The 72,089-nt window shown below is 37.2% G+C and overlaps 5 protein-coding genes across 6 annotated transcripts in view; 3 read left to right on the top strand and 2 right to left on the bottom strand.

Annotated features, from left to right (window-relative positions):
* LOC130428141 (calcium-activated chloride channel regulator 4A-like) overlaps positions 1-119 on the bottom strand; it is a 5,476-nt gene extending 5,357 nt beyond the window's left edge. The window contains exon 1 of the mRNA XM_056756007.1: positions 1-119. This exon is cut by the window's left edge and continues 18 nt beyond it. Within this exon, the coding sequence (XP_056611985.1) occupies positions 1-119 (119 nt within the window).
* A 2,670-nt stretch (positions 120-2,789) lies between these two features.
* Positions 2,790-7,369, top strand: si:ch211-116o3.5 (uncharacterized protein LOC325902 homolog). The gene is made up of 4 exons (XM_056756095.1): positions 2,790-3,498; positions 4,090-4,546; positions 5,729-5,995; positions 6,144-7,369. The coding sequence occupies exons 2-4, from the start codon at positions 4,141-4,143 to the stop codon at positions 6,647-6,649; spliced, it is 1,179 nt and encodes a 392-aa protein (XP_056612073.1). The 5' UTR covers positions 2,790-3,498; positions 4,090-4,140; the 3' UTR covers positions 6,650-7,369.
* A 2,873-nt stretch (positions 7,370-10,242) lies between these two features.
* On the top strand, positions 10,243-14,171 carry trappc6bl (trafficking protein particle complex subunit 6B, like). Of its 2 annotated transcripts, XM_056756933.1 has the most exons (7): positions 10,253-10,340; positions 10,476-10,553; positions 10,666-10,757; positions 12,495-12,680; positions 12,770-12,853; positions 12,989-13,082; positions 13,236-14,171. In XM_056756933.1, the coding sequence occupies exons 2-7, from the start codon at positions 10,544-10,546 to the stop codon at positions 13,265-13,267; spliced, it is 498 nt and encodes a 165-aa protein (XP_056612911.1). In that variant the 5' UTR covers positions 10,253-10,340; positions 10,476-10,543; the 3' UTR covers positions 13,268-14,171. The 2 variants fall into 2 exon arrangements, with proteins under 2 accessions (XP_056612912.1, XP_056612911.1); XM_056756934.1 differs by lacking the exon at positions 10,476-10,553 and having other exon boundaries at positions 10,243-10,340.
* Positions 14,172-27,007: 12,836 nt separating this feature from the next.
* On the top strand, positions 27,008-29,838 carry zgc:114130 (uncharacterized protein LOC570332 homolog). Its single transcript, XM_056756925.1, has 2 exons — positions 27,008-27,158; positions 27,827-29,838. The coding sequence occupies exons 1-2, from the start codon at positions 27,105-27,107 to the stop codon at positions 28,952-28,954; spliced, it is 1,182 nt and encodes a 393-aa protein (XP_056612903.1). The 5' UTR covers positions 27,008-27,104; the 3' UTR covers positions 28,955-29,838.
* A 13,256-nt stretch (positions 29,839-43,094) lies between these two features.
* Positions 43,095-45,147, bottom strand: zgc:162730 (uncharacterized protein LOC564559 homolog). The gene is made up of 2 exons (XM_056756832.1): positions 45,010-45,147; positions 43,095-44,874 (listed from the first exon to the last, which is right to left on the bottom strand). Exons 1-2 carry the CDS (start codon positions 45,040-45,042, stop codon positions 43,927-43,929), a joined length of 981 nt encoding a protein of 326 aa, XP_056612810.1. The 5' UTR covers positions 45,043-45,147; the 3' UTR covers positions 43,095-43,926.
* Positions 45,148-72,089: the final 26,942 nt, after the last annotated feature.

Raw genomic sequence — 72,089 nt, 5'->3', positions numbered from 1 at the left:
TGCGGTACTGCTGAACTGATCGCCACCAAAATATCAGTGTATCCATTTCCCTCCAGTTTAATTCCAGAGCAGGTGGATGACAGCAGCATCCACAACCAGACAACAATTCTTGGGTCCATAACTGCAGAGTTACGAACTGAAACTCCAGAACCCACTTTTAAACCATATTAAGACAATTATTAACTTGAAGACACAGATGAGAATAATCTGCTCTTTACCGTAAAAAGCTTCTGAGTCAGCTATTGATTACTGTTTACCCTTATTGAGAAATAAACATGATCACTGTGCAGAATTGCAGAAAGGGATGCAACACCCAATTTGTTATCTGAACATATTTTCTTGCATATTTCCTTATAACTGCAAGATAAGAATGCCCTAACAATCACAAAATTGTTAAATTGCATAACAAAATGAAAGCTCACAATTGATAGTAAAGGAGTAACAATGTAACACAATACTTTATTTCCAATTAACAAAATTTTAGACTTTTTAAGTGTTCAAATTTGGGTTGGGTCACTGTGAATAATACTGCAAACCTGTTTAATGTGTGCATGTACTTACTGTAGTAAAAAGATTAAATGTGTGATAACAAGGTATCAGAACTGTCATGGTTCCACTATCATGTCATGTTTTATTCCTGTCTCGAGTGGAGCCATGGCATTGCCTGATGGTTTTATGTGGGAAAGACATGGTTCTTTCTCGTGTCTTGTCATTGTTCCCTACAACTCGTTCCTTGTCAGCCTCTCCTTAGTGCTAATCCCCAGCACCTGTTCCTCGTTATGATCCTGTGTTTGTTCCCTTAAAAACACCCTTGTGTTCATTGTCCTGTGCTCCTTCATTGTACCTTCATGTAGCTGTTGTGCTTTGTCCTTGCTATTACCTGTAGATCATACCTTGTTCCTTGTATGAGATGTTCCTTGTATGAGATGTTCCTTGTATGAGATGTTCCTTGTATGAGATGTTCCTTGTATGAGATGTTCCTTGTATGAGATGTTCCTTGTATGAGATGTTCCTTGTATGAGATGTTCCTTGTATGAGATGTTCCTTGTATGAGATGTTCCTTGTATGAGATGTTCCTTGTATGAGATGTTCCTTGTATGAGATGTTCCTTGTATGCATGTTCCTTGTATGAGATGTTCCTTGTATGAGATGTTCCTTGTATGAGATGTTCCTTGTTTCAGTCGTGCTGTTCCTGTACGTTGTACCTCGTTCCTTGTGCTTTGTCAAGTAAGTCTAGTTCAGTCTGTGTAAGTGTGTTTATATTCATGTTTGTTTTCGTAGTTTAGTCATTCAGTGTCCTTGTTTGCTGTTTAAAGTATCCTGTCTGGTTTTCCCCATTGTGGGTTTTGTTTTGCCTTTTTGTTTAGTCTTTGTAAATAAATACCTTTTGTTAACCCCTTCATCCACCTTGTCTTCTGCCTGCACTTGGGTTCTCCTGCCATGTCTTGCCGTAAGAACCATGACAAGAACAGATGTAATCATCATAAACCAGCACTTAGTTTGTTACACTTTAAGTAGTGGTAGTAAAAGCAGGACAAAATATTTTTGTCAAGTGTTATTTAACAAATAAAGGACAACGTATGTGCACCGCCTGCTACAGGCTACTTTAAAGGTCCAGTGGATGATATTTAGCGGCATCTAGCTAGCTCACTCCATATCCCCCTTTTAAAGCTGACACAGAGCTTAGATTTCGTCAAGTTTTCACTTCTTTGCCCAAGGAGATAACATTTACGAAACACGCTCTATAGAGCAGTTTGTCCATTTAGGGCTGTTGTAGAAACCGCATGGTCAATTACATGTAAGGGGACAATGAAGATAGAAATAGCTCATTCTAAGGTATAGAACGTGACTGGATTACAAAACCAGTCTTAAGTAGCACGGAAACATTTTCAGTAAAAGACAAAAATACATTGTATTGGTCAAAATGGTTGCTTTTTCTTTTATGCCATAAATCATTAGGATGTTAAGTAAAGATCACGTTCCATGAAGATATTTTGTAATTTTCCTACATTAAATATATAAAAACTTCATTTTTGTAAGTGGATGGACTGCAGCAGTGCCTCGATTAACAACTTCAAAGGCAATTTTCTCAATATTTTGATATTTCTGCACTCTTAGATTCCTGAGTTTTAAACGGTTGTATTTTAGCCATATATTGTCCTATTCTAACAACTCAAAAATAAATAGAAAGCTTATTGATTCAGCTTTCAGATTATGCAAAGATCTCAATTTTGAAAAATTGACCCATAAGACAAAGGTTTTGTTGTCCAAGGTCACATATAAAGCTTCATTATGTAAGGTCTTTATACACATCTAATGACATAGTCGTTTACATTATATTGCGTTTCTGTCAAAGATCCTCCAAAAAATTAAACACAGCACCTGTAACAGTGTAAAAAATGCAATACATATAAGTTTGAATTTAATTAAGTTACATAAAATTTCAAAGAGGACGGACTGCAGTTGATCTTTTCCACTGTAGATGAAACAGACTCTTTGTATTTTCCTTGTACTTTGAACTGTTTACAATTTATTTCTTACTACTGTACACAACACGTTTTCTTTTTAGTCTAATCTTATTTGTCTTTTAAAACATACACACAAACCAAAATACATTACGTGTTTGTCACCAATGAAAACTTCTGATTTGGAATAGATTCTGTTATACTCCGACACAGTAGGTGGCAATAACGAGTATCCAAAGGTGACGTTATTCGACCAAAAGCCGGAGCAGAATTACAATTGGGAGGCAAAGCTAAAGGATGTTTGCTCGAGACGCTTCCTATATTCCAACAGGGAGCGCATGACGGCTCACACGGCCAAATATTCCGCAGGTTTTTGCCTTTCTAAAGCTATAATACACTAGATACACTATAAAAACTCGAATTATGTATGATAAACACAGAAATTTGTAATCTGTATAAATTCTTTGGCAGTAACCACGAGGGGTCCATTGATTTCCATGAGCGCGGAGAAAAGTAAACACGTGTCATGCTTCAGTAGGTGTCTGCTTAGTATTTTACAAATAAAAAAATGCCCTGAATATGAAAGATGATCCAAATGACATCGAAATAAAAGTACCATACTGTCCAAACAATACGCGACAGCTCCCGGACCACGAAGCCACGCCCATGTTAGATCTCCCATTGGCACCGGTTGTCATTCTTCTCGCTTACTTTTTTTCTAGAGGAAAAGGCTCACCATGAAGTAAACAGATGTTTTTAGTGTCTAGAATAACATTTAACATATTCCACATCAAAGTACCATGTGATGTGTGAGTGGGGCCGTAAACTGAAAATCAAAACGGTCAACAGCACGTTAACCAGCGTGTATAGAGACATCCTGGCGCACATTGGTCGTGTTGACAATATTTTGCGCGATATTTTACGCGATCTGTCATTTGGCGAAATGAGCGCAGTTCTGTCGATGCAGAGGAGTTTGAGATGAACCTTTTCTTCACTACAGCGCGTAACGTACAGGAGGCCGAAAACTGAACAGGTCTGTGTTGATTCATTCTTACCATAGGCGTCGATGCAGCGATTTATATCAAACATATCGCAATAGTAACTAATGATGTTCATTCAGAAATGTATTGTGTTGATGCATGTTACGTGGTTTCCTTTAGGGAAAGTAGGGTGTGAATCTTTAGGTTGACAGCGAATCGATTCGCTTCACGATTCATTGGTTTTCAAAGTTGTTCATTCACAGCGATTTTATTCAGAGTGTCGTGCATTTATAAGGTTTTTGAAGGACTAACCATAATGTATACAAATTGTTTACTTGTTTATTATTAAAACTATGCTTAATATAATGAGAAATATATTTTTTTTTTAGGATAGGATACGATGGCTTTACGGTTGTTCATTTTCATAAAGGATGTGATCAGAAATCTAATCCAAATCAGTAAAATGATGTCTCAAGTTAATTATACATTAATTATAAACAGTTTAAACAAATAAAGCTTTTCTAATTTATTTCAATGTAAGTATTAAAGTAAATATGTTCATCATTTATAAGAAATATTTGCACTGTCAACAGGAGAAGAATCATTTGAGATTGTTCTTTAACTCTTCTAACCTCTTTCCAAAGTCCTGCACCCAATGGGTTGCTTGTTTAGGAGGCTCATACAGGGAGGACATCATGAACCTGAACGAGAAGAAACCCAACAAGTGGTGGACTGAACCAGACACATTTGCCATGTTGGCACTCATAGAGCGTATGGGTCTGGTCCATGAACTGGATAAAAAACGGCAGCGCAACGAGTCTCTCTTCCGCCGCCTCCGGATGAATCTCACCAAACGTGGCATCCACTTCACCGTCACCCAAATCCGCAACCGCTGGAAAAGCCTTAAACACAAGTACCGCAAGATCAAACTGGCGAGCTACCGAAGTCCGGCTGCACGCCTCTCCGCCATTGAGTCTTTCAGATATTTCCACATGCTGGATCGCATGTTGGTGCGCAGACCCAAGGCTGGAAATGAGGAGGATGAGCTAGCAGATGATCCTGTAGGACGGTCACTTGCGGACCTGGATGACCACACAGATAGTACTGTTACCGTTTTTCAATTGTCATTCACTCTTTGCATGAATGGATGGATTTAAGACTTTGTTTGCTTACCATCATGTCATTCCCAAGCTGAATGACTTAATTTTTTCATGTGGAACACAAAATAAGATGTTGAATCGATTGCTTTTTTCCCAAAATAGTGAGGAACACTTTTGAGGTCTAAAATCATACAGATTACAAAAGATTTCAACAGAAATGTTAGACTATATTCCAAGGCTTTAAAGATATACAAAATATAAGTCACACAATTCAGTGTTTCTAAAGATTTGAAATGCAATGCATAAGTGCTTTGGAATTCTGTAGTTTTATGCAGTTATGTAATTTTTGAGAGTGTGACGTCTGTTCCCCATAGGCTCTCATTGAATGGAGAAGAGCAGTATTATCATTTTTTTGTGTTTCACTGAGGAATAAAATGCATAAACACAAAATGTTTAGAAATAAATATAGCAGCGGATGAAATTAAGAGACCATTCCAAATTTGAATTTAATCTGCATTTCTAGATGTTTTGTGGTCTCCAGTCCGGTGTCTGTTGAATTTCAACAAAATCAGGTCATCCAACAGCAATGTGAAATACTGACCACAACACAGACACATGAAAACTGTGATGAAAATGTAGATTATCACATAAAAAATATTTTTGAACTTTTCTTAAACACTTGTAGAAATATACTGTTGTATTGCTTAAAGGCGAAATTGAACTTGTTTTCTTTGCAGTATTTGAGCTCTGAAAAAATACGGAGCATTTTATCTGTTATTTGGACCTTTTTATCCAGTTTCCATTTGCCGCAAATAAATGCAATTGAAATTTTCTTTTTAAATTTGGTAGATATTTTTACTGTAGTTCACAGAATGAAACAAAAATATAATTTAACTTAAACACTTACCTAGAAATAGTAAATTCGGAAAAACTTTTGAAATGGTCTCTTACTTTTTTTCGTGGCTGTATGTGTGTTTGGAATGTCATGAAGGTAAATTAAGAAAATGAAGATGAATTTTCATTTTGCATGAGTTTAAGGTTTCCTTTTTCTAGGGATCCACATGCTAATAACATTATACTATAGTCTACTCCTATATTAGCCTAAATGATCTAAAAGATTTCTTGTCAAAATGTTTGAGATGTCAACTGTAATAGATGTATTTGCTTCTTCCTGCTCTTCCAGATTCATGGCTTGAAAGCATAATCCCTAAATCTGAGCCTGACAACATGACTCCTAAATTAGACACTGACGCGGATGACGATGAGAATCCAGAAGATGTGGCTAGCTCCGAACCTCCGAGCTGGGCTTTGGGACCAGATGAGGTTATGACTCTTGGTTTGTCTGGAGAATATCTCTATGCAGTGAAGAATCTACCACCATCCCTATGCAATCCCAACAGCATGGAAAGTACAAGAGAGGCGGCTGACTTTAGCCAGGATGATTTTCCAGGTGAACTGCTGGTTAAATTATGCCATGTGTAATTACAGATGCTTTGGTAGCAATTATGGAGATTCAGGCAAAAAGATAAAAGTTCTTAACACTTGTTTTCAGCATAATGTAAAACTGTGGTAACAATTTTCGTATTTACATTTTTCAGCGGGAACACCAGAGGACACCAGCAGCCTCATCCTACAGCAGCTCACCATTTTGAACCACCGCCTTGGAGAACAGCTGGCAGAACAAAAAGCCTTCCATTGCACCATGCTGGGCATGATGGATCGTCAGATACAGGTCCTGGAGCAGCTCTCCAATTTCACCAGGAACCACCAACCTAAGCCTGAATCTACTGAGACGGACTCCTCCATCAGCCAGAAGGTTCAAGATGCCCTGCTGAGGATCCTGGGGCAAATGCAGCAGACTCAAACACAGACGCTTCAGCCATGTGCCCTGTTACCCATGCCCAAGACAGAACCTACACCTTCTTCTTGGAAGGTCTCTGTCTTGGAGGTTCATAAGTCGCCCACCGCTGATGTGGAGTCAGGCGGTGAGACTGAGAACTTTCAAACCCCGGAGGTGTACAATAACAGCAGTCCACCTTCTTTAGAGATTTCATCGTCAACCAAGAACTCTGTTTTACAGAATGGATTGTGTCATCACCATTGAATGCTTCTCTTTTGGGACTCTTTATCAGCTAGAAACAGTTAACACAGGCCTTTTGTCCATTAGATGTTGTAAGTTCTGATGTTTTAATCAGCAATACGTTTTTGTAGAAGAAGGAACAATAGACTTATTTATTTACTTATCTTGATTTCTAAGTAACAGTTGATCTGAATTATAGATGAAAAATAACTTCAATGTTTAGAATTTGCAGTTCAGAAAAAGGAAGCCTTTTTGCCTGTAAGGAAATATATTGGTCAGTGGTAAGACTGAAGATATGTTAAAGTTACACTTCTTCCAGTTAGGATTGGGGTATTTTCCCTTTAGACATATTAATGTGCAAGTTTTAACTATTAAGGATAATTTTAACATTTACCTCATGTAGTTTAGTATAAACATGATAAGTCTGTTGATTTGATAACACAATAATTGCTTGCCTCTAATGATAAACCATTTATTTTAATATTTGCCATGATATTGTGCATATGGTCTTTATCTCTAAATGCAGAATAGACCAGGGATGTTTCGAACAGGTAAAAAACCTGTTTTTTGAAAATGATGTCATTTGTGCATTTTCCTCATTATGTATGACTCGAAAGTTTTACAAACAAAACACCCACAAAATCTGGGATGAAAAGTGAATTTATGCAGGATATTGTTTGATAACGCTGGTATGTTTTATGTTTGAATGATAAAAATCATAATGATAAAAAAAGTAGATTTTTATGCTTTTTATTTGCATTAATTATGTTGGATTGACAAAGACAACATACTGTTATAGTATTTAAACGTATTATTATTCTTCCGAGCACAATCTGATGACAGTAACTCCTAGAGCTTTGAAGCTACATCCATCAAAATTTCCAAAAACCTTCAGACTGGTCTTCCGGAGTGTGTTTTATATTTTCTTAGTGATCCGGGTTCTAGTATTTGAAAACCGGAGATTTCAAAATCACCAAAATTCCCGGAGACTTAACATTGCGACAAACTTTGACGGCTCATAAAGAGTGAGGGGGTTGTAGAAACTTGCTGGTTTCCACGTTTGAAGAAGCTGGCAGGTTCTGTAAAAACACATCTCACCGTAGTGTTTAAATTGTACCCCTGGGTGTTAGAAACTCACCCAAAAAGACTTATAATGGCACAGGAAATATGCCATATAAGGCATTTTAAAAGCCCCAGATGGAATATCTTTGCAGTACAGTCTCACAAAAACAAGGGGGCGGGCACAATTTACTCAGGCAACCAATCAGTCTATCAGGATCATCATGAAGCCACGCCCATAGCAATCATTGACAGCAGTCTAGCATCCGATCCCATAGATTACCATTATAAAAGGCCCAGATGGATATCTTTGCATCACAGTGTCGTAAACACAAGTGGGAGGGCTCAATTTACTCAGGCAACCATTCAGTCTCTCAGGATCTTCATGAAGCTATGCAGCAACACCCATAGCAACAAAGTAGATCAACTAGGCAACCGTTTAGAGACCTATATCTCTTCATCAGAACATCGTAGAGACACTGGGGTTGGTTCGTTTCACTTGTGGCTTGGAGTATTATCAATTATCAGCTGCCAAGCCACACCCATATCAACCAAACAGATTAGCTTTGCAACCGTTTAGCTAGACCGATTGCTGCGTCCCAATTCGCATACTATCCATCCTAAATAGTATACGAAAATAGAATTAGTATGTCCCAAATCGTAGTATGTTGAAAAGAGTATTCTACCCAGATGGTCTACTACTTCCGGTAGAAATTTGATGTGCAGAATGATGCACAGTTTAACGGCTAATATGAACCATAACTCACCGCGAATAGGCATAAATTAATAAATATAAGCACATGTGAAACAATAAATGAATAAAGAATTAAATGGAAAGAAGAGCTGTATTTTGATGTTTGTGACAGTTAATGGCCACAATGTTGTCTAGGCAACATGTCTATTTCCGTTTCTTGTAAGTATGTACCAGTGTCTGCATAATGTTTTGCTACACACTAAAATGTATACACTTTTCCATAACAGAAACAGTACATACTTTTAGTGCATAGTATAAGTAGGCAAATTGGGACGCATGAATTATCTCTGCATCAGAACACAGTAGAGACATATGGGGCCCTGTCCCAAATGGTGGTCCCTGGTCTTGTGGACATCCTCCGAGTCCACACTTGGTGACGTCAGGAAGTGCAGACCTATAGGGCACTAGGCACGAGTACACAAGGGTATGTGGGGGTGCATTTTGGGACAGACTTGAGGTCATCAGACCGGAAAGAGCAAGTGGTGTTTTCTAACTCTTGCGGCACTTTGTTGTCATTCGCTGCATGATCAGTCTGCGAAGCGGTGCATGAAGTCGACCACACTTGTCCCATTGTTGTTATTTGGGAGAATTAGGACAGGAGCTGCCTGTTTTTATAGTTCTGTATTTCATATGTTGATATGCCACCCAAGCATTATGCAATGGAAAGTTATGTTTGTAATGCAATGGTTTGGCATGACGTACATGTAACTGCGTATGTATATTTATTTACGTGTATATACTATACGTAATGTGCATAATGTCTTCTTAATATGCATATGTGTTGTTATTTAATATTTCTCTATAATATAGAAGCTGTGTTGTTCAGCTTTACAGAGCCCGGAAACAATTACATATAAATCTATAACAAAACATGGCTTATTACCTTAAATAAGAAAATGCACTGCGTTAAACGTTTGTATTCTGGAATATCTGCCTTAATAGAAAATAAATAAGCAATAATGTCAATAAGAAATTAATTTGGAATTTGATAACAAATTTTTTTTTTGAAATGTTTCCGTCATGTTTATATGTATATGTCTGACATCCGGCACACTCCTCCCCGTTCGCAAGGACTTCTGGGTTGCAAGTTGTGTTGAGCCCCTGCTGCAGTGCAGGCTACGGCGAAGACCGAGTCACAAAGTGGTTGCTGAAGAGCACACTCCAGAGTGTAAATATGACAAATGGGACGCCATAGTAACCAAACAGATTTGCTTGGCAACCGTTTAGCTAGCCCTACATCTTATCCCAGTTTTCACAGACTGGGGTCGTATTTTATTTGTTTCAATCATATTAGAAAATGTTTAACCGAAAAGCTTTCAAATTATCATAAACTGTTCAAGCCAACATAAAGTTTGTTCTCAAACTTTACTATCTAGTATGAAATTACGATTCGACACAGGTGGTCTTCAGTATGGCATATGTGGTCTTGGTCCCCTGTAGTGTTAGACTTACTAAATTTACCTAATTATATATGCAGCAATACACCCTATAGACATATCAGAATTCATTCCCAGAGCAATGCACACAACTTTCTTGTGTAGTCTATATAGCACAACCTTCCTTTTTTCAAAGTCTTTTTTGTTTACCAACGACATAACATGACATTACCAAACCGCAAATGGTTTCAATGATGATAACCCTACACCACTCCCCAGTTTTGAAAATAATTTTATTTTATAATATGTAAATTATTGTTGTGTAATCTTTAAAGAAAATGGTAAAATAGTATACAGTACACAGTTTGCAGTACGCGAGTTGTTGCAGTTATATTCCTTAGCACAAGGTGGCAGTATCGGCTATTTCTGTCAACGCTACGACCGAGTGAAACGTGACGGATTTGATCTGTGTTGCTGCTTCTTTATAAATGTATTTTTATTTCATGACGAAAGCTACGTACAAGCAGTAAGTATTTTAAAATGTGTGTTTATATTTACAAGATATGATTTTGATGTTCTTTGGGGTTGTATTACGAATAAATATGTTAAATAACATAAAATCCTGTGTCAGTAACAACATGCTAAACATCCTTGCTAACAGCTGGGAGCAGCATTCTAGCAGGCATCAGTTTTGACAGTACAGTGTAAACATTACAGTAACATCATTAGATGGATGCAGGTAAATGAAATCCAATAGAAACAGTAGTTATGCTGTATATAATTTAAGCGTTTTGTATAAATGCACGTATATATTGCGATCACGTCAACAGGACTTTTATTTATTCTTTCAGCTATGGCAGATGATGTTTTGTTTGAATTCCTCCACATGGAGATCGTGGCTCACGTTTACAAAGAGCAAGCGACCCGGGAGGACATTGATAAGGTAACATGACAGGTTCTTATATGACAAGTGTGCATAGGATTCCAACTTCTTGGTACAAATTCTGTGGGTTGGCTTCATTTGGCTTTTAAAAAGGCTTTGAAAAACCAATACAATACGTGTAACCAAATATTTATATAAAAAAAAACGAAAAAATGTAAATAAAACAAAAATGTAAATAAAAATAGCCAATTTTGCTAGGGGAAAAACCAAAGATATATACAGTCATGGCCAAAATTGTTGGCACCCCTGAAATTTTTCCAGAAAATCAAGTATTTCTCACAGAAAAGTATTCCATTAACACATGTTTTGCTATACACATTTTTATTCCCTTTGTGACTATTGGAAAAAAAACAAAAAAACGGAGGGAAAAAAGCAACTTTGACATAATGTCACACAAAACTCCAAAAATTGGCTGGACAAAATTATTGGCACCCTTTCAAAATTGTGGATAAATAAGATTGTTTCAAGCATGGGATGCTCCTTTAAACTCACCTGGGGCAAGTAATAGGTGTGGGCTATATAAAAAATCACAACTGAAAGCAGACAAAATGGGGAGAAGTTGACTTGGTCATGGCATTGTGCGTCTGTGTGTGCCATACTAAGCATGGACAGCAGAAAGAGGAGAAGAGAACAGTCTGAGGACTTGAGAACCAAAATTGTGGAAACATATCAACAATCTCAAGGTTACAAGTCCATCTCCAGAGATCTAGATGTTCCTTTGTCCACAGTGCGCAACATAATCAAGAAGTTTGCAACCCATGGCACTGTAGCTAATCTCCCTGGACGTGGACGAAAGACAAAAATTGATAAAAGGTTGCAACGCAGGATAGTCCGGATGGTGGATAAGCAGCCCCAAACAAGTTCCAAAGAAATTCAATCTGTCCTGCAGGCTCAAGGTGCATCAGTGTCAGCGCGAACTATCCGTCGACATTTAAATGAAATGAAACGCTATGGCAGGACCCCACTGCTGACACAGCAACATAAAAAGCAAGACTAAAGTTTGCCAAGGGTCCCTTGACTGTGTGCATGGCATCATGAAATCTGAGGATTACCAAAGGATTTTGGGTCGCAATGTAGGGCCAAGTGTCAGAAAGCTGGGTCTGCATCTGAGATCGTGGGTCTTCCAGGACAATGAACCCAAACATACTTCAAAAAGCACCCAGAAATGGATGGCAACAAAGCGCTGGAGAGTTCTGAAGTGGCCAGCAATGAGTCCAGATCTAAATCCCATTGAACACCTGTGGAGAGATCTTAAAATTGCTGTGGGGAAAAGGCGCCCTTCCAATATGAGAGACCTGGAGCAGTTTGCAAAGGAAGAGTGGTCCAAAATTCCTGATGAGAGGTGTAAGAAGTTAATTGATGGTTATAGGAAGCGATTGATTTCAGTTATTTGTTCCAAAGGGTGTGCAACCAAATAATAAGTTAAGGGTGCCAATAATTTTGTCCAGCCCATTTTGGGAGTTTTGTGTGACATTATGTCAAATTTGCTTTTTCCCCCTCCTTTTTTTTGTTTTGTTCCAATACACACAATGGAAATAAACATGTGTATAGCAAAACATGTGTTAATGGAATGCTTTTCTGAGAGAAATACTAGATTTTCTGGAAAAATTTCAGGGGTGCCAACAATTTTGGCCATGACTGTACATGCATGAAAATAGTAACATGACTGTAGAATATGATAAGCGTTCTGGTTTTCGTATTTTTCTTTTTTTTATTGCTTATGTTTTCTTTCCTAAGGAAAGAGTTACGTGTGTATCTACTCTAGAAGGAATGGGCTTCAGAGTTGGACAAGGTCTGATCGAAAGGTTTACAAAAGACTGCCCCAGTTTCAAAGATGACTTGGATATTATGAAGTTTGTTTGTAAGGACTTCTGGAGCACCATCTTTAAAAAACAAATCGACAACTTGAGGACTAACCATCAGGTCTGACTTTTAAAAACAATGCAATAATACAGAAGTGGCATTTTAGCTATGATTATTATCTGTTTTTTTCTCTCTCTTTTTTGTTGCAGGGCACATTTGTCTTACAGGACAATACATTTGCATTGCTGACACAGTTTTCCATTGGAAAGCAATACCTTGAAGATGCCCCTAAGGTAAGAATCTCTATTATGTTTAGGTTTATACATATTTATAAGGCACATTCTGCCATATATATTTATTAATTTAATATATTTTTATCCTTTGTTAGATCATAATAATGAATCTCTTTATGTTTTTTTTCTTTGTAGTATTTAGCTTTTTCTTGCGGTATGATTCGGGGAGCTCTGTCCAATCTGGGCTTGGAGGGTGTAGTGACTGCAGAGGTATCTGTAATGCCATCATGTAAGTTTGCGCTGTCTTTACAAACATGTTTTTTTTTTTTACCTACTTAACATTTAAAATATTCTGAGCTGTTTAAAGTGTTATACAAATGAAAGCTTATTCAAGGTTATGTGACATGTGTTCACTATCTTTTTACATGTTTGTTGTTTGTAGGTAAATTTCAGGTTGTCATTCAGAAAACCTAGAATGCACTTGGGAAACTACAGCCATGTTTCATCAACTTTATTTGAATTACAAGAAACAGGATTCTTAATGTTTACATCAGATAGTCTCTTTACAATGTTATATTTGAGTCCGTGCTGTTACATTTTAGTGACACAGTTTACACAATTGCTGTTTTCTTATATTTCCTGTATTTCAATTTTCCAAGCCCCTTAACTTAAACGTTTTATTGATAATGATAAAAAACATTCTAAACGGCATGCCTCTTCATTACAGTAAATTAATAATTATGGTAATGGATGGATATTTTCAAAAATATGACAGTCTGGGTGTTTTATATTTTATACACTTTTTGTTTATTTAAGACAATAAGAAATATTTGATGTTAAATGTTGAATGCATTTTGTCACAATTATTTCAGAAGTTTTCAACCAATAACTACAGCTATCTTAACCCTAACACAGACAATTTGCAATTCAACATTTATCTGATTGATTATTTAATCGAAGATGTTACAGAAGAAATTATTGGACTTTTCTAAAACGGCAAGCAGCGGTTTGTTTTTTTAAGGTGAATAAGTTTTCAAGTGTTTGGATACAAATATGGGTTATTTTTTTATACCAGAAGAGGGCAGCGTTTGTCAACCAGTTCAAATGCCTCCAGACAGAGTGAAAACCTCAAAAGTTTTTTGTTTAATGAACTTGTATACAAGCTTCTTGCACTTCAGTTATTCTAAGATCTCTTTACAGCTGGTACCTCGCTTAATCAAAGCTTTGGTTCTTTTTGTTGTTTGTAAAATTTATAAATGTCTGAAATTAGGTCATTGGACCGTTTACTTGCTGTATACTGTGTTTGTTTTTTGTTAACGTTCATATCTGGAAAAAAAGATATAAAAATTTAAATAAATAAAGGATTTCAAACTACAAATGTTTGTCTGACTTACAGAATTAAATTAGGAAAATTTACTGACTTCCTTAAAATAGATACTGCTGAATAGTGAAAAAATACTTATTATATAATATGTAGTATTCCTGACTTATTTTAGTATAAATGTAGATTCCCTTTATCTAATGGGCAATAATATCTTAGCATTGTTAAACAAACTGAAATTACAAATTAAAAGATTATGAGTTCATTTTGGCTTTGATGCATATATCACTGAAATATGTCATGAAATCTTTAACTACAGAAAATGTATATAGTCTTTGCATTCATTTTTCTTGAATCTGTATAACAAAGTTTTATAACAATAATTTGTAAGCATCTAAAACAACAGACATGTTTAAAGGGAGATTTGGTCAAGAAACGCCACAGTTTTTATTCAGAATGACAAATTCTCATGTAAGACTTTTGTGTTAATCTGTAAAAAAAACCCAGTGAGATAAAACACCACATGCTCTTTTCCCGTTCATAGAAGCCAGGCTGTTATTTTGTAACTCATTTGTAGTTTTCCCCACGTTTTCAGACATCTAGTGTGTAAGGTCGTGCTCTCTTCTCCCCTCGATTATTTGTCCCAGAAACCTTCTTCTGCTGCTGTAAGAAACAAACAAAAAAAGTGCCGGGCTTAAATGGAAGGCCCGCATAAAGAACTTTAGGAAGGCTTCCCCAGTGAGAGGCCATTCATGTGCTCTCTTTTGTGGAGCGTCTTTTCCTTTGCTGCCGGCGGAGGTAAATAAACGCCCTCATCCAGAGCGCCAGCTGTCTCTCTTCTCCTGAGATGTCATGAAAGGGTTAGTGGAATATCCTAGACAAGAGGGTCTGCAGCTGAGCCCGAAAACAGCCAACTTCAAACACGTCATGTCCAAGCAAACCGCAAGAGTTTCCTCGAACTGTTCCGGTTACTTTTGAACCGATAGGTAGCAACTCTTTTTTTGAAGGCTGTTTGTTTGCCTTTCTTTTACACAATTGCAATTGGTGCAGAATTGATCTATTATGTGTCATATTTGTGTTACTCAGAACTCTTGTCTAGGAAAAGTTACTGACATTCCGTAAATAATTGAACTAACGCTCTACTGTGTCTTATCATACATTGTTCTGGACCAAATATGATTTTTGTCATTGTTTTTACAACATTTCCCTTACCCCAACTGTTTGTAGATTGCTTTAGTGCAAGAAGTTAAATTGTTACTTTACATTGTATACTTTCCAGTTCTCTCAATCTCCAAATTTTCTAGTGAATTGTTACATCGGAATTTCTCAGTTTTGTAAATTTTCATGTCTTGACTGTTGCCACAATTTTTAAATGACTTGAGCCAATTGAAAAAATTATATTCAACAAGTCCCTAGAAAGTTTTGAAGTTGAGTTGATTTATTTTATGAAATTTTGGAATATACTCTGTATAACGCAATAGTGGAACATGGTACAAACAACTGTTAGATCATGTAATCTTCATATTAATGAAGGCTTTGTTTTACAGCTTACTAAGTTTAACAGTCTGTGCCATAACAATGTTTTCTGGAAGAAAGATTCCCTGTTAGTAAAGAGCCCATCTGCCAGTCGCCTGTGAGACTGCTTTTAAATGTGTTTATTACGCATTCCTTTGGCTAACTTGCATTCACTAAAAATCAATACACAGCGGAGCACAAAAATGATAAACTACAGCAGGACAATGCAATCCACCCACTCGTGTGTCTTTATCCGCACCAACCGGGCCTGTATCCTGCCCTCCCGTACACTGCTCGAGCGCTGCTGGTGCTAGGGGTGGGGGTTCGAGGGGTGTATGGGACTATGGGAACTCGAGTCAGTGAGACGAGCTGCAGCTGGTTTGTGCAACAAGAGGAGCACAAAATCCCACCAAAACACTCTACTGGGTTAAGTGCTCGGCTTACTGCAATGTCTTCACGGGCCGTCTCATTAAACCCTATTTAGTGTACTGGACAGGAATTGTGGGACATTGTAAGGTCAACAATAGTGTCAATCACAAAACTATTTGGTCTTTAAAGTTATTTATCATGCTTTGGAGAGCTGTGGGTTCATCTCAGTCTTCATTCGCATACTGTATAAAATATTACGTAATATAAAAACTGAGACAACAACAAAACAATATTTTTTGTGTATAGGTTTAAGTCTAACTTTCCAAACTTTTGGTGTTGTGCATGTTACATTGTTTATTGTCCCACAGAAAGGCATCTTTGTTTCTTGTAGCCATATTACACCAGACCTTTGTTCTTAAAGAGTCACAAAGCTACAGTCTGGCAATGAGAGACAGGAAAAAATGGGTTTTGTCATCTATGTGGATCGTAGAGATGTTCAACAGGACAAATCCGTGGACGCTGGGTTGAGGGGTGGGAAAAAATGCATTTTAAAGTGGCAAACAATAACATTTAATTTGCCACTCTTATTATAAAAGGGAGCCAGGCAGTAGTGTCTTTGTAAAAAAAAAAGAGAAAGTGGTGCACAATGCCTGGATATCTGCAGTCTTTCTTTTAACGGCGCTGAAAGGATTACACTTTTAAAAAGAAAAAAACTAAAGACCTGTACCTAATCACTTCCCCTGGTAATTCCTTTACTTGCTTGAAAGAGGGGGACAAACCGTAGAGGGATATCAAGAGGATTTGAGAAATGGGGGAAGGAGAGGTGGTGCAGTCTGTGCTTCGGGAGTTTATTAAAATTATTTGGTGGTGGAAAAAGGAACAGTTATGTTATTTGTTTTGTTTGACATTTTAAGGTATGAAATGAACATGTTTCCTATTTAACTTGTTAAAGTTTATGTAATCGATCCCAATCAGGCTGGACACAATTGTTGTGTAGTTGTGAGAATGAGATACAGATACGTAAGCTTTAGAGTCAGTCAGCCATCAAAATTTCCAAATGTAAAACTTTCCATTAGAAACACTTGGGGAACAGGCACCCATACTGTTAACTAACTAGTAAACTAGTGTGAGACAGCTTTACCTCAATAAAAAATACAATGAAATAAGTAATATTTTTTTAAATACATAAACACAATAACAAAAAATTATAAAAAAATATATAAAATAGATAGATTGTCTCTACTAATTTTCGTTTTTCATTTGCTAAAGCTAGAAAGCTACATTTGTTCATCCTACACTGTTTACCTAAAGAAAACCTGCCAGAGATAATCCTTCATTGGAATTCGCTCAGCCTCTGACTCTCTCCCAGCTGAGTCATTTTATGTAACCACTGTTGGAATCCGACAGGATCTCCTTCTTCTTCAAAAAAGAACCTCCTTTTTGTCCATCTCCCCTCACCCCATCTGCCTCGCCACTCTCCGTCATCCCATTTGGCTTCTCCATGGTGATGGAACATTTGTGCAGTGATGGACGGTCGGATATACGGACCCTTTGCTTCTTGCTGACTCTTCTATGAACAGTCTGCATTGCTCCGAGCCTTTTGTCTGGGAGTCTCGCTACGTTCTCTGGTTCTAATTGAATCAACAGGATTGCTGTTACGAAGAGTGCGGAGGCAAGGGTGTCTCCTGGAGGGCAATGGAAAGGTCGGGACCTCTGAACCCAGCGCAGTACCTGCTGGGCATGGCCCACTAGTGTCAAACCTTGGGCGCTGGGATGAATTAGTAGCGTGTTTGTAATGAGTCCCAGCTGGAGCGCAGAGCTGGAGTCATTATTTTGGTTTTTACAGGAAGTTGGTTGGTTTATAGAATGATAACTTAGGAAATAAATCTGCTGCTTGAAAGGCAATTGCGAAACTGGAATTTATGATTATTTAAAGTGTCAAATTTCCCAAAACAAGACTAGTATTTGTTGACCCTTTAAGAGTACAGCCTATTCTTTCAAACCAAACCATTTCAATGTATTGAATAATGTTTTTTTTGTGAAAACTACAGTATAGAGATTAATTCAACAAATTGCAGCAAAAATCTATTTGGCTGTAGTTAGAGATCAGCAGAACCGAATGCCTGTGGGAAACATAATTATCTTTACAAGTATCAACCCCAAAGCTCATGTTGGCAACATAGGAGGGGCAACGGTGTTGACGTTCACCTCCCCCAGCAAACCCCTCAGGCGTTGCAAATCAGATAGATATCCTGATTATTTGTCAAGAGTCTTCAAGAAGGAATAAACAACAGGTCTGGATAATGTAGGCCTGCTTTGGATTCTGGGGTCTTTACGCTGTCACATGGGGGGTGGGTGGTTTTTAAAAGTCCTTCGAGAGCGAGTTACAGAACAAAATCATCTTGTGACAGAAATGATTTAAGAGAAAAGTAAACTCGATAAATGACAAGTATCACAATATTACCCCTTAACAGTGCTAACAATACTTTTATTATTGATTATTTTCCTCGCTTAATTCTAAATAGTTCTGATTTGCTGTCAGTAATGGTGGTTAAGATTGTGTTCAGTTTACTTGTGTTTTGATCAAATAGAGTACCGCAGAGATTACATTTTTTTGTAAACTATAAGTAAGCCTATGGATTTTTCCAGTAGACTTGGAAGATAAGATCCGTGGTTAACAAAGTTTTATGATTCTTACACATTTTGTCTATCAAGATAATCGTTACAGATTAAAACAATATTTACTATTTTTAAAGCCTAAGTAAAAATCTATGAACAGTCTACAATACGGTCACTTGATATTAACGTCACCACTACCAAGTCTCCGACAAACTTTAATAAAAACGTGTGGTAAGTAATTACGTGAATTAATCCCCCTGGTGTGCAGTGTGTTGGTAAATTACTCTGAAAAAGTAAGTAATTACTAGTTACATATCCAATAGTGTAATACGATTACTTTACAAATTACTCTCTCCAAAAAGTATTTAATAACTTATTACTAACAATTGATTAAAATTGATTCAAGGATAGACATGAAACGACTTTTTGATCCATTCAAAATAATATTAAATAACTTCATTAATTATTCTTATTAATTGACCAAAGAATACAAATGTGAGAAAGATACTTTAAAGCATACATTTTAAAATTAGTCTTATACATTTGATGTCATTTCCGCTATTGAATATGTTACACAGTATATAGTTCAATGACATCAGAAGAAACTGTAATTAAATTGTAATTAAGATTACAGTAATCCCTTATTTTACTTTAAAGGGAAAATTAATTAAATTACAGTAACTAATTATTTAGTAACTAGTAACACCCAACACTATTTCATACAAAAATACGTCATCTCTAAGGTTCTCTATTAAATCACAGTGCTATGAAATACCGTTTAGTTAATCTAACGCATAAAGACGATGATTAAATGGTACTGCATAGCAATGTGACTGACCCATGCAGAACGCCTTAACAACCACATAGCAACATCCTGACCACCACCCAAAACACGATAACAGCAAGGTTTTCGTTTCCATACACAACAAACACAGTTTGTTCAGAAAATCTTAAAAAAATGTTTCCCAGTGTTTTCTTATTCTATTAAACTATATTTTTGTCCACTGTACCCTCTATTTTCAAAACCTTACACTTTACTTGAAGAAGAACCGTATACGTTTTTAGATTGTTACACATTCTACCCTAACTCATGTCTGACTATAATTTCCATTACATTGGTGTGAAAAATAGACCCACAACTCACATGACTGTCTTTTCAAGGACAGTATTAATACACAGCATATGCACAGAGAACAAATCGGCTGTTATTTTTTACTAGTATTGTCTAGATATGGTGAACTTTGTCTTCTCATAGTCTTGACCCACAGGTTGTTCAGTAGTTAGGGCTCATCCTATCTAACAGAGAGAGATCTCTTCTGGAAGAGTGCAGTGTTCCCTTTGTTCACTGCGTGGAAAATTTCAATGTAGGTGCTCAGGCATGCTCTGGAAGGCAAATCCCCAAGGCTTGCCCGAATCTCATTAGAGGACTTTCCAAAGTTTATTATGATTGGACGGCCCTGTGAAAGGAAAGCAAGGGCCTTATGAGTGTGGGGTAAGCCTGAGTTTGTGTGTGTGGGGATAGAGTAAGACTCATTCCCATCCAGGAAGCAGATGTTATGCGATGGCCAAACCACTCTGAGACAGATATTAAATGTCAGTTTTTCTTTACTTGATGCACTGCGTATGGGGCCAGTGTTTCTATTCCTCGATCCTTATGAATTCCCATAAGTGCAAGGATAAGTGTTTTTGAGTAGTGTTTAAACTAAAGGCATAGCCACGAAGGTGACCAGCAGGGGGAGGCTTTGAAAACAAATCTCCTCGTTGCGTAGCGAGACTGGGCCCTCGGCAGGGAGCGAGCCAGAGTGCCATGCACAACACAAAGCCTAAAGAGACTTCCTGTGGGGTGAAGGATGGAAAAAACATCTTGAGAAATTAAGATGAAAAGCTTTATAGCTTTTGCACGTATATTGCTTCTAGTTTTCTGTTCATTGCTTTGTTAGGTCATATACAACACATGGATGTTGGCATTGTTGAAGGTGAAGACCAGGTTTTGTTATTTATAGTGACACTTCAGCCAAGAAACCAAATTTTCCCATGTTTTACTCACCCTCAAGGCATCCTAACCGAATATTACTTTCTTCTTCTCAATAATGTGGTCGGAATTATAAAACCACGTATCCTTTTTCTTCCAAATGTTAGAATGGGAGTGAATGGAAAACAAGCCTCTGGTTCACGCGCAGTCCAGGTATAGCAGAAGTTAGACATTATCGTTAATCTTAAACAAATGCATCGATTCGCTTCAGAAGACCTTTTTTAAAACCAAGTAGCCGTGTCGAGCAGTTCTTTGACCGATGGATTGACTTTTTGGAACTCCAAAAATTGCCCCAAATCACTCCCATTTTAACCCTTGAAAGCAAAAGGATACGTGGTATTATAACTCCGACTGCTTTATTCTTCGGTTAGGTTGCCTTGAGGGAAAGTAAAACACAGGGATATTTTGTTTCTTGACTGAATTATCCCTTTAAAGGATTTAACTATGTAGGTTGGGGTAAGTTATGCACAATTTCTGTTACAGCATTTGTGTGGTTTTCTACATGCATGTCAGGTAAAAATTGTGTTTATGGAATTTATCACTGTAAAAATTGACCAATTTCAGCTGCCTTAAAAAAAAATTCTCACATAAAATTAGCTTGAAATAAAATGAGTAAACCGATAATGACTAAATAAAATTATTTATGAGTCAATTGAACTTAATTAGATTGAACTGACGTAAAAAAAACTTTTAAAATACAATTATGATTTTTATAATTCAGTTCAATATAATTTAAGTTTACTTGACTCATAAAGCTATGGAGTCAATAAATAAGTATTTATTTACTTATTATCAATTTACTGTTTGTGTTATAACCAGACAGAGGAAGTTTCAGAACACCGTATTTAGATTTTAAAAATACATTTCATTTAGCTATGTTCTCAACAGAAACAAGGACATTCTGTGTAGTTTTACCGCTCTACATGTGCTTTCGTTTATGGCTCTGAGAAGATACTCTTACCCAGAGTGACTTACTGATATACATATTGTCCTTTCTTCAATAAACATTGCAGTTTTCCATTTCATTCAGAACTTTGCTTTGCCAACAGTGATTATTCACTGGCTGTACAGTGTAAACAACTTTAAAAAGACAAATAGCCTACAGCCAAAATGCAGCAGCTCATCCATAAAGTCTGTCAGTAAAGAGCGGCTGTGTCCTCACTGCATGTGTATGATCGTGTGTTTTGTGAAGACTTGCCTTTCTCTCGACTTCACTTGTTTTCTTTAGAGTAACTGGACACCTTCTCCCTCCAGGAGTGCTTTTCAGTAAACTAGCCCCTATCTTTGCCTTAGATGTTCTCACTGTAGCGATCACACACTATTGTTAGACAAACACACAAAACTCTTGAAGTCTGGGGATATACTGTATATCATGCTTATATATAAGGTTTCAGAAAGAAAATGTATTTGATGTGTCCACCTCTATAGGCACACGCATACTCTAAGTTTACCTCGCAGCCTGTCTGAAGTGCTTGTTGTGGTTTGTCTAAGTTGTGCTGAATCACAAGGGCCCGGTTTACTGTCAGATTCTATGTACATGATGGAATGGGTCTACACTAAAAGAATAAACATATAAGATTAAACATTTAAGGCTACAGCATATAACAGAACTCACTGCTTAGATGGAAATTAATGACGAAAATGTTGGGATGGAAAAGTGTAGTGTTGATCATAATGTGCACAAATAGCAAACTTGTTAAAATCGCGATTAAAATAAACTTACTAAATAAAGTCCGGACATGTTTCATACACGCCCAAAGTATGTGAAGGCCTGCTCTCACTCTTCTTTGACTAATATATGCACGTATAAGTGTCAGCTATAAACACTAAGGATGCCAAAATTACTATATAAACAGTACACATGTGTGACCCAGTCTCATAATTGATTTAAAGCATCAAAGTTTGATTTCAAGCATTAATTTTGCATTGGTCTGGTCTTACTCCATCAATATTAAAGCTATCGAGGTTTCACAGAATATTCTTATGAAAGTCTGTACATTAATTAGATTTTATGTAGAAAACAGTGAATCACAAACAAACACTTAAGCTGTGTTTTCACAGGCACATATTGTAATATCTCATCAACAACTATTAAAAAGCATTTTTATATTAAAGAGAAAAGAAAAGAGTTTGAAAAGAGTTTTGAAAGTGTCCAAGCTTTATTTAATTTGAGAGTGAATATAGGTTCATACAGCAAACCTATTAAAAAGTGCAAAAAAGTAATCCACATGTCTTGCTCATAATATTCCAATATCAGAAACCATTTCAAAATATCACGTAAATATTTGATTATGTCTTTTCACATGTATGTCTTATGTCACATTTCATTCTGTGGATGCACTGGAGTGTGCAGTTTCAACCTTTGACACTTTCAAGTGACAGCGACATTTCAGATGGTGGTCTGCCCGCTTTCACCCCAAAACCCCCACTGTGACCTCACACTGTGGGCCAGTGCAAAGGGGTGTGTACTTCAGCACCTGCAAATGAAATTAAAACAGATTAATAGTGTTGAGAACAAACAAACACATGACATCCTGCAGGCAACATGCAAATGTGTAGCCTGCATGGAGGATAATGAGACATTTAGGACTGAAATGACATAGTCTTTTTGATTTCATAGCCTATAGGGCGTATTCTTGAAACTCTGAATTTGTCTTGATGGTTAGAAAGACTAATGATATTGCACAGGAATTCAATTTTGAGCAGCAGAATTTATGCGGGGATCTTACAAATCTAATAAAAATCATCAGGAGTCATATAGGACATGGATCATATGCTCAAGTCTTTCATTTTAATCTGCACATGAAGCGTATGAGACCATTGAACACTCTTTTGTCACTTACGCCCGTGTGCGATTCCCATGCGTTTCTACGGCTTCTGATGCATTTGCATGAGAAAAGCACTGAGAGGCGGGTGTGAAATATTCTTTTCATGCACCGCTAAGGATGGAGATCCCTGTCAAGGCAAAGCTATCTTGTTGTGGCTATGGTTTGTTTTGAGATTGCATTCATTGAGCCAAGGTTTTATGTCATGTAATGGTTTCCCATTTGCAACGTTGGGCCATTGCAGCTGCAGAGCCCATTAAAAGTTGATTGACATCAATCTTGAGAGGTTTACAGATCATTTGCGATGTCATATGGTGTGCGGTAGTAGATTTAGTTCTTATGAGAGCGCAGTCGTTGAGTTTCTGTCTTTTGCTTAGAAGAGAATACTTCAAAATGAAAGAACATTTTTTAGGTTTATTACCTTCTGTTTAATGCTATTTTTGAGTTGTGGTTCTTCGGCTGATGTAATAGTGAAAAGTTCACCCCCAAAATAAAATTCTGTCATAATTGAAGATTGCCCTAATGCACGTTTTCTGTGGAACACAAAAGCTGTTTTTTCACTCATTTCCATTCAATGAAAGTGGATGGGGACTGGAGCAGTCAAGCTCCCAAATGACAAAAGAAGTTCCATTAAAGTGCTTCAAATGACTTGCATTTAACATATTTTCAAGTCATGTTGTAACTTTATTAGTTTCGAAGTGGGAAATACATTATTTTCATTTTTGGGTGTACTATCCCTTTAAGATGCATTCCTGCACACAGACACACACATGGCTCTGTGGTCTGCTGAATAATTTTCTCCTTGGTCATTTGGGATGAGCAATGGAGAGAAGGTGGGGGTGTCTTTTCTAGAGATGTTCCTTTTTGCCCCCTGACACTGTTGTGATTAAGGATTAGAGCATAGAGGGTCTTCAGCCATCTCCCCCCCCCCCTTTCTCTAAACAATCACCCCCTCCCTGGCTCCCACCCACTTTTACAGCTCCTCGATACCCCTGGGGGTGGGGGGAAGGTCGACTGATGGCTTTTTAGCCCAATAACTTTTTACTCATATTATGTTCTAAAGTCTTTTGGTCAATCAGTGGAGCAGGAGGGTAACACCCCACCCGCCCAAAGCGCAACGCCACCCCTCTTTCCTAACCACACACCCTGCAAGCTAACAACATTGCATCAAACACCGAAGTCCTAAATGCTTCTTCCAAGCACCCAAAACAAACTGACCAGATGTCTGTTTATCACACACTAATGACCCTAAGACAACAGGTTTAGTGTTTTGGGTCGCAAGGTATTTAGTATGCAATCATCTGCATCCAGGGACTTTCTAATGAGTACTAAGGAGTTCCAAAGTTTAACTATTTTTTGTGAGCAATGTTCTTGTGATTCCGAGCTATCTATCCGAGTTATTTATATACCTAATGTTGCGACAGTTTGACACATTGAACAATGATTCAGCAGAATTTGTGAATTTGCCAAAGATCCAACACATGATCTCACTGACTCCGACTCAACCATGACATCACTCTTTCTAAAGCATCGGTTGTTTTTTTTCATATTAGGACTTTAATGAGTTGCCCAGTTCCTCTTGACCTCCTTATGTAACCTTATAATTATATCCTGTAGTCTTGCAGGAACTTTGACAATAGGTATTAGACAGAGTAGCTTTTTTGTTTGGTTGTGTTCTCTGCTGAGGTTAAGTTACAGCAGCATGATGGAAATTAGACTTAAGTTAGTTGCATCACAAGAGCCCTTGTGTTTCAACAAGACCTTCATAAGGTTTTTCGGAACCTGCTTCTTGCCCAGTTCGGTCTTTTCTGTTTCTTGTTAACAAAGGAGGAAATCTTATTAGTGCTGAGCTCTATGTGGTGAGGGGGTAAAATTACAGTCTTAAATGAGCTCTAACAAGCTAGTTCAAAAGCCAAAGAGGGAACGCTATTAAAGTTGGAGGGTGGAATGGTTAAAATGTTGCTTTCTATGTGCACGCTTAGAATAATGTACACTTCCATATGCATGCTTAAGAATAGATTTCAAGTCAAAGGAGATATAATTTCACAGATTTTTTTAATTTGTAGTTAAAGAAAACCAATTCATTTTCATATACTTCAGATATGCTTGTGTAAGTGTAATATATATGCCTTTCTTTACTTTTTTAAGTTTATTCAAACATGCAAAGAAAGTAACGGAGCAGCCAGTAAGTGCACAATATGTTATCAAAAAACAGCTCAGCTGAAAGTGAAAATTCACCCTATAAATGAAAATTCTATAATCGTTTACTCACCCTCTTGTCATTTCAATAATTTTTGGTTTCCGTATAGAAGTAAATGGGTGCCAACGCTGTTTGGTTACCAACATTCTTCAAAATACCTTCTTATGGGTGTCAGCAGAAGAAAGAAAGTTAAGAGAAAGAGATTACAGAATTTTCATTTTTGGGTGAACTATCCCTGTTATATGCTATGATACATTTTGAGCAAATGCCAAGAGATATCAAACCAAATGGTGACAAAAACTTGTATTTGTAATTTGTAAAGTAAATGTGTGCACAGTTTACAAACAAAGATGGTTCACATAAATATACAAGTTCTACAAAAACACCTTTTGAATTCACAGACTAATTGCTTTATAAATAAAACTAAAGCATCTACCCTAGTTGTTAAAAAAACCATCGGCACCAACTGATCTTGTTAAGGCTGTTCCCGTGGAACGCATCAGAACCCTCACGTCTCCTCTCACAGTGGGATCGCCTGATCAATGTCTGTGGTCACCAGGAAAAGGCATATAAAATGACTTCAATGTCAACCTCTTCACCAGAGGGTGACACTTTCAACACCTTCACCAGGTTATATCAAAGGACCTCAGAGGGCCGTCGTCTCCAGTTCTGATAGCAACAGGGTGGCGCGAGCAAGCCTTGAGAGCAGATTATCTTAAATTTTCCTCAAAACCTTGTACTCTTAACGTCACTTTTGTGTAGACACCTAATGTAAAGTATTGACTACATAAAAGCTTGATTTTGCCAGAAGCAATAAAGTTCCTAAACCCAACCTCAGCTCGAGTGACAACATGCCCCAATAGCTGAGGCATGCAATGAGGGGTAATCTGTCATCGTAGGGAGCTGCAATTGAATAGATATATGTTTTTATTTTCTTTTCAAAAAGATAATGAATCATAAAAGGTTTCACGAAACAGCACAACTGTGAAAATGTATTATAAAAACATGTTAATGTTAATTACCTCTAGGAAAATTATGAGGGACCATAGTTTCCTACAAATGCAGTGACGTAACATTGATGAAAAGCCCGTGTCATTAACACATTATTCACATTCTCTATTTTACGAGAGTTTTTGGCTTTTTTTTTAAACTATAGAAAACACACACGTTGACTTTTTTTTACGACATTTATATTCTAAAATATAGCATACATTTATATCAAAGGTATATATTTTATATTAGGTAAAGATAATAGACATATGCGACGTCACAAGCGCGCTTTGTAGACGGAGTGGGCGGAGCTACGCGAGAAAGCGGAGGTGTGGCCGCCGTACAGTGTGCGTTAAAAACACGTGTTGCAGCGGAAAGTCTAGAGTTCACCAAAGCTGCGAGGGTGTCTTGTGGGATCGCCAAAAACGAATTACAAGACTATGCCATCCTACGCGCTAAATCAGTTTATTGACCTGGATGACGTCTTGTGCAAGGTACATTTAACGTTGAATGAACGAATTGTGTCATTGTAATAAGTTTAGTGTTGTGGTAGCGAAAACTGTTTTGTGGTCTGCAATCAGGCTGGAAACTCGATCGAGTTGAATTCTACAAAGTTTGGGATAAAGATGCGTAGTACAATGTATGCTATTTGATTTAAAAAAAAATGCAAAGTTTAATAGGTTTACGTAAGCTAAATGATACACAATCGAGTCGATCAGACGACAACTTGCTAACAACTTTACAACAACGTGGGCCTCGTGTGGGCGCCTTTTTTAAACGAAATCGCACATTGGTTATGACTTGAAGAGTTGAATTTATGTAGAAGGATAAAACAATACGGAAATAAAGAATTGCTTCAAGCAGTGTTTGTATTCAAAGCCCAAATATTTTGCCTTCGTTCGCATTTTTGAACGTAAACAACTTTGTTGCACAGGACGCGACGCGACGTCATCGCACTTCCATTTATTTGTATACGTGTTTGAATATGTTTATTTGTTTGTCTAATAATAATGTTTCATAAACGTGCGTTTAATCTTTGATTCCGATTACGTAGTTTTTCGTCTGATGCACCAAACCAAAACTGTGGAATTTGCATTTACTTCTATTAAATTTAAGCACGAGACTTTGTGACGTTTAACACTTTCTTTTTTCTCCCTCACAGCACCTTTTGAATCTCGATCTCCGAGGGCCAGCAAAGATCACGCCACATGCTGCCGTTGGACACAGAAAGCCTGACAGTCCCTGCACACCATCCTCCAGCGGTTCAGGACTTTCTCTCGACAGCATGGAGAGTGGATCCGTAAACCCAAGCTACTGGGGCTCCCAGAAAGTCTCATCTCAGTCGAAGTGGATCAAGACTCCATTCTGGTCTGAGCGCTCCGTAAGCATGGTTGAGGGGAACACCGGAAGTCTGGGTTGGTCGTCTGCCGAACCTGATCATGTAAGTCAGCCTTTGGGTACATCAGGCGCGGGGTCTCTCTCCAGCTCCACGTCATCGATCTCAGCCACCTCGTCCCGCTACAAGACAGAACTATGCCGCACGTTTGCCGAAAGGGGGGTGTGCAAATACGGTGCCAAATGTCAGTTCGCCCATGGGCCCGAAGAACAGCGTGACCTCAACCGCCACCCCAAGTATAAGACTGAGCCCTGTCGCACTTTCCATTCCATTGGCTTCTGTCCCTACGGCATCCGTTGCCATTTTGTGCACAACGCTGAAGATGATCAAATGCACAACTGCCCCCACGCAACCAATAGGGCGGTCCAGCGTCCTCCCCTCCTCAAACAAAGCTTTAGCTTCTCTGGGTTCCCCACAACTCACCAGCCCCTTGACGCCCCGCTCTCCACCAACTCCTTCCTCCGGGCTCCTTCCGTCTCCACTCCGACCTCCACCACCATCACCGACCTCCTGTCTCTGGCCTTCCCGGACATAGATCCCAGCACTCTTCTGGAGCAAGCCAGGGACATCAACCCTCACTTCTTGCCATCTCCAGATTCCGGGTGCTCAAACTCTGGACTGTCTCCCACCCAGCTACTTCCCTCCCAGACTGATGCCTGCTTGAGACAAAGCCCCACCGGCGGCGCATCTCTAGGCCTCAGGAGCTTGTCTCATACTTCGCTCTCAGACCACGAGGGTGGCAGCTGCAGCTCGTCCAGTAGCATGAGCGGCTCAGAGTCCTCCTTCGGACAAGATGTTAGTGGGCGCAGGCTTCCCATCTTTAGCCAGCTGTCGGTACCTGATGATGTCATATACAGTGAGAGTAGCAACTCCAGCACGAGCTTCTTCCTCTAGATGCCTTCAAGCCTCAAAGGGACTGAACTGTATACTGTGTTATACCTACTGTAATATATGACCAATACTTGACATTTTAGTTAAGCTCAGAGTGTGATGTATGGATTTTTGCAGTCATACTTTAAGTGGGGTTTTGTATGACGCAGTGGAGGGAAATGCGAGAAGAGGTGAAATTTTGACATCAAGATGTTTGGAGGAAATGTACAGTTGTTAACTTTTAAAGGTGCATTTAGCAATCAGCTATTTAGGAAAAGATTTATTGTACCAGAATAGCCAAAGAGAGGAGATTGAGCAGTCTCTGAGTTTTTGTTTTATTTAATTTTTTTCATAATATTTGAGACTACTGTACTCTTACCCAGAGACCAAATGTTTTCAAGCTGTATATACTGCCATTTGTTAATGGACTGTTTCTAGACATTGCCGACGTTAGATTTGAGTTTTTATTAGTCAAGTTTGCAATGTCATTGTTCTTGCTCCTGTTGTATATCGTTTGGTTTGTTTCTAGACTGCCTTATGTTTTGGAAGATGTGTTAAACAGATCCATAAGTGCACCGTTGGAGCTTTATTCCAGATGACTTGCCTTCTGATAATGTTGCGTAGCTGTTGAGTGAGTTTAGACCAATTACTACTAAATGTGACATTTGTGGCCTTGTTAGTTCTTTTTATAGCTGGTTCTGATGGTCCCTTTTTCACCCGATTGTCTGAGAAGCCCCAATTGGCTTTGTTACATGAGGAGTTTCAAGTAACTTAATTTCTTTTTATTTATTTTATTGTATTTATAGAAAGCGTGTTTTTTGATAAGGTTTGTATCAAGTTTAATATATTGATTTTTCTCCCTGCTGCCCTCATTTTGTACTGAAAATAAACCCTGTTGGTAAACATCATTTTCCTGTTGTTTTTTCAAATGATCTCATTTCAAAACTCATTATAACAAGCCTGCAATCTTCTTTTTATTGAAAGATTAGATTTATGAGTAGGAACTTTTTTTGGTCTTTCTAACACATTTCTTAAGAAAATATTTACTAGTTTATACTTTGCTTTCAAAAACGGTTTGAAATTTAGCCGTGAGCATTAAGATACTTTGGAGCTTACATAGTGATGTGAATTTGTCCTTTTTGTTATTCTGGTCCTGTGTTGGGGGAGGTGTGGGTGGATCACATCTAGTATGGAAATGAATAGCTCTTTTGTGTTAATTGGGTTTAAATCCCATTTGTCCATTAATCCTTGTGTTAACTGGCTGCTGATATTGCATATAATGTTGACGCCTTTTGCTCTAAATCTGCATTTATCTTCAGAATAAATGTACGTTTATGTTATGTAATTGATGGACCTGTGGCTCTCTATGCTCTCAAGTTGCATATTCTTGTATTTTCTCCCCATGTTTGTTCTTTCAGATGCATTGCATGAGGGCCCTGGTGGTGTTATTAAGAGTTGAAACTGAATCCCGCTAAAGCTCTTGACAGGTAAGTAACAAAAACTGATTCTGTTCACTATTCTCTTGTCACAAAAGACAATGCCACGGGGAGGTGTCTTTTGAGAGAGGCGAACCGGGGAAGGGTTAAAACTGTCTTACTGTTCTCTATTGTGCCCGGGGAAGATTCTCCCACATCGCCTAGTGAGTTTTTACAAAGCCGGGCGCATTCTCACACTGGGCCCGGATCATATGGAATCCTGAGCAGATGGCCACATTCACTTGGACTGTGGGTCAAACATATGCTCTCCAGGCCCTTGTATAGAAAGGAATCTGAGCGGAAAGGAGCGAGCAGGCAGCTGGGGGTGGGGAGCTGAAGCTGCCTACTGTAAGACAATGAGACGGGGAACACTTTAAAGTTTGACTTTTGTTATCTGATTGATGAAAAGATTTCAAAAGATAGTGCTCTAATAAGAGAGAGTGTTTTTTATTTAGTTATTGAATTAGGTTATTCAATTCTGTTAAATGTTTGTTTTGTCAAGCTGTGGTTTAGTATGATAGTTGCCAAGACGTTTTAAAGCTTCAGTTTTAATTAAACCATGGTTGTAAAGTCTATTCTTCAAAAAAAAAAAGATTATAATATCGGGAACACAATGAAGCCAAACTGGATTAAAGTTAAACTCAAGTTCAGGTTAGCCAAACGGTTTGTATAGCCAAGATCAGGTTAGGTCAGGGCATGTTGTCACATTTGAGACACTATAATTTTACACTTACACAATATACTTATCAGCCAGAACCAGCCTATCAGCCATTGTTTTATGATATTTTGTGTGGTTTTATGTTGTTTTAATTGTTTTCCATTCTTTTGCATGGTTGGTAAATGTGTTGCTATAAAGCCTATAAATTAACATAAAATATGGTAGAAAATGAATGTTTATAACAGAATGTCAAAAGAGGCATTGGCCTATTGTTCATAAACTGGTGTTAATACACTGTGACAACATGCCCCACTGAGTGTCTATACTCTATACTTTAAATTTATCACATTGTTAAGACTTAAAGATGATTATTTAGAAAAAAAACATTTACGTTCCAAAATGAAGCCGTTGTTTTTCAACCTTTTCCTCCGATAAATAATGTGAAATGCAAATCTACCCTCTTGTGGCATAATGGACCAATAAACTTCACATGTAAAATGGACCCATACTTTGTATATAAACAAGGAGTATTAACACTTTCACTCAGTTTTTTTAACACTGTTAAAATGTTTCTCGTATTCTTCAAAAGGGATTTTATGTGAAGGAGTATGCTACGCTTGGTATGTCTGAAATTGGTTTATATTTAGGCAAATATAAACTTTTTTCACAATATACTAACATAACATTTTAATAAGATAAAAATTAAAATTTATTTGAAATGGATAACTGAATAAACAATGAAAAAAGAGCAGCCAATAAGAGCTCAGAATAGATTGGAACTTTAAAATTGTTTAAAAACATTTTTGGTTGAAAGTGGTATTATAAAGAAGTTTCTCTTGGCATTTTAAAATTCAATTAATCTTATGCAAATGATGCCTACACCGAAGATGCTAATAAATAATAGTCGCAAACAAAATTCTAGTTACCATTGTGAATTCCACAGTTTTGACGAGCTTACCATTTTTCAGAAAAAAAATTAATACTAAATTATTCAAGTGAGTGAGTAATTGTTTTAAAAACTTTTGACCTGTAGCATATATACTTTTTGTTAACTGACCTTACAGAAAACCTAAAAACAATGTTATAAATAAATGGTTGAAGTATCTCCTAACAACAAGTAACCACTAGATGTCAGTAGAAGTCTAGAGTTCAATTACTTGGCGAGAACATTATCATTTACATTTTGTCACTGTTACTGTATATAGTGTTAGGTAATATAAGTGTTGTGATGTTACAGTGTGTAAATATTATATTAATCAAATTGTTATAATTAAATTATATTTTAATAACATATCAAATCTGTTTTTAAATATTATATTGGGATAGATTAAATTGGAAGATTTACCATCAAGAAAAATTGAAATTGGCCTCTTTTGTTTATATGTAAGTAAAGTATTTTCTGATTTGGGATTAGAGTCAGTTTTCTCCATAACTCTCTAATGTATTCTGTAGTTTATTTCATTGTAACACTCCCTCACCCCAATGCCACACATGACACTGATAATAAAAGTAAAAGGAATGTAGCGTATTTACATGTAAAAGTTGGGCAACAATTCCCCCTGTCTTGTCAAAATTAAAAAGAACATCTTAGGCCTGCAGGGATGTCACAATGGGTCAGTTTTACTTCCTGTTCCTCCTTGCTTCATTTCCTCTCATGTAGCCGCAGTTCTTCAAAAAGAGGAAGTGTGGCCTCTTTTCTGCACTCCAACCGTGAACAGACATTTCACAACATTTTAATTACGTTGTCAGATTTTTGTTCTTAAATGCTAAAAGATTTTAAGTTTAAGCACAGTTATTTATTGTATCCCCTTTTACTGTTCTCATTTGCTCAGTTACTGTATATAATGTATGGTTTGTTCTGGGCACCAATTCTATATTTGGCACATATTGGTGGTGAACATTTTTACAACATTCTTTTCATCAAGTTTGTTTAATCAAATAAATAACTGTACATTTTAGATTTCAGAACATGCTGTCTGTGTTAAACACATGTTTGGATGTCCTGCCTTTTTAGGTTGTTGTTTTAAACAGTAAGGGTGGACATTCATTTTTTACTTAGTGTAGCTTTTGGAAACCGACCAATTCTTTCAGCTGTTGATGTTACAGAGCAAAGACATTTTTCATCATGCTACTTTGAAGAAAAACTATTAAAGAATATGTTCAAGGACTTACGAAACAAAAAAATAACACTCCCTTTCAACGAGAACTATGCCGATTGAGTAACTTTGCCTAAAGAACTGAATGTTTCCAAATGACGGAGGTTCTTTGGAGGTCAGTTAAAACCTATCATCCTTAAAAATGAATGGAATGCGAAACAGTTACTTTCTCCACAGACTCTTGTTTTTCCTATGTCTTGTCAAAAAAGGATTGCAAACAAAGTCTGCTTCTGTAATCTGTGAGGTTGTGTGTGTGTTGTGTGAGGTGCAGTGAGAGAGAACTGGTTGAGTCGGAGGGAAAACGGCAATGGATGGTGGCAGCAAATGGGTGGAGAAAAGAACCATTTTCAGAGTCTCGCTGGGCTGAATGAGAGGCTTTGTGATGGTGTCACTACTTCACATCCCACATGTGTTTCAGAACCAGAAGCCCCCCCCCCCCCATCCCCGCCCAGCTGCCACAAGGGGACAGGTCCTCTAACCTCTACGTGTTTACAAAGCAACCAAGGCTTGCACTGCGTGTGTGGATTCGTCTCAGTGCCCCAGCATTTCAAAAATGACTTGAAAATTGCCCAATTTTGTTCTGTGTCCGCTGTGAGAAAACTTTGTACTGAAATTTGTACCTGTCACTTGCAAGTCAAAACACAGACTCTCTGAATGATGACGTTCAAGAACCATGTGTTTGTGTCTGTACAGATTGATAGGATAGCCAGATGTATACGGTGTGTACTCAAGAGCGACGGCAGAAGAATTTTTTTTTGCACGTTTGTCCAGAATGTTTTAGTTAACGTTTAATGGATCTGAACCTAGCCTTCTCAGCAGGTGGGTTGTGATCCGAAGGTGGGTCACAGGCGGTCGTAATAGGGTCACAGACCAGAGAATAACAATTCTAAAAGCAAATTATTTAAAACAGTCACATTGTGGGCTTTTCTGCTCTTCACATCTTAAATGTTTTCTTAAAGGTACAGTGTTTGAAATTTAGCGTCATCTAGCGGTGAATTGCAACCAACGGCTCACTCCACCAGAACTTTTGGCTGACACAGGACTAAGATGTCTGCATGTTTATGCTTCTTTCCCAAAGGAGATAACGTATTTACGAAACGTGCTTTGTAGCAGTTTGTCTATCATGGTGAATTCCATGTAAGGCCCCTAGGGTGTATGTAGATAAAAACCCTCCAAACATACACATACACAATATTTTTGTGAGAGATTTATTTTTTGACAATAACATTTTACAGAAATCTATATAAGTGTTTGCTTATGTCTCCTACACTGCAGTTAGGGCTTCACTGTTAGTGGAAACCATGTCATAGCAATATATTTGTTCTATATGTTTAGCTCTTGAAAATGCATCCGACCCGTGTCACTGATGTTCAGGAGACAAAGTCAAAAAATGACATCGGAGGGGATTGATATGGTTCTTCTGAGAAATTGTGTAAGATTGGGAGCATCAGCAGGCTGCTGCCTAGCAATAGATTTTCTGTTATGACTAGGGGACTGTCTGTGTAACAAAGTAAAAGTAAATAAAGTGAAGGAAGTATAGTGTGACCTCACACCTGATGTGAAAGTAGACGTATTTGTGACATCAATCCAAGTCACATTGTGGCTAGGGAATGCACTCTTGAATACAAATCCAGAACAGAAATACCACAACGTTGGTTGACGATGTTGTTATGAAACTTTTCTCATGAGAATGTTTGAATCCTAAGGTGTGTTTAACGGATTATGGAAGTCATGTCTGGACCAGTTTTGTCTAAGTTCGACAAGCCTTGCCAAATATGAATGCAGTTTTGGAGTCAACTGTTTCTCAGGATCTTCATTTTTTTCTGAGGGTGTGTGCTTGAACGTTTGAAAGTAGACAGACAGCATCTACAAAATACAATTTTTAATAAAAAATGTTTTCTGCTTTCCAGTGGCTCAGTGGTTAGAGCATGGCACTAGCAATGCCAAGGTCATGGGTTCAATCCGAGGGAATTGCATAAGTCAGAATCAAAAATTATAATACAATGCCATGTAAGTCGCTTTGGATAAAAGAGTCTGCCAGATGCATAAATGTAAATAACGAATAAAAACCATCCACTAAGAGTCCAGAATAGATAGAAACATTAAAAAGCGTAGTGTAAGTGGCACTAAAACTTTGAAGGGTAGTGCTTATAAAGAAGCCTTTACATGTGCAAGAACCTGACGGCACCAAAATACAGTGGCCCAAAATTATTTGGAAATTGAATCACACTTTAAATGCACGAATGCCACTGCATTATTGGAACCAAGTGATGTTGATTTCAAAAGAAAGATGGCACAAAATCAACACAATTATTTTTATCAAATAGAATATTTAGACATTTCTAGTTTTCAAACACACTGAAACATCTCAATTAGTCATGTGATGCAGTACACCCATGGTTACCCTCCCAGGTTTCCCGAACTCGAAGGGAAATGACTTCATATATTCTTACTGAAAATGAATTTAGGACCAGTTGGTGATAAGTAATAACAAAAATGACTAGCAGTTATTTGCATGGTAAAGAATCGGTGATGTGTGGTTAGCCAATGGGATAGCATTTGTCAATTTAATGGGACAGTTCAACCTCTCCAAAAAATATTTCATCATTGAATTATTCAAATTTGTCCAAACCCTGTAAAAGAAGATATTTTCTCGGTGGTTTTATGTTCTTGGAAGTCAATGAGGTCCAATGTTGTTTGCTGACCAACATTTTTCAAAATATATTTTGTGTTCTTCAGAAGAAAGAGAAAGAATGATCATTTTTGGGAGAGCTACATCCCTTTAAGAGTCCAACATTTCTCTGGGGGGTCTACTGTGTGTATTATCTGGGTTATATATTGTCCACACAACCCTCAGCAGTCAAACTTCATGTGTGAGTGAATGGTCTGTTTCCATGTAAATCCGCTTAAGGTTTTTCTAAAGATTGTTTGTTTCCTAAGAAGGTTTCCTCTCGAGGTGGCCAGGTCCAGTAGTGACTGCTAGAATGTAATAGCTTTACAGTTTTGGGCTGGAAAAAGGCAAGCAGTTGCACAGTTGTTATAAAAGTGGTAACAGTCAAACCACTACAGAAAACCATAATGGAACCTTGTAAGGTGGTCTAAATCAGAGGTGCTTTTGTTTCAACAGTCGTGATGGCTTGAATGTTTTCGAAGTGTTTAAAAAATGGCCTGTTGCCTTTATATTTCCAGTGGTTTAGCTATTTTGTTCCACTCTGAAGGTCTTTATTTAGAGTCAATGTTCCACTGTTGTCCATTTCCCCTTGTAATGCTTTTCAAACATCAAGTTTCATGCATCTAGTGGAAGCATTTTTGCAAAGTCATAAACGACAGGAAAATCCATCTATCACCTTTCTACCTATCTACCTACCTACCTGTCTGTCTGTTTGTCTGTCTGATCCTCAGATAGCAGCTGTGGAATGTTTTGAATGTCATTCTGTATTCTGATAATCTCCACCAGAAGCATCAAAATCAGTTCCTCTGATGGCTACATCTAAAGCCTAAAAATGAAATTGAATATTTATTATTTCATCCTTTTGTGTCAGGTAATTTCCACAATATTTTTTAGAGCAGAGGAAGGAATTTGCCGCAGCCTGCAAAAACTGCCTCTATGTGTGATGGAGAGAACGCTCAATGAAAGTGCTTCTTTCAACCTCCACCAACATTCATACTTCACTCTCAAAATTCACACACCTGTTTAAATATCCAGCTGGACATAAAGGCCAATTGTTCTCCGCCATACACTTGCAATGTCATGTGCAGTATTTTAGAATACCCAATGGGAACTTATTTTAGACTCAACATAAACAGCATTTTAATTGCTTGTTTGAAGTCTGACCATCTGGCCTTATGCTGAGGCTGGTTTTATGTATCATGCTGAAAAGCTGCTTCATATGCCCCCTAAATAAGGGATGGATCAGCAAAAAAACAAAATACAAAAATAAAGCATGTAAGAGAGTGGCTTTTGTGTGCCTTATGAATTAATGGGGCTCACTAACAACTCATATTCAACAGTCCTTGTAAGAATAATCATACATGAGGATTACCAGAGCATTTTGCATAACAGATGTTTCACCTGTTTGCTTTTGCAAATAATACTGCAGTCATAATGTCCACAGTAATTTCAGTAATTCACAGTTCCTGGCATATCAATGAATCATTAGCTATCACCTATATTAAAAGCCACGTTAAAATAGAAACTGAATTTTTCTGAATTGACTGTGTTTAGGTAAAATTATATTATTTGTTTCATTCTGTGAACTACCAATAATATTCCTCCCAAATATCAAATATCTTTCTCAATTCCTGTTGGATGACTTTATGTCACTCCTGAGGTCTGATTTTCTTGAAATCCAACAGACACTGAACTGGAATGGCCACAATACATCTAGAAATGCTGATTAAATGAACAATTGGAAAGTTGCTTGAAGAGATTACAGTTTTGAGCAGATACACTATTTTTCAACAGCATGGGTTATCAAAAATACATCTGAGAGTGATGAAAATATAATAATGCCAGTTTGGTTCTAGCGGTTGTCAGTAACGTTTGTAGCATGTTGCAACAGGACTCACGGTTGTATTTTGCTGCTGAGTGAACATTTTGTGTTTTTTTTCGGTTGGAATCCTAATATGGGAATAAAAACCTGCAAGCAACAGATGTCGATTTAGGCTGTTGCGTTATCTTTCACAGGGGAACTTGAAACAGGAAGCAGAAATATAACTTCTGCAGCTGAGACAAAAAACAATATGTGTTCTTTTATATTTAGCCTGATAACCGCTGTATTTCCTTTTACTCAGAGAACATGACGTACAGATCAACTTGTGCTTAACTTGTGGTTCTTGATCAGAAACATGCACACAATATACATTTTTAATGTCAATCGTAATCACAAATTCAGTTATAAAGGGAATGTTCAATTAAAAATGAACGCCTGTATACATTACTTTGTTCTGCTGAACACAAAGGAAGATACTTGGAAGAATGTCAGTAACTAAACAGATCTCATTCCCTATTGACTCCCATAATATTTATTTTCTCTACTATGGCAGTAAATGGTGGATGAGATCTGTTTGGTTTGGTCCAATGTGCTTTTTTTGGGCCTGCTCTAGCTTTATGGATAAAAATCTATTTCTTCAATCCAGATCTATCAATCATCAAGGGTCATCTTTGTGGTCCAACTATTCGCTCAAAGCGAACAGGAAACAGAAGACGCCTCATGCGGCCTTGATTTTGTTTCTGTAACAGGCAGCAGAGGGAAGAGAAGGAAAGGGGAAATAGTTGCCTATTGACGTCCACACACAGTGGTGGAAGTGACTTCCTTATATGGACACGCTCTCTCGCTGGGACATTCCTTACTCCAGCACACACATCCCAGCAGCCCTAGGGAGGAGAGGTCTTGCTTGGTTGTGACGCAAAAGCACAGACAGTAAGAGAAGATATGAGGGGGGAAAAATCCCTTTTAATCCTAACTTTTACATTTAGCTTCTGGTCATGTCAGTGCGTAGTTGCATTTTGCAAATAATTACAGATCTCGTAGACTGGAAGGGCCACAACTGGATATGTAAATGTTTCCTTCAATGGTATGATAAACTTAAACAAACAACCTGAAGATTGATAGCCTTGGAAATTGGCAAAAAAAAAGCCACCTGTTGGTGTGAAAAACAGGCTTTCTTAGAAACCTTGAGGTACTTGTTATTTTGTCCTAAAGACAGGATAGCCTACACTTAACGCCATATGAAATACAAACGCTCCCATTTGAAGCTACTGGAGTGCCTGTTTTGCTTTTCCTAAAATAGGCGTGTGTTTCAGGAAGTTTTCATAGGATTGTAAGATTTCGAAATGGAAACACACCCGGTCAGGAGTGAAAATACTTTTGCACAGATGCAAGTGATTTGGCAGCGAGCGACCGTGATTTAAGCAATCTCACACTCGCTTCTCATATTTTTGACCACATGTGTTCCCTCTGCGGCTCCTTGCTTGGGATCCGACCTCATATTGTTCTTGGCAGGCAGATCCTTGACAAGCTTAGACAGCAACTTGCACAGGCAGAATGGAAGCCAGATGCGTTTCCATGATGCTGAACACGTCTGCACCGAGCCGAGTTGTGCAATTCCCTGAATTCTACTTAAATAAGAAAGAGCCGTTTTCACAACTGGAACCTTGCCCCTGAAGAAAGTTTACAGCACACCTCGAAATCACGTGGATAACGCGAAACTTTATTACGACTTCCTGCATACAGAACATTATCACTGATGCCAAAGTTTGACAGCATAAAAGACAGTTCATGTTTTTCTAGACCATTTTCGTAGTAATTCAATGATGCAATGGAAATGATAAAATATAATGAATGGTACATTACGGCATGCTGCGTTCAATTCTTTATCTTTCTTTTCTTGACTTCATTGACATTTCTACTGAATATTTATTCATCAAACACGAATGTAATCTGGTTAAACATTACATAAACGTTAGGTCCAGCCTGTTACAGGGATTGTGCACTGTAGTGTATCTCTAAACAGGTTTGTAAACAGGGGAAAGGGGGTTAAAGTACTTTGCGAAGGACTATGGCCGGTTAAACATTAATTGAAATGGGGCGGAGGGGTAACTTACCAGAAACAAACCTCATGCATCTCTTTTGCTTTGAACAATGGCTTACACATTTAATCCAACTGCACGGCTTGGTAATGGCTAATGATGTAAGTTAAAATACATCTAATCGATTTCTTCATCTGTTTTGGACAGGAAGTCTTGATATTGATATTTCGGGTTTGTTGTCATAGTAACTGTTGCCCTCTGCCTCTCTGCTTCCTTATCAGCTTTGTCTTGACCTGCTTTCTCATTGGCCTTTACATTTTATTGGTCTTTAAATTTAATTTTTGTTCTAAGGAATTAAATTGTACTTCACATGAAATGTATGCAATGTTTAAGGAACATTAAATTTGCCCTTTTCTTTTCAGTATGTCTTAGAGCTTTCACTTTCAAATAAAACTTTTTTTCAAGGGCATTCAAAGTGGTTAATGAATGTTACACGCACAGTTTTATACTGCACAAACTGTACATTCATGTTCATATTTAAACAGTATATAGATAGGCAGATAAACACACATTGTCGATACACATAGATGACTTACAACTACTGAGAACAGGCAAACCTGTTGAACATATGATGTTTTATGAAATTCCTTTATCAATACATTCTAAAAACCCTTCGTTCTACTTCAGATCATTAGCAAACAGTGAGGTAAGCACAATCCGTGCACTGTTATTGCGAATTCAGGCCTAGCTTTACTGTGCTGTTTAACAGCTGCCACTGTTTGCTGTGTCAAGCACACCAAGCGCCCTAAACCACACTGAAAAGAAGAGACAGGGAAAAGACAGGCCATTTGTGTGTTATTTGCTTTTGCTGGACTGCCTATGTTGTTATGGTTACACATCCTGTGTGTGTTCTGGCACAAGAGGAACAAAATGGACTATAAAGTTCATGTAACTCTTGAATTCGACAACGACCGCCACACCGCAATGAGAACCACAGTAACTTACCCATGATTTTCTGAATACTTCTTTGCAGTGGAATGAATTGTTTTTTGAAAATGTTCTTCGAGACTTTTTTTGTCGATTTGATCAGATTTTCCTGTGGCATTTGACTGTGCCCCCACACTTCCTCATCTACGACCAATGTGTGACATGTGATGGGTACTTTCAGATGCCATGGCCTCACATGTGATGTTTAATTCAAGCTGTGCTGCTCTTTATGCTGTGTAAACATATTTCAAATATGAAAAAGTTGAGGAAATGATAAACTGAATATATTGGATTCTTTATTTGGTTCAGAAATAGATTAATATCAATTAGCACTACAGATCCCGTCCTTCTGTATCACTTATTTCATTTATTTAACTGGATTTTTTTATACAGCAGTGGCCAAACGTTTTGTCTTTGCTCTTTATTCAAATATTTAATTGAAAATTGAAACATTTGTATATTTGTTGCCCAGTTGTGCTTGGAGTACAGATTGAAACTCAGCTTTGGGATGAATATAATGTTTGGCAAAAAAGTTAACTCGATACTTTCTGGGTCAAGGCCCATGTAGGAGAATGGCTAAACATTACGACAAGAAAGGGTCAATTGAATGATAATATTTAATACGGATGAGCTTTTTGCCTTTCAATGCTTTTTTTTATATTAATAAAAACCCATTTACTTGTTATGCTGCGGTCTGTCTGTTTTTAACAAAATAAAAATCTTAAAGTTGAGTGTTTTTTCAATTTTGTAGTTTACCTCATTTGTTGATGGCTTGATCTGACTGATGGGGCACTAAAAGCAAATATTCTACAAATATGGTCCCTGACATCAGTTTTTGCCACTACTGGTTATGCATGAACACATTGAAAGATATTTGGAAGAATGCTTACAGTTCTTGCCCACCATTGACTACCATAGTCATTTTTCCTCCTATGGCAGTAAATGGAAGTCATATATTCAGATTTGGGTAAGACTTGTCGGTAAGTACGTTTTTCTTTTTAAGTGAACTGTCTTTTACAACTTTTAAGAAGGTTGCCAGGCTCCATTCCTTCCTGATTTTAGACATCTTTGGGAATCATTTTGGGATTTTTACATAGACAAATATAATTCCAAGGGTTCCTTCCTAATATCCCCAAACTAGTGTTTCTAAAACAGGAGGGCGGGGCCTACTAGGAAACATTAAATAACTTCATGTTCCGTAGGCCCCCAACAATGCACATTCTGAATGTCTCCTTAAACATACATCATTCATTTCACCAATCCGACATGGCTTTATAAAGGAGACCTCAACAAAATGATATGTGTGTGTGACTTTGTGTGTGAGGGGTGGGAGTCACTGACTTCAGGAACAGGGTTAGGAAAGGAGCAAAAATCTACATTCCACACCGATGATGTCAGCACGAACAGACAATGTCAAGTCAACGTTTATACAGATTGCATGTCCTGTAAACTTTGACATTTCTGACATTGTATGAAGTTTATACGATAACAGACCAACATTATATAAACAGCATATCATACTCATATTTTTTCTACTTTTAAACAAAGTGCAGAAATAATATCTGTGCATGGTATGTATTGGCTTCCAAATTTAAATTAAAGATTTAAAATGGAGGAATTGTCAAAATACGCAACATTAAACTTTAACAACATCATATTTAGTTATGAATCAAATTAACGTTTGCGCTGTACATAATGATTGTAGTGTCTTTGCACTATAGTTTATGAACAGCTTTGAGAAGTTAAACACAATCGGTTAAACATTAGATGGGGAGGTGCTGCTCCACTAACCCCATGTATACGTTTCAGGAACTGAATGTTCTGAAAACCAGCAAACTCTGTTGCAATGTTATACGTTTAGCAGTATGTTTCTCATTACCTAAATGACCTCCAAGAAGGAATACATTCACGAAGTGATAATGTATGGCTTACGCAATGCATGACACACTGCATGTCTTTACAATGCTTGATACAACCATAATCCACTCCATTAAACTGACCAGCTCACAGATCTAGAAGCTGACAACATCATTTGCAACACAGTTCCAAGATTGTAATCTTAACAAACAGCTCTTGCTTGTTTCAGACATACAGATAGTTGTCTGGGTAAGCTGACTGCGTAAGATCTCAGTGTTTTTGTGCAAAATACCTTTGTGTGTGCCAAATATGCCCATAATCCAGATATTTACATAACATTATTTTTCTAGAAAGGTGATTTTGAAATGTGAGCAGGTATGTGGGAAATACTTGTAAGCAAGTGTGCAGGGTAAATTCCTGTCATTTTGTGTTATAGTGCGATTGATAGATTTTTGTCACAACAAAAGACACAAACAAACAATCAGTAAGGCTGTTTCGATTGTTTTTCACAATTTGTATTTATTACATTATTATTTTGGTCAGCTAAAATAGTTTCCATCGGTTCATGCCAAACATCTCTCATTTGTAAAGACTCTTGACACATGTTGATAAATAAGTAAAAAATACATTGCTGTAACTTCAATAAATACTCAATAAATATATTAGTTATGTCTATACAATTACAAAAAAAAATGAAAATTAAGCAACCTATACTCTATAGAAATACTGTACTGTTACAGTCCCTGATGAAAGACAAGCTTCCTTGAGAAAGGACCCAACCAGGGTTGTCAAAACATTTCACAACTTGACAGGTCTTGTCCAATATAAATATACAGTTTAAAGTTTGTTTCTTAGGATTTTTGTACAAACAGGTACCTAAACTTATAATGCTTTGGTTAAAATGCTACATGGAAACATTCTCCCAAAATAGATTTGTAAAGTGCATTTCTTTGTGAGTGAATGTAAGGTCATTTTCTCAAGTTCATCACATTGTTGGTTGATACATATGGGTATATTATTCCACATTTATATTAATATTAAATGGTTGTTTTGGCACGAGCTCTGCTTATGCCCCTAGCATAGGTGAATATATTTTTAAGGCACTTGTCTGTCAATGTTTACTGCTAAACAGCGTTGAAAAGGAAGACGTAATCACAGAAAACACGCCACATAATACACAGTTATAAAAAATTGGCCTACTTATAGCTTTGGAGGGCAGCTTCGTATGAAAATAATCTCCTTTAGCACATACACAATAAATTAACAGTATTAAGACTCGTTGCACATTACTTTGAATTATTTTGATTGGAAAATAATCGCATTAAAGTCTTTTAATCGGAAACGGACATCCGCGCGAACACGGACAGCCGCTTCCCGCCCGAGCCGTCGAAGCTGGGAGACTCGGAGCCGCTCGAGCTGCCGGTGCTGCTGTAACTCTCGCGGTCCGACAGCGAATCCTCCGAAGGAAAGCGCTGCAGGTTGAGTGTCACGAAGGCTTTGTTGCGCTCTTCCTTAGCGTAGAGCCCGTTCCCGGAGTTATTTCCGTGTCCACAGACGCACCGAGGCTCCGCCGAGAAGGGCGCATTGCTGATATCTCCGCTGCTGTAACGACTGAAGGGAAACATTTCGCGGGAGTCGTTGAAGATGGGGGATAAGATCTCAGCCGGAGGGGGAGAGACGGACGGCGCACGGTTGAAGCCCAGGGGCTCGTATAAAGGGGGAGATGTGCTTCGAGGTCCGGAAAAACCGGCAAAGCTGACGCTCTGGCGAAGGAGACGCGGGTTGTTGTCTGCGGGATCTTTCAGAGAGCTTCTCTCCTCGTGGATGAAGTGACAGCGGGGTCCGTAAGGACAGTATCCGAACTGGTAGAAAGTGCGACATGCCTGAGTCTTGTACTTTGGGTGGCGGTTGAGACCGCGCAGTTCGCACTCGCCGTGCGCAAACTGACACTTGCTGCCGTATTTGCAGTCGCCGTGCTCTTGAAAGCTCCGGCACAGTTCGGTCTTGTAGCGGTTTGAGGGCAGGGTCGCCAGAGGAGGAAATCCGGGTGGCGGAGGGACGTCGTTGGGCATCATCCTGTTGAAGGTGCTGTCGGTCAGACTCATGGATCGGTCTGGTTTTAAGGGATATTGGGGTTTACCGGGCGTTATGTCGCTCCAGGCGTCTTTCGACCAGCCGTTGAGGTCGTCGGTCAGCCGCTCGGAACTGATGCTCTTCGAGGGGAAAGGACGGGATAGAGTAACGTTGAACGCTTCATCTAAACCCAGGTTGATCAGATTCTGAAAAGGAACGATGAAATTAAATGAGCACATCTCATCTGAACAAAAACTGCCACGTAGTTGGATTAGCGGTGCTCCGTGACAAAACGTTTATGTGTATAAGCGTATAGAAATGTGAATCCTTATGAAACTTACCCTTATAAGACTGTCGCCCAGCGAATCGGACATAGTGAAGTGTTTTTGCGCCCAGAAGTACTGTTATAAAATAGACTGTTTTTCGCGGGTTGCCCTGTGAAGTTAAACGCGCGTCAAACCCTCTCTTTTATACAGAGAGAAGAGGGCGGGGCGATATTCCCGGATTTAGCCTACGTCGCTTCCACCCATTGACATTGACTCGTAAAGTTGCTCGAGTATTTTTAACAAGCGGCAAAAAAAATCAGTTTCACCGACAGGCAAAAACAGTAGCGTTGTGATTAATTTACAGTAACCTGTTGTCGACTGTCCGACAGACTTTTCCCATGGTTTGTGTTACCACGTTTAGTTGAAAACGATACCGTTTATGTTTCCCAGCTGTTGTTTTGTACTGTTAAATTACTGTAAAACGCAATGTGAAAAATCGATGATTAATAACAAATGCTGTGAAACAGTTAAACTAATAGCCTACATTGAGAAGTGTAACAGTCTATACTAATTATAATAATAGTGCTATGTTAACATTTTGTGTGATATTTGTTCAGTTACAAAAGTGTACATAAAAGTATTGTAAGACTTTCAGTCAACTGGGTCCTGGTTTCATTTTTGAGGTATCAAGTCTGACTCATGTTGTTATGTAAAGACTCCATTTCTTCCACTTGTGGCGCTGATGTGAACTGACAATGCCTTTGCTGAGGTGGCCAAAATAATAATAATAAAATAATAATAATAAAGTAAGAATACATAAATACATAATAAGTAAATAAATAAAAAAGGCATGAGGGCTTGTTGTCTCCCTTTTAACTAGCATGAAATCTATTGGTGTTTTACCTGTTATTTACTTTTATTTATTTTTCACTACAAACCTTTTAGTTAAATAATTGTCTATATTAAGATAGATAGATATATACAAAAAGGCATTTTACAACAATGTAAAATATCTGTTTATAATGTATGTAATCTGCCTAAGGACATAGTGTACAATTGTCCAGTACAGTTTAGTTTTACAATTAAAAAGTGAGTCACCTCACTTGCAGATGGATTGGTGAATCCTATGGAAATTTCAGACTAATACATGTTGCCTTCAGTGTTGGCAGTGTTGGATCATGTAGGCCGTGGACAACTGCATCATAACTCTTACCAAGTCGGTTTGCTACATTGACTAATAGGCAAGCCTGCTCATGTTCACTTAAAAATAGCCGCCTCTCCATGACTTTGTCCAATTTGACTGGGCATGGATGTTAATAAAAGGTGCATGAGACATGGAAATTCTCCCTTGTGTCATCAGACACACTTCTTTAGGGATCTTGGCTCTCCTGTTTGTCCTCATTGGCAGAGTTCCCACAAGTACGGAAACTCTCCCTCATCAGTGGTTTTGTTTGCATGGTCATACTCATGCTCACCACAGCGTGTTTTCAAACAAATGTATAGACGTTGGTACATATGGTTTTAGCTTTCCTTTTGCATCCTCGGGTGGGGATTCTAGTGAGCAATAGCAAGATACATTACATTTTCTTATTTGAGGGGATTTCCTTAACTGTCACATTACATTTTTTTGGCTCAAAACTCAGATCCATGATATCAAAGTTGGATTTTGTTTATATTACTGACTGTATGTTATGTAGCTTTTGCATTGAATTGAGCCTAGTTAAAAATCCTACTGAACTGGTTGACTTTTAATGTACAACAGTGTAATATACTTTTCCATACCCTTTATATATTGTATACTTGATGCTGCTTTCGACATTCATTTCCACTTTTACAGAGACACAAGGTGTTATCTTCACTTTTCTTTCTGTGTGTTATTATGTGTTGGTGACTCAGCAGGACTAGGTCAGTGTGTTTGGGTGACATAGTCAACCTTTTAGGAAAGTACCTTTTTTATTTTGTAGAACAAAAGTTCAATCTAATCAGAGAAAATGTAGCAAATTAATATTCATATTGTTCCTATATAAACAGATTCATATCATATCTTATATCCTCAGTGTTCAAAACACTGGAGGCAAAATAACTAATAATATGCTGTATTATTAATACGCTGTTCAGTTACTTTCAGATGAGAAAATGCTGAATCTGTTATTTGACAGAAAAGTTTATATTAGGAAATGCAAAATATATGGCATAATTTTTCATGTTGCCAAACTTCCACCTGGTGCTCCTTCTTTTGGATAAACCCGTGTATAACCCAAACAGGACAAACAGCATAAAAAAGCTAGTTGTGTATCTTTCTTATCATTCTGTGTTTTTTTTTAACACACAGCAATTTAAATAAATATTAATATTATATGTAACCCGAACAGGACAAAAAGCATAAATGTAGTATATCTGTCTTATCACTCAGTGATTATTTTTTTAACACAGCAAATTAAATTCATTTTAATATTATATGCCAATTTATTTATTCAGTATGTCGCAATTTATAGATTGCACTGTAAACAAATTCTAGCAGCCGGAGTGCCAGAAAATACCATAAAATAACTTTTTGTTTAAATAAAATTACACATTTTTCATGTTTTTCTTTTTAAATGTTTGTTTTAAAAAAATTATTTCACAGTTAAATCCTGAAAAAAGATCACATGTTCTGGCAGCTGGGGCACTGTGATTGTAAAAACAATATAATTACAGTTTTTTTACAGTTTTTTTACATTATACATGAGAATGTTTGAAATAACAGTTCAATTCAGTTAAATTACAGTTTTTTACATTGTGGATTATTTTATTACATACTTTGCTTATCACTGGGGTCTCATTCACCCTTTTGTTGATTATTTTTTAACAATGCCCAGCTTACTATACCCCATTCGTCTCATATTTTTTTGCCTATGCAATATATGTTCCAGCAAGATGCCGAAACCTGAGATACTAAAGGATTTTTTGCCACATATCAAGGCAAAATTCATAAAATATGTCAGTTGTAACTGCATCTTAAAGCGAAGCTCAAAGCACAGGAACTGTAAAGTTCATGTGTTTGCATTTGTCTCCTCTGCTCTGATTTCACTCAAGGTCTTTAGATTTTACACATCCCTCTGAAACACATTTCCACAGTGTGAAATATTCAAAGAGGAACAAACTTAGCTTTATCCACCAAATACCACCTTCCTCTCTGTGCTATAACTGTGTTTATGCAGACCATGTGTTTACACACACAAACACCTAGCGCAGTCATAGTCGCTAGTACAGTTAAACTACTATGATACTTTAGATGAAATTTTTTCAAACATGAACAACTATGTCTACCATATGCTATTTTATTTCCAAACTACAACAGCACCAAAAAATTAAATCCCGGCCCTGCTGTGCTGGATTTGTTTCACTGAGCCACACTTGGCACTAACCAATTTGTGTTCTAAAGCTGTCACATTCCTGCCATAGTAGATTCAGCTGGCATACAAACACACACAGCCAATAAAGTCAGTTCCCATACAGAAATATGATATATGGAAAACATTTCAAACACATGGATGATGTCTGTATGTGTATATTTATATATGTGTGTGTGTGTGGTATGAATTCCACAGATGTTACAAATTCCTTTCTGGTTTGTGTTTGTTTATCGGTCTGGCTAATGCTAATAATATAACTATTTATATTTGATATATATATATATATATATATATATATATATATATATATATATATATAATATATAAATATTTTACCGCGTTAACTTGCCCAGTCCTAATATTAATATTTCATTGTTTAATAATTTTATTAAATAAACTATTTGTTGAATGGTTGGTGTAACTTTGTCTTGGAAATTTTAGCCAAGTAACGCGGTTATTCTAACCCAAAATAATCCTGACTAGACATACTTTTATCCCGCTAGCTAATGTAATTTGCTTGTTATTTCTTTATCCTGTTATCAGAAATAATCTGCAGGGTCTCTCTTCCGGATGTGTAGCCTAACAGAAGTTAAGTTTGGACCACAAAGCGCAGTTACGTCTGTTTATGTGGTTGTTTATGTTATTGCTTCTAAATGATTTATTTCCAAAAAAAATTATTTCTTCTTCAAAAGATAATATACAAGAAATCTTCTGAAGCAGTAGTAAATGACATGAGGGTGACTAAACAGAATTTAGTTTCGTGTGACATCTTCAAGTAAGACTTCATTTTTGATAAATTGAATAGTCAAAACTACATCACTTCGTTTTCAGACTTACACTTTTCAGTGAATATAATCTAAAATCCAAAGCTTGTTATTATGTATTTTAAAAATATTTTTTACGAGACACTGGCAATGTGTGGCATCTGCTCTGTGGGAATATTTGGGCCTGGAGCTCACAGACGTGCGCGGTATGATTGTCAAGACTGGGTGCAGAATCTCCCATTGTAGAGTGAGATCCTTCATTTAACCAGAAGTTGTGTCTATCAGCCCTGAGATCTCTCTCCCTACCTTTCTCAATACCAAACTTTAACCAATATTGATTGAATAAAACAAAGTCAGTTTGATTCTAAAGTTTATTGAAATGAGGTGGAATGGAATTACATGTGATCTATGCACATATATGCATAAAAATATGCTCGCTACAAGGATCCAACTGACTATAGAAACTGAGAAAACGAATATGAAGAGTTTCCTGTTTTGAACATGTAGGAAAGGGCGTATAAGATGTGGAAATATGCACTGAAGTCTAGTCTATTCTGCAATCACAAAAAGTTTCCTCCGTCAAACTCCACGAATTTAAAGGGGAAAAAAAGACCCCAGAGTTGTGATACCTGTGGAGGGCGTGATTAGAATGTCAAAGCGTTCCTGCCTGTAAATTCAAAGTTAAACCCACCTTCTATCCCTCATGGATCAACAAAAATCACACGAAAGAATCACTACTAAGTTTATTTTTGAAAAATCTAAAGATCACACACGTGAAGAAAGCACACGCACATACATGCAGCAGACTTAAAGGAATGATGAAGTGATGGATCGGGATAAGGGGGGAATAAAATGGGTGTGGCGGTTTTACATGCGTCACTCGCTGCCTCTCACTATCAGTGATGTGTGAGCTTTATCTCTGCACCATCCCGTCTGTCAACATTCCCTGCTCTCTGATAACACACTGACCCTCCGGGTAAACTCCTTTAAAGGAAAAGTATGCACTTAATGAAGGAAACATACCCAACTATTATGTGTCCAGATGTTAAACATGCTTAAACATGAATCCACGCAGATTTCAGTAAAAACTGAGTATCTGATTACAAATGACATTACTGCAATAGTGTATTATTACATGCATGAAACATGCTTTTCTTTTTTTTGCAAATCTCTATTTTGATATTTTGTTTGTCTTGAGGCCGAGTAGAATCAGAGGAAATGTTGAATAAGGTTAACAGAATAGGCAAACGATATTGGGATGACGCACAATATCCACTGAGATTAAGTGTTCAAACAGTGGATGCCAAGACCACAGAGGCTGTAAGAATATCATACAATAAAAAAGTTGTTACTCGTGGTTGAATTGTACTTGTTTATCAGAAAAGAAAATCAATTGTTAACTAAATATTATTTGCTTATTTTGGCTGTTGCTAATTCTCTGCTGTCTTGGCAGTCAAGACAAACTGCACACCAAACATCACCCCACAGAAATCGTCTCAAGTGTTGTGATAGTGTCCTGTGTCCTGACACATGAAAAGCTTGAACTTGTAGCATGCTCATGGCTTCACCGAGAGAATTATATCAGTAAGAAGCCCTTCAGTTGACTCATGTTTTCTCTTCGGCGTATCATCTCAATCTTTTTGCCGGGAAGTTCAGTTAATCATCTATTTAGATCCATCTTTTCGTTACACAACACGTGAAGACAGTTTTAAGCACGCAAAAGTCTACATTGAGCTGGATAAACTTTCTTGTGCAAGACTCAGAAGCTCATTTCCCGAATGTTTATGTTCCTCTTTTATAAAAGAATACACAAAGGCTGTCTATCTTAATCTGGCAGTCTGCTTTAGTCCCTTGCTTATACTTTGTTCATGCTATCTTGTAATATTGACCGCTGTGCAATTATAAGTACTTATCTGCACCCGTGTCTTTTAAATAAATTGTTATTTACTTTGTTTACTGTCTTTAGAAGTTCCTGAAAAAGCAGAGAAACCTTTTTGACAAAAGAATACCACATGGGCCCACTGCCCTACATAAGCAAAAGACCTTAACTTGGGTGTGGAACTGAGAAAAATTACTTTAATAAATAAATATATGTATTTGTTATTTTCTCATGGGCTTTTCGATGATACAACCCATTTTTTTCTCCAAAAATAAGTGTCAGATTTATGCACAGATTTGCCTAAAATGCTTAGATGTGAGGGTTTGATTCCCCATTTAAAGACCAAATCAATTTATCTGAGCTATGCTATCCACATACATTTGATTTCCTAATATCAACAATATTGTCTGTTTTTATTTTTTCTAGGGAATTTTATATTAACAAATGAGAAAAAATAAATACTTGATAGAAGCTTGAAAGACAATTCTATGTCCCCTCACTGCTAAAAGCACAATTTCTGAGCAATAATAATTATCATTATTCTTGGTGCCAATGTCATTTAAAAAAGTACTATAAACAGCATATAAAATATAGAGCATGAGTCATATTGTGTTACTTCTGAATTGGAAATAGACGGACAAGGTCACTTCAAACTGTCGTTGTTTGCCAAAAAGCTATGTAAACATTTGTTAACAACAAAACTGAATAAACTATTGGTAAGGACAAGTCAAAACCTTCCATTCATTTGAACCGTGATTGCCATTGACACACGTCTGGATCTGAGCAGTACCGAGAAACAGATGTACCAGTTTCAGAAAACCAATTCAACTTTCAGTGAAACTTTGGTCTGTGTATTCAAGCACACGCGATAGCTTATCTCATTTACTGCGGGATCACGCATGTGACTGTTTGCCTGCCATGGCGGAGTGCAAACACATCTCTGTGAGAGAGGTACACGGGCCCGCTCCTGTGTAAACGCTAAGCTAAGTGTCAGATTTAGCGCTGCTGTTGCGTGCTCTGTTAAGCCTGAGAGGAGCTTGGCCCATGGGATCACACTTCAAACGACCCGTGTGGTTTGAGTTTTCACCAAAACATCCAAGGCTTCATGAATGGGGCCCTTTCTTAAAGCTGGGCTTGATTTGTCCGCTCGAGCAGCGCACAGGCGGTGTGTGCTTATACCTAAGGAAATCCTTCATAAACTTGACTTTAACTGACTTTGGTAATAATAATGTGCCATCTCAATGACACGATTACGTGAGAGCAAAAGCTTTAAGGTCCCTTAGCGGGGACTGTCAGGCCTAAACTTAAGTACTGCTGGGTATAAAAGTGTGTGTTTGGATATGTTTAATTGGCTCCATCTACAATTTCTTTTTTTATCTGTGACTTATGCACATTTGAGTCATGCCATGCAAACAAAACGGAGAAATTGCTTTTATTAGAGATTCAAAGGGGCATTTGGGCGTAATAGACCAATAGAAGGTTTATTTGAACAAGACTAGGGCAGATCGAACACTTAATGTAACTTCCATCCATCCATCCATTTTCTACCGCTTATCCGAACTACCTCGGGTCACGGGGAGCCTGCGCCTATCTCAGGAGTCTTTGGGCATCAAGGCAGGATACACCCTGGATGGAGTGCCAACCCATCGCAGGGCACACACACTCACTCATTCACTCACGCACTCACACCCTACGGACAATTTTTTCCAGAGATGCCAATCAACCTACCATGCATGTCTTTGGACCAGGGGAGGAAACCGGAGTACCCGGAGGAAACCCCCGAGGCACGGGGAGAACATGCAAACTCCACACACACAAGTCGGAAGCGGGATTAATGTAACTTATGGTTCTTTATTTTATATGATGATTGCATGTGTTGTTTCTCAATACTCGTTTAAGAAACTTTACATATGACTGAGGGTGATGTATGTTCTTTGTGGGACATCTTGGTTACTGTGATTACTTGGTGACTGTGTTGTCATGTGATTACTAAACATGAGTGTTGTGCAAAAACAAATTTTCTGGCAGTGGATGGTTTGCATGTTTTTACTGTAATCTTAAAGAATCATGAGTCATGCCTCTCTGAACCTGACATTTATTTTAACTTTTACAACATAAGTCTTTACGAATCTATCCGCAAATGAAATTAAAAAGGTACGTTTGTATTAGTTAACATTAGAAAATGCAGTTTTCGAATATGTATTAATCTTTATTCGTGATAGTTAATATCAATTCTATCCATGTGAGTTCATCATTGACTTTTGATCATAAAAATCTATCAGTAAATTCTAAAATTAACATTAATTAAGAATAATAAATGCTTTAGAAGTATTGTTAGGTTAACTTATGCATTAACAAATTGTTGCACTCCTGAAACCTTGTATGTTTTTCAGGAAATGGAAAAAACAAAAAAAAATTAAACAATTACATACTGCTTTGCTAAAGTTGACAAGCACTTTAAAATCATTTTTATTGGTTAGAAATTTGCCAAACCCAGTGACAAACATAAAGGGCGACTAATTATTAATGATGATTTTATGGCAAAACCCCCCTACAAAATACAGAGTTACCAGATTTCAGAAGGACATCATTGAAATACAACCTTATTGTAAACTGTTAACGAATAAAAACGTATTTTTATTTGGAAACTTTGCTTGTACCCGTTTTGGAATTACATCATACCTTCCATGAGAGGTCGACAGCATTCCAGGGTGTGTCGTTTGTTGTGTAAGAGCGTCATTAATTCAAATGTAATGGCAAATCATTGTGACATATAACAGGTGTAACTAGTTTCTTTGCCTGGCAAGGAAGTCGGTACTTAAGGAAGCGTTCCACGTTCATCAATTTTCCATTATCACAGAGTCACACAGTCACAAATGACTCAAAATCACTTTTCTATGATTCTTTTGTAAGTTTCCACTTTGGAGTGATGACTTTGGATCACTAATTAATAAAATGTTGTCAACATATGGGCAAATTTCTCTAACATTAATCTTTTGGCTTCATGTTTCCATGAGCTCAGCACCCCTATTTACCGTCTCATTAAAACATATGGGTTTGTTAACATCAGTCATCGGTTAGATGGGGAATGAATGGGAAATGCTTTTATAGGTTACAAAATTTATAATTCTCAACAGATTTACAAAATATATTATTTTATTCTGCCATCTGTCAATGTAAATGTACTGTAGTGGGAAATGTAGGGGTCGTGTGTACTGCCACCATGTTTTGAAGGGTGTGAGGTCCCCATTCATGAAACAAAACAGAGTGGGCCTTTACCACAACTTTTATATATTTGTGCATTTGCACTGAAATAGCATAAAAACTATTTTTAAACAAACAAATTGAAAAGTTTAGCAAATTGCAAGAAGTTGTATCCTTACAATAAGGTTGTATTTGTCAAGATTAGTGAATACATTAGCTAACATGAACTAAGAATGAACAGTACTCCTACAGCATTTATTTATCTTATTTCAGGTTAAATTCTGCATTTACTAATACATTTTCTTTTCAATCAAACGTTGTAACTGGTTACATTAGTTACTGCATAAAGAACTATATTGTATTGACATCTCTCTGTTGTCTGATATCGGTCACAAAATAAGACAAAATTACACCTAAACAACAAATGAAATTTCCTAAATCATAACTATTAAGCTCTCCCTATTATTCATAAACATTTATTTTACTACAAGTCACTGAGTGCAGCTAGCCTGTGACACGTCTGAGGGGAGCTGGCCCTCCAGCATGGGTGGACTGGGAAGAAAATTCGGCCCTTGATTTTACAGCCCACAGAGGCCGTCTACCAATGTTGTTGGCGGGGTGGGGGGGAGGGTTGGGTTGTGGAATGTTTGAAGGCATTTGTCATCCACAAAAACGACGAAGGGGGGATGGTTGTATGTAACGTGTTCATTGCGTAACATCAGAGGTCTTCAACTACTTTTCTTTGAGGGCCAGATTCCAAAGGTCTAAATAGGATGCAGGCCAGTTTTTTACCATATCCTCACTTCTTCAGATATTTTGTATTTCTGTTATGTATTGCGTTTTGTTCCTTTTATACTGTTTTTGTTTCTGTTACTTAGAGGCCATTTATTAAAACATGCACACAAATATTGCATCCAGTGTTTGTGCCTTTTCATGACATTAAATTAAAAGGGATATTGTCTTTATAATTGTATTTTATATTCCTTACTGCGTAACTTTACCCCAAAATTGCTACTAATTTACTCACCCACAGTCCTCCAGTACACCCAAGATATGGGTGGTATTGTTTTTTTTAGAAGATATTTATGAAGATATTTGGTTGAATTATTTGAAGTTAAATTACTACAAGTAAAAAATGCAAGTACATTCAACACAACAGTAATCCCTGCCCCTTGTGACGTTAAATGAGCCTCGTGTAAAACAAGTCAATTGATCTGTGCAATAAACTGAATGCTATTATCACATCTTCGGGTGAATTCCAATCGCATTCATGTGGCCCACGCATAAAAACAACACCGTTTTCCTCTCATCAGAGGTTAACGTAGCCTACTTTCAAGGGCACTAAATCCATTTTGGAACGCGAGCTATCACGTGATCAAACCGATTGCCTGTGGCTTTGCAATGCATTGCTAATTATAACTTTGTATATAACATTAAGTTTCAAGATCAAGATCAAATCGCTTTATAAGACGTAAATCATTATGAGTCCTGGAATTATTTTTGGATTTAAAGTAGCAGCGTTTTGGACTTTTAGAAATATGACGACACATGAGGACGTGCATTTAAAGCACACCGTTCTTGAAGTCTCTCCACATATTTGAAATGTAAAGGCGGGCAAAGTAAAGATGATTGACGGGCCGCGTTTGGCCCATGGGCTGCTAGTTGACTAGCCCTGCATTACGTCATACGTGTCCGACTTGCTAATGCCCTCGCGTTGCGTGTATTCACTTTTACAATAAGTACGTAAGTCCGCTACTGGTCGCAGCCGTAGGCTTCAACGGGACGGCCGTTCTGGAATTTGACAGAATGTCTGACTGGTCAGTCCGCCCCTTGCCTCCCGGCTGAGACTGGATTCTCCCTGAGTTTTTATTACTCCATTTATTTTTCATTGGAGTTTGGGTTCCTCGCCACGGGCCGTGTTGGCTTGCTCTCCGGGAGTCTGATGATATTAGCTTAAAGTTTCGGTAAATTCTGTTAACATCTCTTAATTAGAATGTTCGTCCATGTTTTATAAACCCCATGAACTTTACTGTGTTTTCAGTTTATCCTATTTTCTCCTGTAAAGTTGCTTTGGAACAATGCACATTGTGAAAAGATCTACATAAATAAAAATTGAATTGAATTTACTAAAATGAACAAAAACGTATAAGTTCATGGTAGCTAAATAATATTAAGAGAGATACAACCTTAATGTAAAGTGTTACCAAAACAATACATATCTTCTTGAGTTTTATTTTATACGAAGTGTGATATTAAAATAAAATGCACAAGTACGACAATGTATTATTATGAACAGTAATAAACTGGAACACAGTTCTCCAAAACATTTCACGTAATGCGCTACATAGGGACTTTCGCAAACATTTTTGTTTGATAACTGGAGTCAATAGCCATGTGCCCGGGGCCGATCGCTGTGTTGAGTCATGTGAAGGTGAGTCAGAATCCTGGTTAGCAGAACACATTGACTCATCTGAAAGCTTGCAGTCATAGGAATGTGTAATATAGACAACAGCTGCACAGTCAAGCTGCATCCGTACACGGCTACGGGAGAATCCCATTTCAATTGCTTTCTTTTCCTTTCGAGTTCCCCTGTAACCTGATGCTTTCAATAAGTAAACTGTCTGATTTCATCAATGTTTTGTTGGTTTAATGTTTAAAGACATAATGTGCTCTTAATCTGACTCAATGGTTACCAAATAATTGCTGGAGTAATCTGATTGTTGGGCCTCCCACATGTGTGGAAAGCACATGGAATTTGCGTAAAATGTTATAGTCTCATTCTGACACTAGTGTCTGCAATGCATCTGAACTTTTATGGCCAGCTTTCCTGTGACCTGTAGTTAGAGCATGGCACTAGCAACGTAAAAGTCATAAGTAAGCTGCTTTGGATAAAAGCGTCTGCCAAATGCATAAATGTAAATGACCAACATGTTTCTTTCACAGTCTTTCATCTGGAGTCCGTCAGGTAAATATTGGCTGGGCTGTTTTGGTCACAGCTTGTTAGTTGGTAGGAATAGATAGAGGAGGATCACGGGGGACTGCATCACACCTACAATGCTAGCGACTGCCCAAAGCATTTTACACACCGTTTAGAGTGAGTAATGGAGAATTTGGTAGAACTACTTATCTCTCGAGTCATCTACCTCTGGGGAAAACAGATTTCACCTGTAGAAAGATTACAACTCCTGGCCCATAAGCTAAATTCCACCTTCTAGTGTATAAGTGTTTTGAATTAACTTTGGTTAATTGCTAGTTTCGTTCAGGCATTTTTCAAGATACTACAGCATTTTTCATTTTGAGCAAAATATGAATTTAAAGGTCTTTGTGGCATGCAAGGCTTAAATCTATGAATCTTAAAAAAATATAATCGATCATCAAAAAGTGCAGGATTGCACAACAGGACGTTTTTCATCATTGAGGACATGTTGTTCCAGGAGCTCTGTGTATCTAAAGAATTTTCAAGGAAATCCTCCAGCAGAGATCTTTCTTACGCTTCCATGGAAAATCATAGGAAATTATAGGTTTGTGTAAACCACACTTGAATCGCTCCTGAACAACAGCAGAAGGAAATTCCATGGAAGTCTTTCTTAGAGATGCTGAATTTTAGCAGGAAGAACGCAAGCATTTCCGATCACCTTTAGTATCTACAGATGAGATCCCTGTGTCAAATCCTCACCTTGGCCAGTATTCTAAAGAAGAGCGATACCACACTCTTGATCCTGGTTACATCATAGTTTGCCTGTGATTGTTTTTGTCAAGTTTGTGCCAAAGCCATGTTGTATAAGCAAACATATCACTCAGCTTCTAAAAACCTAACCTCCACAATGTTGTAAACAACCCTGCAGTGGATTTTCTGTGCCATTGTGTAATATTTGACTTTATAGGTAAATTACCACATGTTCTGACTCACTCACTTTATTAACAAGCCACACCTCTATACATGATCAGTTTCATCAACAAATGCTTTGTGTAAAAACATTATCATGTTGTCATACATGGACTTGACAAAAGTGAATTTTATATCTATAGACATATATACAGTATAATATATGTCTATATATTGTCAAACCATTAATCACGATTAATCACATCCAGAATAAAAGTTTGTGTTGACACAATATATGTCTGTGTATTATTGTCCTGAATATTTATATTGATATTAATTTTGAAACACATATACATAAACATAATAATATTTGTATACATATTTCGGAAATATATACATGTATTTATTTATATTTACTAATAATTTAAATTAATATTAATACTTCTTATGCTATAATTATATTTAAATGTTTAATTATATACATGTTTACAAATATTTATTTTTTTCCTAAATATATGCATATGTATGCAATATATGTATGTGTATGTTTTTATGAATACAAATTTAATATGCACAGTACATAGACATTTATTATGTGAACACAAACGTTTGTTCTGGATGCGTTTAATCAAGATTAATTATTTTACAGCCCTAATATATACATATGTATGTAAATATAAAGCTATTCATTTGTAATATATGCATATATTATAATGTATATATTATTCATTTTTATGAACATTTATGATATTTTTTTATCAGAAATACTGGATTTAATTATTAAGTGTATTATTTCTATACATTTTTTTCTAATTTTATTCAATATGTCATTATTAAATATTTAAATTTGTTGAGTTGTTTGTGTTTCGAGTCCATCAATGTTTTGCAAGCCTTTATTTTTGACAACCTTGTGTTGTCATGGAGCGAGTCCTCACTATATCCTGTTTCTCAGCATTCCTCCACAGTTTTGCTGTGATCCAGTTGCGTGCCTTAGATACTGTCTTCTGCCACAGGGACGTGACTTTCAAAACGAACCACAAGAGTCGATTATCTTATGAGGCCCGGAAAAATAAAGAGGCAAATTAACACTTTAACAGTATTTAGCAGGGTAATGCCATTAATAGTCAAAGTAGATAAAACAAATACTGCGAGGAGAGTAAACAGACAAATGTTTCGACTTATGTTTTTTTAAGGATTGGCCATGCTTAGTTGTAAAGTCTATATAAGTCAGCATACAGAGAGTGTGCCAAACCACAATGACAAAGAGTCACATGAGCTGAACGAGGAAGCACATGTCACAGTTTCTAACTTCTCTTATGTGCTTCACTACAGGGCTACATGTGAACCTTCTTATCCACACAGAGTCACTTTATTATTGTAATTCTTTATTGCTCGACACTAGGCTGGCTCAATCGGTGGTACTCATATATTATTATGTTATGATAGGGCAGATATATAATCATAGTTCATTGCATGCATAATTTTTTAACTTTTCTGTGATTAAATTGACAGATCATTGTTTAATAGATAATACAAGTAAGTTTTAAGTATTTCATATTTTATATTAAATTAAATATTTTATTTAACGTGATATTTTTTAAAAATTATTTTAATTGTCAACTCGATATTTAATATTTCTTGGATATTTTTGGAGGGGAAAAGGAAAATCTGGGGGGGCAGTGTCCCCCTAGCCCCTGCAGACCGGGCCGTGGCTCAGGGGTGTATATTGAAGAATGTTTTATTTAAATTACATGTTATGCAACCTGGGGTCGATGAAACATTTGAGGAAGTGTTTTTGTTTCTCTCTGTAATGTGACCACGTGCACATGATGTCTGGCATTTGTTCTTGAGCCAACGTTGGATTTTTTTTCTGCATCTGTGGTCAAAGGCATTGCAAATATTTGCCAAGTCATATATTGTCAGCTTTATCATAGCGATATGCTTCGCAATTTAACAAAAAAAAGAGTTTAGGTGGGAAAGGAATAGAAAAAGAATCACGCAACCCTGGTATTTGGTATTGTTGTGGTGTAGTCATAGCACGTGTCAGGCAACATGAATGTTTTGAAATTTAAGTTTCGTGCCACTGTTGTCCCAAACAGAATTCCAAAAATTATTTTCAAAAGGTTTTCAAACAGGTTTCCTGAACACTCCCCTCGTCCACCATTGGTGGGCCGACAGACAATCCCGCCCCAAACTCACGCCACTGGTTGAGTCAAATGTTGCTATGTAAGCCTGACTCCGATTCTCAAACAAACAGGTCAATGTTTTGACCACAGTGTTAACAATTTTGGGGGAAATAAGCCCACTGATAGTTTGCCTATAGATTCAACTAAAAATCATTCATGTTTTCAGTATTTCTGTTGACACATATCACCTTTTAAGTACCTCCAATTCTGGGAAAAATGTAATCAGTAGAACTATTGTGATGTCTAGACCTGATTATCAGGTTTATTTGCTGAAGGATTGCATTAATACATGACCTCATCCTTTCAAAGGCACAGTCATGTTAATTAAGAAGGCAGGTTCAAAAACATACAAAATGTTCTCAGTTTACCATGGAAAATACCATGAGGAAATCTAGTTAAGGCGGAGACTTATCTTTAGGTGAGGCATGGACTCACTTGTCCTTTCCCAGCAGTCAACAATGATTCTGCGGCCCCCTCAGACAGTGATGCTGTTGAATCAGCAGCTGCATGTGTTAAAAACCAGGGCGGATTTCAATTTCACAATAACGTTTACATGTGGACATTCTGATTTTAAAGGTTAAATGATACTATTTTGTCTTTTGTGGGAGTCCTGGGAAGACGTGGGCTAGATGTCACACTTGAAAGCTGTTAAGGTAACTTTGCAGAGGCTATTTATGGTTATGACTATATGGCTTTGTTAACACCCATAGTTATTAATAAAGAGTTAACCTAGTTTTCAGGACGGTTGGGTGTAGTTAAATGTCACGACAAAACCAACAAAGTATTATTATGTAACTGTGTCCTCAATTGTTTTCGTTTAGCCATTGTTTTACATTATTTGTGTATTTCCCATAGCAACACTTAAAGAGTGATACACATGTTTGAGTTTCCTCCATGTTCAAAGCCTCTCACCACATTCAACAAAACAGAATTTATCCCAATTAATCATGACATAAAGAGGGACCTTTGTATCTCTGCATACATTTTGTCATTTATTTTAAGGTTATTTTAAAATGGAACCTTAAGATTTTGTTATCTATCGATTCTTTCATTACATTATCAACTGTCACTGTTTACCTTAGCTGTTTGCACTATTTTTCAGATTATTGCATCCTTTGATGCAAGAATTAATGAGCACGGAGAAGAAGGGGTGGAGATTGTTATCGTATTGCAAAGTTCACACTGTCATGTCTGGTTCACTATTGAACTGGAGTATGATATCATCGACCCATGTTGGTAGATGATAAAATCAGGCAGTGTCCTTTTGCAAATAGCTTTTAGCAAAGGTTTTAAAACAGGAAGTGAATGTTCATGCTGAAGTCAAACCTTTGGCGTTTAGAGCTTACCAAACACTTTTTAAATCAACTTTCTGATGAATCAGCTTGGAAACAGCCAATATTCATGAAGCAGTTCCACCACTGTACATATAAGTCAACAACAAACCCATTTTTTAATACAAGTAGTAGTATATATTTGAAGAAAGTTTTGATATGTTAACAGTCTTAAACGTTATAGTGACTTAGTTTTGTAACTGTATTAGAGTAACTATAACCAGTTTTGCCAACTTAATTCTCCCAGCAAACATTCCCACAACTTTCACTAATATAGTTTAAATGTATTTAAAGGTTAGGACAGAACAATACTAAAATAACGTTTATGGAATGTTCTTATAACGATATTAATGGCTGCTCCCAGCTAACAGAGAACGTTCCTACAGCTTTTTAGAGGTTAAGACAAACATTCCTTAAATAATGTTCATGGGGCGATCTTATAACATTATAAATGTCTGCTTTACATTCTCATAAGAGAAAACAGTATAAGAACAATGGTTACAGAATGCCATGTTGATGTTATTTTTAATCGATGAAGGTTCTCGTAATGTTAGAGGAGAACATTATTAGAACATACAGTAATCCTCAAAACGTTGTCTCTCCTATATTAGAATCGACACAGGGGTGTGCTCCTTTTAATGTTACTCACAACACTTTATTTTGTCTTTTAAGTTTATAAAGTTGTGCACGTCTTGCAAATCAAGTCTATAGCGTATCATTTAAAAATGACACAATTTACTGTGCTATATAAAATAATACTATCTAAAATAATACTATAAGTATTATTCCATCAGGGACTTTCTTGTCTTAAAATAGCCAAATAAAAACAGGAAATGTATCCGCGTAGGCCTGTTAAAACCAACGCCACTAAGCAATGTCAAATGTTATTATGATACCCAAGAATAAAATTCAAACAGGAAATGAAGACAGTCAAAGATCAACCGAGAGTACACATACGATCCTCTAAGCATGTAAAGTTAAACTTTATTCCAGGCAATGAAGTTGTCATATAATGGTCTCTGTGTTCAAAGGCATGTCACGTATTGCACATTGACTGTTTTCAATGTCTACTTCTTCAAAGGTTCAACATATGACAAGATTTACAACAATATCACAGTGCTCATTCAAATGAGGTGTTTGTGAGAACTCATTTTCCAGTTAAAGGCAGGGCGTGAGATTTAAGTGCCAGTTTACTGTGTTTTATTAGGTCCGATCAATTTGTTACATATTAATTCTTCTCTTGATGTCATTGTTTTGAGTTACGGAACAGAGCGGATTATACATTATCTGCTAACAGTGAGTTTTATTTTTTATCAAGCATTTAGAATGTGTCTATGAATGATTCAAACAGCAACATATAAATAACACTTATTTTTCATTTACTAAATAGAAGAACTATGTTATGTACACGTGCAGAGGTTTAAATAAAGATGGCTATTTAATCTGTTTTTGATAATAAAGTATATTTGTATAGCATTGGGACGCTTTTTGACATTTATGTCATATTTTTTTATATTAAATATATCTAAATATGTTATATTAATAATTTAAAATGAAGTCATGACTGAACAAAGCTAATGGAAACCGCTGTCTTATTGATAGCCATGCCGTGTTTTTTGACCCACCCACGTCACAGTCTCTCCCCTCACAGTGGTGTTAAGATCACTCTGCAGACAAAGCGCTGACCACAGCATCCTGCGCCCATTGTATTGCGCTGGCTGCAGAGTGTGTGAGGCGTGCAGAGGAGGCTGTACACGCAAGTCTCCAGCACTCGAAATAACTCGCAGTGGTTGAAATAGTTTTCCCTTGGCTGCACATTCTTATGACCTTCCACATGACTTCAACGTCAAATGACCAAATGTAATCAACAGGTTTATACAGCACATCACCATGTCCGAAAAAATACCTCAACAACCTGTATTAGGAAAGTCAACTTTACAAGGTAAAACATGTGGTTTCCGTGCAGCTAGCAGGAACGTTTTGGAAGCTTGGAAGTGAAACAATTGAAAAAGAATGACCGTTGGTGGCTACTAGGGTGTTTGCGTGGTTGCTATCGTAGGAGTTCTAGTCCAAAAAGTCCCCTGGGAAGAATCTATGGTTGTTTGGGGGGAAATCATGTTGTCCTCTTTGGGCTCAAAAAAGAAGGGGGCTACATATCAAGGTGTTGTCCCAGGCCCTTTGAATTTTAGAGCTGCCCCTGAATGTGGTCTGTGGGACTTTTTACCTGTTCAGAGAAATATCACCATCTTATGTAACAGATGCACATTCTTAAAAAGAATGAACGTTGGCACTATTTTACGGTAAAGTAAACAGTCATGGGTAAATGCAAGTAAATACCATGTGAATGATCTGGTGACAAGCTTGTGATGCCATGTTTCATAAGCATTTGTTTCTTAAACTCTTCATTTACATACCCAAGGGGATTTTTCATTATCAAACCGAACTAAGTGACCCTAGACCCAAGAGGTTAATGACCTGTAAATGTACACCAAAATCTTTGTCAACATACCGAACAGAAATATAAGGGCAGGCCACACTTTCGATGTTCTTTAACAATGGTTATGCTAATAAACCTTTCACATCAACACAAAAGGACTTGCCTTCAAAATCATTCTGCCCATTATTGTACTGGACATTTAAGATAAAATAAGGAAGTGTATCAGAAAACAACATTTTCAATCTTCCTCTGTTCATAAAAACTTGTCTATCCATTCAAAATATCTTATTGTGTTAACTTTCCCTGGAAAAACTATATAAATTGAATCAATGGTGGGAAAAGAAACTATTAATAGTTTCTTACATATATCGTCCAAACTGAAATTCCAGCATCTGAAACAGCCATTGATTCTTTTTTTGCCTGGCATTTCCTTATTTTTAGTTAAGTGGAAGCTATAAGTTTAAGACTGAGAAGTAATGGAAAACAATAAGCTTAAAGGAACAGTTCACCTAAAAATGAAAATTCTGTCTTCATCTACTCCCCTTGGGCTATTCCAAATCTGTATACATTTATTTGTTAGAGTGAACAAAGAGAAACATATTTGGAAGAATGCAAATAACCAAACAGTTATCGGGCACCATTGACTACCATAATAGGAAAAATGACAATGGTAGTCAAATGTGCCTCAGAACTGTTTGTTTTCATACATATTTCAAAATATCTTTTTTTTGTTTCAACAGAACAAAGACATGTATGAGTTATTTTTTTATGGTAGTCAATGAGGTTTAGTCAAACTGTTTGGTTACAAGCATTCTTTAAAATATCTTTCTCTGTGTGCATCAGAATAAATAAATGTATACAGATTTGGAACTGTTCCATTAAGGAATAGAAGATGATATAATGTTTTTATAGCTATTCTGTGCTATTGTTGGCCCAGTTTATTTTCCGGTCCCTTTATGTACTTGGGGGCGTGGCTATACATGAGATGGGGATTAAAAAGAGATCAAGATGTTTATAAGCCTCCTATTTCCTGTCTTTTTTTCCCAGACAATAAGATTCCTCTAATCTAACATGATTTATTTAGACTTTCAGAAGAGATCTCAACAATGTCTCAAACTGTGCTAAATTTTTCCGAGGCATACAATTAAACAGCAAAGATTTCAAAATGACCTCAAATCTTTCTCATCACTGTATTCCAAGAATAAAATAAAATGTAATCCTCTTTGTAACATGGCCTTGTAAACTGCCGGTACTGTTTTAGCATGTTGACAAAATGTTATATGCTCTCCAACTTGTTAGTCGCTTTAGATAGAATCTGCCAAATTAACAAAAATAAATATCATTTTTTATTTATCTTAAAGGTCCAGTGTATGAAATTTAGCAGCATCTAGTGGTGAGGTTGCGAATTGCAACCAATGGCTACTCCACCGCTTACCCTTGCTGTTCGAAGCACTACGGAAGCTGACACAGGATAAACATGTTGCTATGTTTTCACTTCTTTGCCAAAGGAGATAACGTATTTACGAAAAGCGCTCTGTAGAGCAGTTTGTCCGTTTAGGGCTACAGTAGAACAATATGGTGAATTCCATGTAAGGGGATAGTGAATTCCAGTGTATGTATAGAAATAGTTCATTCTTAGGCAATCAAAACATAGCCTAATGCTTCATTATGTAAGGTCTTTATACACCTCTGAAGACAAAGTTATGTATATTATATTGCATTTCTGTCAATAAATCCTCCAGAAACTGGAGGAATTGTATAAGAGACATTTAAACCAAGTTGATACTTAAATGAAATAAATGAAATGATCTCTAAAAAATCTCCTGAGCTTTATAAATTCAGTAATATTTTCCCCTGGGTGAAATTACACCCTTAATTGCCTTTTTTAAAGAATGCCTGAACACTTTGGTACATTGAGAAACATATAAGAAGCAAATCTCGGGACAAAGCTAGGCCCGGGAAGCTAACTTGAATATTTCTGAGAGAATATAACGCGGTGCATTCACATGAGTAGGAGTTGTATTCGTTTAAAATAAATCTCTCATTTACAGGAAATATCTTTGTGCCAGTTTTCCTTGTGTTCTTTCACTAGCCGTTGGATTGTGTGGATGGAAACTGCGGTTTTGGTCTGCCGCCCACATTCCCACATGTGTAATCCCAGTATTCTGCCAGCCATGTTAAAATGTCAAGGCAAGCCATAAGGATTGTGGGGTGGGATGTGTTCAAATGTGTTATTGTGAACGGGAAATGAGCGAATCTGATTTCAGAGAACATTTGCACTGTGTCTTTCAGCAAAATGGTCTCGAGGGCATAATTTGTCTGTTCAAAGGAAAACCCGTTGTGGAAAGATACTGTACTTAACACACCAGGCTTAACATAAAAACAACATTCGGATTGTACAGTACATAGAAATCCATAGAATAGTTACCTAATAGGGCCACAGAAATAGTAATAGGCCTTCTCCTTAAACGAAAAACTTTTGACTTTTTTGCTGCAGTGTTTATGTCATTTGTAAGGTCTTTGAAGATGCGGTTACACAAATTCACATGTAGAGTGGCTTTGAAAATGCTCCCACAGCTCAGCTCCGTATGCGACAATGTAAATTCAAAACACCTCAAATGTCAGAAGACTTGTTAAACATCAAGGTTGAGTCATTTCATTATCCACTGTCGTGCAGACAGATACAGAGGGGCATTGTGTGTGTCTGCCCCCATGGAAGGGACTTTGTGCCGAGCGGATGTCGGCAACGTGTGTGAATCATGTCGTCCTCCATTCAATCATCCTAAAAGTGTGTTAAAATGTTAGATCTTACACCTAGATACAAAGACTAGTGTACACATGGGCTATTTTATAAAGCAATTGTAACTGTTTTTAAAAATGTCATTTTGATGGCAAGTTTCTTTTTAGCGCAGACACATTATAAACGTACACCTAGAAGTCATTTACAAACACAGAATTTACAGTTAGTCCCTAACACTTTTTGTCGTTTAAAGTGTCAGTTTGATATTTGATAGTCAAATTATAATTTTTTTAGCTCTGTTAAACTGCCTTTATCCACTTTGATGTTTCAAGATAAAACTCAAAAATCTATTTTCGTTATAATCATGTCACTTTGACATTTTATAATCTCCCATAGTAAGGTGATTCACTGCTTTTAACTCACACAAGAGATTTTAAATCTTAAAGTTACACGTAATTCAATCCAATTTGACATTTCTTACTTTAGGCCTTTTGGATGAACTTAATGGTACATTGTGATTTAACACACAGGTGACCTAGATCAAATCTTCCAGTGCCTCTGAGCAGGGCTTCTTTGTTCCATATGGGGGCTTGTTTTTAATTCTAAAAATAACCACAAGGTTGAGTGGTTTCCATCCTCCTGTCTGGCTGCTCTCTCTGACTTTAAGATGTGTGTAGATGGAAAGTCGAAAGGTTTACGAATAAGAAATCCCCCAAAATATAAATAAGAAATGACATTCTTGTTTAAAGGATGTTTCTTATATAATTTTTATATGATCTTCTAAATTATTACCACCCAACACAATATTGCCATGCTTTCGGTATTACTCAATGGTAACGTTTTCAGACCGTCTGAATAATCAGCCATGTGCGAGTGTATTTCTCATAGTAAGATGCAAGTCAGATTGAAAGTACAGTCAAATTAGCACCAGACCTCGATCAATATTGATCTCAACTGACACGTTGAAAGCACTTTTTTATATGTGCCACTTCCTTGACTACTGTAAAAAAAGCTTTTCTGCTGTTTAAAGACAGTCTCAAGTTTGGTCTTGAATTTTTGTCTGAGGTTCATTTAAAAATGGTCAGACATGACAAGATGTATTAGCTGATGTGTTCACATTCACAGCAAACTTTCATATCTGACGAACATCTAAAGTAATACTTTAAATAATAACAGAATGTTGTGCTACGGTCACATTACTTAAATATCAAATAAGAGAAAAACGAATAGAGTCAATATATTGTGTAAAGTTGAAAAGACCACTGGCCCAGCCAAAGACCGCTAGGACATTCCAGTGAAAAAAGTCAAACCAGAACCAGCCTGCTTCGTTCTTATATAATTTTTCAATGGCTTTTCACTCTGACAGGCCTCCCAAGAGTAAAACACAAGAAGAAGAAAACATGGCAGCTGTGGTTGTTTGCATATTTAATTTAAGGCCGGAACTTTTGCTGTGAAGCCAACTTTAAAATATGTCCTGTATCGTTCAAACTCCAACATTTCTAAAATTCCCCTAAGTGGATGAGACTGAGAAACAAAAATAAATCAGCAAACCGAAAGAGAGGGAGTTTTATTTGAGGCCGCTTTTAATTTCATCCCTTTAGCGAGATGTGTTTTGTTGACATTGGGTCAGGTTTTGTCATTGCAGGTGCTACAAGTCACACATTGTATATGCTCATTGCGTTGAATATGATCATTGCTGAGATATTTTTCACACCTCATGGTTTTCGTGAGCGTGCCCAAAGTGGAGCAGGGCGTTTTTCTATCTGCACATTCCAGAGAGCATGCTTGTTTCTCTTTTATACAGTAATTTCACATTGTTTCAAAAACAATATTTAGCCGGCCTATGATTTAAGACAAGAAGGTCTGTCCCAGGGTTAGTCAACTCGGGATCTGGAGGTCAATCATCCTGTAGAATTTACTTTCAACCCTAATCCAAAACACCTGCCTGTCATTTTCAAATAATCCTGAAGATTTAAATTTAAGAGTTGGAGTTAAACTCTGCTCCCGAGGAGCCCAGCTGACTAGAACAGGGGTCTACACTTTGCACAAGATTCACTCTTAAAGGGACGGATCATCCAAAAATGAAAATTCTGTCATGATTTACTCAACCTCAAGTTGTTCCAAACCTGTAAAAAAAATCTGTTGAACACAAAGAAAGATAATTGGAAGAATGTAAACAACTGAGATTTTTAGGGCATCGTTGACCATCATCCATCCATCCATTTTCTACCGCTTATCCGAACTACCTCGGGTCACGGGGAGCCTGCGCCTATCTCAGGAGTCCGTTGACCACCATTGAAATGGTAATCAAAGGTCCCCCAGAAATCTCAGTTGCTAACAACCCTTCAAATATCTTTCATTGTGTCCAACCAAACAAAGAATTTTATACAGATTTGGAGCAACATGAATCATTTTTGGGTGAACTATCCCTCACAAGTTTGAGTATGCACCCTCAAGAGGGTCCATGGTGTCCACAAATTTGTTTATTTTTTATAAATCCAGAAATGTGCATGTAAAATTGCGTACACACATCTCAGTGCCCATTTTATGCAAACGCCAGATAGTTTGAAATGCTCTATCAATGAATCAAGTCAAAAGCAAAAAAAATAGAAAAACAAGACAGATTCGTATGTTCGCACAGAGGCGTGGTGCACTAACAGGAAGTTAAAAATGTCACTTCAAAACAACAAAGACCTTGGTGCACTTTCATAAGAAAAGAAATCCAATGAATTATCTTTTCTTTTTTTGTTGTTAATTGTGGCTTATTTTACACACTAAATTAAAACAGTAATCATAATGGAATGTTTCACAGCTAAATGCACATTTTAGTGGTTGATGAACATCAACATCATAAAACCTCACAGTCAACCAGGCGCGCAATGATTTCCATTCTAGGTTACAGGGGCACAGGTGTGCAGAGGGTGTCAAGGAGGAAACGAATACCACAACGTATGCACTCGTAGGTCAAATCAAGGAAAAAAGAAACAAAATACCAGTGCATCGCCAAAAGTTAAATACACTGAAATTATAAAAAGTATATGTTAAAGAAAACGTCAATTTAACGTTTATTTAACATATAGCCAGACAACAACTTCAGCACGTCATCAGTGGCACATTTGTGGTTATGCTGTGTTTGTAATTTTATGCTCTCAACAGAAGGAGATGTGAAAATTTAAGCTGAACATACAGTACTTGCAGGAAATGACTAAATTACTAGTATTTGCATATACTTTTCCCCTTGCAATACTGTTTATGATGGAGTTCAGGTAACAGAAGGATCCATATGATTTATGAGTGATTCATATGTTTTACATGTTTAAATAACTTTGTGATTAATTTTACAATTAATATAACATTTTCCTTGTGTCTATATTTGACTGTTGTCCCTGACAACCAGCATCCCACACTGTGTTAGTTTCATTTCTTTTTCAGTCCATGGTCACTTTCTGTTCACATAAAAAACACAAATTAATATTTTACATCCATTTTTTAACTGCTAAAAGGCCATGTAATACAAGTAAGCAATAAGGTACAAGAGGCTTTGCTTTTATGGTGAATAAGTCACGGCTAAAGTGTATTGTTAGGCACCAGGTGAAGCTTATTTACCTTCGAAATGAAAATTTCCGCTCAACACAAAAGAAGATATTTTGAAGAGTGTTGTTAACAGCATTTGCATTGGTTACAATAGTAGTTAATAGAAGGCTGTGCTGTGCTGTTCTGTGCCTAACATCTTTCAAAATATCTTCTTTTGGGTTCTGCAGAAGAAATAAAGTCATACAGGTGTAAGGGCGTGTAATTGATGACAGAATTTTCATTTTAAAGGTGAACTCCTCCAAGTACCTTATTGCTTATATAAAAAATAGTTACCAAACAATACCATTATTAAAGCTGTGCAACTTTCATGAAGTAAAATGACTTAAATCCTTCCTTCCGCAGGAAAAAATAGTCCCCGGTCGACCGTGAACAGCAACAAAATGTTTCACATACTTTGCCAAGGGAGGTTTATAAGGGGGCGTAGTGATAGACTCTTTGGGTGAATCGGTCATAACTGCGTTTTATCGTAAATAAAGCACAGCATCGAGGACTGCAACTAACCATTTTACAAAATAAACTCAAATAAACCCTTCTCTCCGATACAACACCATTCTGCTTACTGTTGGGTCCAAATCCCCCAGTCAGAGTTTCATTTGTGATAGACTGATAACCACCTCACTTTATCCCTTCCATTATTGTTTGAACCAGCTTAACCAACATAGTGTCACAGAAACCCTCAGTAAACAAGCCAAATGCGAGTGATAGGACAAAAACAAGATGCACAGTTCTGGTTGCCTTGGACATCTCATTTGGAAGACAAAGAGCTTGTTTTGAAGGTGGAAACTGCAAAGCACAGCAGTTTGAAAAAAACCCAACAACTTTATATTTAACCTACCACATGCATCATACGGCAATGACAAAACTGTACAATGCAGTAAGTTTGTTAATAAAATCCCACATGAGTCTTTGTGAAACCTATAGCTTCCAGTACTATTCTGATGTTACCGTAAGGAACAAGGAAAACAAAACGACATGTGACGGCCGTAGTATATATTTAAATTCACTTCTGAAAGTTTGTGGTGTGACCAGCTGAAGGCCTTGTTGAACACGTTCCCTGTTTTCAAAACACACATGTAGGGAATATCTGCTCATTCGCAAGATATGAGTCATTCACAGGCACCTTTAACTCTTTACATGTTTACTGGCAGTCGGATAAGGGGTAAGCCCTGTCAGAGACGGATTATGAATCACAAAAATTGTCACAGCGTGATCTTTTCAGGTCACTTTGTTCTTCACTGTGACTTTTTTGACTCTACAGCACAGCACAGATCAGGAAGGATACATTTCGGTAAGACGGGAATGTACTTTCCATATAAAAGGTTGTCAATGGCAGGGTTGGTTGATGTATTGTTTGTACGGCATTGCTGTATTTGAATATTGTGATGCATGTGTGCACTATTCACATGTTTGGGGTCACAATTATGAGGATACATTTTTTATTCTGAGATAAAACACAGTAGTAGAAACAATAAACACTTTCTCACACTGATGGAGGAAGAGCGAGCAGGAAGTGGAAGTGCAGTTAAAGCGCCACCTAGAGCTAAATGAATGTAATGTTTCATTGTGATTGATACCTGTAACTCTTCAGACTGTAATTTCCAACACATCCTTTTGGGAGAAAAAAAAATGCAGTAAAAGACTATTTACTGGTCTTAAAGTGATAGTTTACCCAAAAATAAAAATTCTGTCATCCTTTCCTCACGCTCTCGTCATTCCAAACAGAACACAAAAAAAGTTATTTTGAAGAAAGTTGGTAAACGAACAACGCACCCATTGATTCATGTATGGACACAAAACCA

The sequence above is a fragment of the Triplophysa dalaica genome, chromosome 9, assembly GCF_015846415.1.
Source record: "Triplophysa dalaica isolate WHDGS20190420 chromosome 9, ASM1584641v1, whole genome shotgun sequence".
NCBI classification, from domain to species: domain Eukaryota; kingdom Metazoa; phylum Chordata; class Actinopteri; order Cypriniformes; family Nemacheilidae; genus Triplophysa; species Triplophysa dalaica.
This window is presented reverse-complemented; position numbering and strand designations above follow the sequence as displayed.

Excerpts from the sequence above, each read along its gene's own strand:
- trappc6bl (XM_056756933.1), top strand. Across the intron at positions 10,758-12,494 it reads CCCGGGAGGACATTGATAAG|GAAAGAGTTACGTGTGTATC; the intron begins GTAACATGACAG and ends TTCTTTCCTAAG. Across the intron at positions 13,083-13,235 it reads GGTATCTGTAATGCCATCAT|GTAAATTTCAGGTTGTCATT; the intron begins GTAAGTTTGCGC and ends TGTTGTTTGTAG.
- zgc:114130 (XM_056756925.1), top strand. The coding sequence starts at position 27,105 with ATGCCATCCTACGCGCTAAATCAGTTTATTGACCTGGATGACGTCTTG. Across the intron at positions 27,159-27,826 it reads TGGATGACGTCTTGTGCAAG|CACCTTTTGAATCTCGATCT; the intron begins GTACATTTAACG and ends TCTCCCTCACAG.
- si:ch211-116o3.5 (XM_056756095.1), top strand. The coding sequence starts at position 4,141 with ATGAACCTGAACGAGAAGAAACCCAACAAGTGGTGGACTGAACCAGAC. Across the intron at positions 4,547-5,728 it reads CCTGGATGACCACACAGATA|ATTCATGGCTTGAAAGCATA; the intron begins GTACTGTTACCG and ends CTGCTCTTCCAG. Across the intron at positions 5,996-6,143 it reads TAGCCAGGATGATTTTCCAG|CGGGAACACCAGAGGACACC; the intron begins GTGAACTGCTGG and ends TACATTTTTCAG.
- zgc:162730 (XM_056756832.1), bottom strand. The coding sequence starts at position 45,042 with ATGTCCGATTCGCTGGGCGACAGTCTTATAAGG. Across the intron at positions 44,875-45,009 it reads TGGGCGACAGTCTTATAAGG|AATCTGATCAACCTGGGTTT; the intron begins GTAAGTTTCATA and ends GTTCCTTTTCAG.